We start from the raw sequence: 58,136 nt of genomic DNA, 5'->3' as shown, positions 1-58,136 counted from the left end.
GTTTTTGATATTCCTTCTTCAGTAGTATTTTTTTTTATTTGATAAAATTTTATGTAACTTTTACTACATAATTTGAACTTATTCAGTAATAGAACTCTGATTAAAAAAACCAGTAATAGAACTCATTACTCATGTTAAAAAAAATTAATGATTTAAATTCATTTTGAATTTGATGGAAAAAAAGGTTCACTAAAAAAATAGAAAGGAACATTATACACAGTTAATTCTATAACATTTTTCTTACTATCACTGTTAAATACATAACTAAATAACTAGGAATGAATAACAAAAATCGAACCCGATCTTGGTAAAGAGAAATTTTATCATTAGATTATATCCGCGTTTTTAAATGTACTTGATATGTTATTTTATTTGTATAGATATTAACGTGATACTCCGAGATATAATTCAAAAATAAATATATATAATAGATTATATTTATATAAATATAATTTATTATGATAGATATTATCTTCTAAATAAAATATTTTATATTAATAGAAAATTACAACTAATAAGATTTTTCTAATCCTTCCTTACTGAAAAAAGAAAGTAAAAAATTATTTTTCCTTTCCACATTCCACATTCCACAGTGACTAGAAGATTGGATCTAGCATAATAAGAAGAATAGAACAAACAAACAAGCCTTCCACAGTAAAAAGGAGGGAGGGGACAAGTCCTTCGTGTAAAATAACACTCAAAACTTAGCACACACTAAGTTGATTCATCTATAAATCATGCACTTGCTACTGACAACAATTAAATATAAAACAGATTTGAAAGTTACAAAGGTACTATCCGGTTTTAAATATGTAAAGAAAAAAATATATTCACGCAAATCATGAAATTTAATTAATCACATTTAATTTTATAAATATTAATTAAAAATAAATTTTTAGCTTATCTTTACTGAAACTTAATATTAAGAATAAAAAAGAATCATATAGGAACTAAAACATCAATGAAAATATTTCAAAAATAATAAAATTAAATAAGATAAAATTAATTAAAATATATATATATTTGAGAAGAAAAAAACATCTTCTTATATTCAGACTGAGGAAGTAAAAGTAAAACAGTTTGGCACATGGTCTATGATCAAGGGGTTTGACATTTTGTTAAGGGTTGGGGTTTATCAAAGGAATTTATGGTGGGCATAGCCTACTCATTCATGACTCAGGTTGTAATGTTTGTGCCAAAGATTAATGAGATGCGGCTGTACGTTGAGACTACTAAAAGCTCAACCCACAGTTTATGCATCAAAGCTTTTTGAGTTGGCCCAGTTTAATAATAAAACTATCTAAAACTATACAACCATGTCATTGGAACTGGGGAATCTTGAAAACTGTTACAGCTGATTTTTTCTTTTTAAGATATTCATTGGTGATGCAACCCCTTGCTTTAGATTAACTTTTTATTATTTAATACTAATATTTATATAATTTTTGTTCTGAGGATATCTTTGGCTTGTCACGTGGCTCATGACATGTAATAGCTATTTAACTAAATTTTCCTCTATCTGTCATTACATAAGACATTTCATGCCTACAAGTATATATTTTAATCTCATTAATGATTTCTCACACTCTCTGACTTTGGGATCAAAGTATCTGTAAAGAAGATGTGTGCTGGTCTTGTTGCTCACTGAAACAAGGAGCATTGCTAGAATTTGATGGAATCCAAGCAGCTTGAATGAGAGCAGTTTATTGTTTCGTGATGCTTCGGCCTTAACATTAATACTAACATGAAAAATGTATGCATAAATTGTAGCAAACATTTCAAGCTTTCAAGTGCTCAACCTAACTTCAGAATATATGGTCTCATCACAAAGTCCAATCAAAACCGTGAGAAACCTCCTCCACTCAATCAATGCTTAAAAAACGTGATGAATCCAGAAAATGAGTAGAGGGGATGAATTGGGATTTGAGTATTTTGATGAATAATGGGATTGGTTGTTCATTTTAAAGTCCTAAATTGTGAAGATTGCAATTTTACGCCCTCTTCCCGTGAGTTATCTATTTAATTCAACCAAATATCTAAACAATAGTCTTTTTTTCGAAAGAAACCACATACATTTTCTACAAAAGAAAATTATGATCAAAATAGATAGAATCATTGTAAATACACAAAACTCAATCTTAGTTAAACTGAAATATTCTCAAATCGTTTCAATTAATTCATGTGTTTTAATTTGCAGTAACTAATCCGCTAAAACTGCAATTTAAAAGAATCAATGATAAAACAACTTAAAAGCCTATATTGAACGCAAATTAGAAATCGTTATCAGCTTGAAAAGGTATGTAATCCGTTTTCCTTCCATCAAATACCAATACTTAGTTGTGTAAAATCCCATAAGTATGATTAAAAAAATAATAGATTACACTTAATATGTTGAAATTAAATATACTATTGTAATAAAAAAAGAAATTAAATATACTAGAACGATGAAGTATTGATGTACTATTAATTTCTGAGTATTATGACTAAATTAAAAATTAAGAAACATAATAAAATATCATTCATCGAAGTGATTGATCTGTATAAATTAATTCAGCAAATTTATGCTAGATAGTTGTACCTCTTTTTGCATAAAATCCAAATGCACATGGAAGGGGCAAGATTTTCTTCGGATTCGTATTTTAATGGTCATGATGAATCGGTCCCACGAAATATAACACAAGTTGGGCTATGATAGGATTAGCCCCTACTAATTGCTCCCTTCCTCCTACAGGAAAAGTCCCCACCCTTCCCCCAAATAAAAAGTCCATTATCATGGGACATTGGAACTCCTTCTGGAATTGTAATTTATGATAAAATTTAAATATTTTTTTTTGTTATAATTTAATATTTTTTTTATATTTGTAAGAAAAATTTATTCTTTACAGATTATATTTATTGTGTTTTTAGTCTTTAAAATATTTTAAATAACATTTTGAATGATAAAAAGATATTATTTAAAATGTTATAAAAATAAAAAAACTAAAATAAATATAATTTATAAGGACTAAAAATATAAAAATGTTTTACAAGAAAAAAAAACATACACACTAAATTGCAAGTACTGTTTAAGTCTTATGATAAATTACACACCAACTATGCGATATTTGTCCTAGGCACTAGGCAACTTATACATAATATAAGAGATTAAAATGAATTGAACTGTTTCAGTTCGAGCGGTTAATATTCGATTAAATAGTGCATGTGTGGAACTAACCATTTGTGCACATATAAAGTTAAATTTTTGAAATAGACATATATGGAGAATATGAATTGAATAAGGAGTATCAGCTTAAAAAAGATGAATACATATTTCAAAATGGAAAACTTTTAACCTCGGAAACATGGTCATTCCTATGCATTAACTGTCACAGTTCATTGATGATAAAGAAAATTATTTCGACCTTTCAACCGAGGATTGGACCACATGCAGTTGATCGCGTAGTAGATCCTTTATAAGGTTTAGCCCCTCTCCTAGATTGTTCTACACTGGTCGATCTGGTAACCATGGCTGAAGAACTCTTGTATGTTTATACTGGGAGAGGTGTCATATCATAAAAAGTTTGTGAGCCTTTGATTAAATTATTGGACTCGTGTGACAGCAGAGTTGTCATATCATAAAGAAGTTGTGCCACTTTTTAACAGATTTAATTTAGTCTTCATTATTTGTATGTTAAGATTTTGTAACATAGATTTACTTCACCCACATAAAAAATGCCATCTAATTAGAGATATAACCACACACACAAGAGAGGGTGTTCAAAATGTTGTTCCTAACATTTCTCTTAACATTGAGCTTGAACTTAAAAGACAAGTTTTGGAAACAAAAGTTTTCTCTTAAAGTAGATGAAAGACATAGTATATGTATTGTTATTTTAAAGAGACTAGAGGAATACGATTTAAAGTGATAATGAAAGAATATGTCATATCATAATTTTTTAAGATTAATTATCTAGAATAAATTATATAAAATAGTGGAGAAATTAACAAGGGTGTTACACATAAGATATAAATGGGTTGTCTAAAATGGGGAAAGACATTGGAGATGGTTTGTGATTATAAAGTATGTATCAAGCTCAAAGATAAGTTTAGTGTGCAATTATACATTCAACGTTATACTTTTGGATTTTAAAAGGAAAAAAATGAGAGAAAGGTGAGATTCACAAATAAGGATGAGATGGATGTATGACGATATAAGAAAGAATAAAATATAGCAGGATTATATATGAGAAATAATTATGTAACATTGATTGAGAAAAAAATGACAACAAATAGGATAAGGACCAAAACCTAATTAACTTATATGTGCGCATAGAGACTAAAACTTACAATTTTTCATATATAAGAGAAAAATTGTAAAATGAAAACAACTATAAAAACTAAAATTATGAATTAAATCTTGAATAAATGTTGCATATACACAATACTTATAACTCTATGACCTAAACAATTAGACCATTGTTATAGGCAATGTCAAAAAACACCCCGTACTTTAAGCAATAGTTTTTATTACCGCGATACCATAACATAACGTTCCTCTAAAAAAAATAAGTTATTACAACGTGGGCATCATATATTTTACACAATAGTTTTTATTACTGTGTGACCATAAGTAGAAAAATCGCTGTCCATAGAAAAACGCAATGACCACTTAAAGTCGTTACCAAACCATCGTCTACACTTTTAGTGACGTTTTTTTTTTTTGTAATTTTTTTACCACCATTTTTAACTCGACAATTATATAATATAGAAAAGATGCCAACACGTTTGCATATACGACTGAGTCTTCATAAGCGTACCGCGTACTGAAAGATTGCTTGTCTGTATGTTTATCTCCATAATAATCTTTGATTACAAAGCAAAAAATATCGTTTTTGTCGTAATTATATATCTTCGGGGGGGCTTTAAGCCATTATTCAAAAAGTACACAATTAGTGGTCCTCTCTTGCACGAGCTGGACTTTTCCTAAACATTATAAAAAGATGTTATTTGCACATACACCACATTTTTGTTTTATTATTTTTTCACTTTCTTAATTAGTTAAATAATTAAAAAGTGTGTTAATTATTTTATTGGTCAAATTAAAAGAAAGAGTACAGGCCTAACAACAAAGTACTTGTACATGGAAACATATATTTACCCTATTAACAGTGGGCTAATAATAGATTAATAGTATAACTAGAACCATTTTTAAATAATTTTATTTTAAGGACAGTCGATTAGTGATGCCAAAAACCACCAGGCTCTTTATGACTCATTTTGACAAATCCTGAGTGTATATAAGCAAAATACGAAGTTTCGTTAGATGTTATTAGAAAGGTGCTTCTCCTTCAGTTATGTATCTGAATAAGAGTGTCAAAAGCCAACACACAGTGTCATAGATCACTAATTTGGTCCCGCAAAACAAACCACACCACACACACTCGTGTGTTTTTTCTGTCATCGGTTTATCATTTGCGCCATTCAAGTTGCCACAGAAAACATCTTAATTTTTTCCCCACTTATAATGTTCCATTTGACTAATGCCCACAACCCAGAACAGTAAAGTACTCCCCTCACTCGTGCAAGCAGAAATTATTGAATAATGTTAGTTGGTGGATGGAGGAGAGAGATAAAAAATAAAAAAAGAAAAGAGATATGAAGTGTTATATGGACCAACTCTCGACTTGATGGATTGATCTTGTCTTACGTATGAAAAAATTTCATTAAGAGAAGTTAATTCTTAAAATAAATCTTAATATCATAAGAAATTAATCTTTAATATTCTGTCTAAAAATTTCTTGATTCACACACACAAAAAACAAAAATCCCTACTTGATCCATCCAGAATATCAAATTCGTTCTCATATAGACTATGCTTACTAAATCTACAACGCGGTATGAAGCCGATGTTAATAACAAGTAACAAAATATGTAGCAGGTTTAATTTCCAACTAGCATGGCACGCAAATTGTGTGCGTCTAATGGTTTGTCACTTCATCCATGTGTAACAATAACAGTCCAATGGCTTTTCCCGTCAAATATTTACCATATGAAGTCAAACTCAACGATCAAGTATGATATCTTTCATGCTTTTCATCTTTCTCATACCCTTATTCACTAAGGCATTGGAATCCCTACAACATATACGTTGTCACCTCTAGGTCTACTGCTTGAACACATCCACAACATAGCTAATCCCAAAGTGCGATATCTCCACCAAACAAAAAGTAATAGGTATTATATGTGATGTGACGAGAAAGATAGAAAAAAATAAGTTGTAAGAGAATGAGATTTATGCTTATAATTATTCAAAACTATTATTACTATATGGTAAAAAAAACGTTATTTTATGTCATCTCGTCTAATTTATACATAACACATAATTAACTTTTTGTTAATTTACAAAAGAATTATTAAAATTTAAATATGTGTCATATATACAGATTGTTTGAGACAAGTGACAGATCCATGTATGATTGAGGTGGTACAAATGTATCCTTAACTTCGAGAAAATATAAATATATATCCAGGTGTTGTTATCCTTTTACCCCATCTCCTATTTTGAACCCCTTGCTTTCAAATTTTTAGCCATTGTCAAATTTTGTGTTTTATAATTGGCTATTTTTTTTCTTAAGTTTTGTTCTCTTTTTATCTCACTAAGTATTTTTTAATGCTTTATTCAATTGAAATATTGAAGATTTTAATTATTCCATTTTCAATTTACTGTACTTTATTTTAATATTTAAGTCTTTAATTTCATTTTCATGATAATAATATTTTTTTAAATAAATTTTCTCAACTAACTCTAGTCCTAATCTGCCACTATTTGCGATTATATATTATACCCCAGACAAGTAATAATTTCTCCCTCCAAATGTTAAAACACTCAATCTTCTTCTCACGTTCCATTAAATTACAAGGCAAAGCTACTCTTTTAATTAGCTATGTAAGCTTAGTAGCATACAAACCCAGTGATCCACAGATTTATCAGAACCCCGATTCTCTTATCAATTTTTGGATAGCTAGTCTGATCACTTTAATAGGTTAGAAATAAGTTAAAGGAGTATTAATTAGGAGGATCATAAGTTAGTTCATTACAATATTTTGGCCAAAGAAGTCTCACATAAGTTGAAAATCCGATGACTCAGTCTCTCACACTATTATAAGTATGCCTACAAAATACAGATTCTAATGAGCTGCATTGCTCGTGTGTGGTGCTATGCCCTCATACTAAGAGTCTGTTTGAGAAAAAGTTAGTTGAATGTAATTTATGTTTTCACAAAAGTAACGTCACTTCTATTTTTTGTTGTTTTGAAATACGTAAATTTTCTTTTGATTGACAGTACTGTGACATATTTTAACAGATAAAAAAAAAACAAAAATAGAAGTTTTGATCCTTTTACAAAAATACTTCCACCTCAAATATATTTTTTCACTAAATTTTCAAAACATGCACTTAATTACAAGACTCACATACAAGTGACTAGTAGTACCATTTTACATTGCTCATGGATGGATGATTGAAGATAGAATTCACAGTCAAAGTGAAAATGGTAAGAAAAAAAAAGGGTGATGATGCTCACACAAAAGCTGCAGAAGAGTAAGGACGCGAAACCCGGGAAGCAACACAAGTGGTCAGACTGGAACACTGCGTGTGAGTAGTACAACACACACACACACCAAATCTGGCTACGTTACCCCTCGTAAAAACCCCACATGCCCTTTTCCCATCACCTCTTTGGTCCACACCCCCTAACCATGGTTATGCTTATTACTTTTCCACTCTCACCACACTTCCTTTTGGGTTAGTTTTCTTTTCTTTAGTTTAGTTTAGTCAAGGCTACTCTTCTCATTTCATCTTTGCTCCCCCCTCTCCTCTGCACACACTGTCTACTACACTACTCTACTTTCTTCTACTAGCATAAGCAATTAAGCATATAGCTACTTCTTTTCTTTTTCTCTCTTTTGTTTTCTTTTCTTTCTGATGTGTGTACTGTGGTAGAAAGAAAATATGAAAGTAACGTGTAAATTAGAATGACACTAGGCGGAACGAATGGACAAAAAAGGAAAGTGAAAGATGATGCTATGAATGGTTTATTTAATTGGCACCCGAATGAAGACTTATAGTCATTTGTTTTTTATTCCACTATAGTTTACAAGGGGTCTTGATTTTATAGCGTTTCCAGAACCCGGATTCTGGTCAAAGATATTGGTCTTCTTGCAAAATAAAAATAAATAAATAAAATAAAGAGAGAGAGAGAGAGAGGAGAAAGTGCGTGATGTTAGTATATGTATGTGGGTGTGTGTATTTTGCATTAGAAACAGAATCATCTTTTTTTTCTTCCTATCCTATCTAGTGAAAATGAATTGAAGGGCTAAAGCATGAAAGATTTGATATTGATCTCTTGGAATTTGAAAGTTTAGAAATTGGAAAATAGTAGTGAGAGTATTGATGATGGGCAAGAAGAAGCCACAAAAAACTAAGGAACTTTCTGTGGCAATAGCTGAAGCATCATCAACAATAGATGAGAAAGAGCAACATGAAGTTCAAGTTCAACCTCAACCTCAAGCTCCTCGAAAGAGAGGTAGACCTCGTAAGATTGTTTTAAAGTTGGAAGAAAGTGAAGAGGAAAAGGCACAAGTGATAGAGCAAGGAGGAGCACAAGGCACAGAGAGTTCAATGGAAAAAGGTACAACCAACGAGGAAGAAGGAACATCATCGGCATGCATGAGGGTTACAACAAAACAAGAAGAGATACAACTTCCAAAAGTGGAGCCATCGAGAAGCAGAGCTAGGAGGAAAAGCAAACCCAGAAAGAGCAGTTAATTAATTATATATATAATCATTGCTCCTTTTTTCTCTTCTCTTTTTATAATTTCTTTCTTTCCCTTCTACTTTTTTCATGAAGCAATTAATTCTAGGTTGGTTCCTTTGGTCTTGCCATGTTTTTTTATTTCGGTGAATATTGGTATTTAAAACTGATATTGTTGTTGTTGGGGAACACAAGTGTCAATAGAAACACTTGAAGTTTTTATTGGTTTAGTTCTTTGGTGTAAGTGGTTTATCTTATCTTTGCGTGGACGATATGTACTGTGTTATGGTTGGTTCCATTAGTTCAATTACTCGTTTCTTTAGTTCAACTTGAATATTACTAGTATTATCCATTGCTTCATTCACACGCAGAAAAGAAAGTTAATCAAGATGTTCTTATTAGGATAAACGATAATACTTATCTTATTGGGTATTTTCTTAATCTTCCAAACCAAAGCTTCTCTTTTGCTCTCATTTCCCCCCCTCTTTATAAGCTATTCCATCATCAGTTTGATGCTTGCATATTAATATCTAACTTTTTTGTTGTGTTTTGTTTGTTGCTTGAAAGTATAGTTGTTTATAAACGATAATAGTATTGGGCATGTTCTTAATATTCTATAACTATCTTTTTTCTGTGTTTTACCCCTCTTTATACTATACCATCATGGCATCACTAGCTTGATATTTGCCTACCGATTGATTATGTGGATTTATATAGTTTGATATTGGGTATTTTCTTAGATATTCCAAAGCTCTTTTATTTCCCATATACCTTAACCATCATCAACTTGATGTTTGATATTACTTAATTATATGAATATATATAGTTCGACTGCTACTATTTCTAATTGTCTCTTGATGAATTCTATTTCTAGTTCTAGAAATTGAAGGTTATTGTTGTATTTTATTTTTCTCTCCCTCTGATTATTATTCTTAGCTGTAATCTACCTTCAGTTCATTGATTGCAAACGATTAAACGAATGGGAGAGTGGGGAAAAGCGAAAGGAACAATAGGACGAAGAGGTGAATATAACAAATGGAATGAAAAGAATCAAACAATAAAGGTCAACTCAAACAGGTAAGGTTTACCTGTGTAATCCGAAAGCTAATAGGGACAGTTATTAGTTATAACAATGACTCATTATTATTAGTATAATATAACAGTAATTTCACGCGTCTTTTTTTTTTAATCTACACAAATCTGGCATGAGACTTCAGAAAATTATACACATTTTTTTTTATGTTTTTAAAATATATTTAAATTTAATGTTATTATTATTGTTATGGATCAGTTGGATTAAATGATTTTGTGCATTAAATCATAGGTGACTTAATTGAAATAATTTTATTAGATTTTTGAAACTTATAATTATTCGTTTGACTTATGAATTTCTTGGAATAATATTAAAATAAGATTGATTCAATGATTCCATTGATCATATACTATTCATTTGGACATATAAATTTATCGAGATAACTTAAGTTTTTAATTTTTTTTTTAATAAAAATTGTCTCATTTAAAGTTGGAATATAACATTTAAAAAAAATACTCATTCAATTGAGAGGAGATGTATCTAATTTTCTTAAACATTAGAAAAAGTTTGTATCATTTTTTTAAATATATATATATATATATATAATTTTTTTAAAATCCGATAAAGGTTCGTCGAATTTACTCTATTTTATATTAACTTTAACATTGATGAAAGTTAAAAGTTTCACGTTAAAGAGAGTTAGAGTTAGGGCTATGTATCTGACTTCTCCCATCAATTGAATTCAATGTTCACTCATGGTTTCTCTTATATTACAAAAATAAATAAATAAATAGAGGGTGATTGAGTGAGAGTGAGAAATTGTGCGCGTGGTGAATTAGCAGAGAAAGTCACGTTCCAATGAAGAATGTAGTAGCCGCCTCAACGCAACAATGAATGATAAGGATTGTTCCACTACGTCGGACGTGAACACCACTTTCTTGTGTGCGAATTGCTTAATTCAAAGATAATTATGCTGGAATTAAAACAATTATGACTATTAAAGTTTTTTTTTAGTATTTAATGCATATTAAGGGTTTAAACTCAAAATCACTAAATAATCTTAAATCAATCCCTGCATGTGCATAATCATAAATAGTTAATAAAAATAAGAACAACAAGCATTTTTTTTTAATCGCAGTCATTCCTCTAATTTGGCTTAAAACAAAACGTCTTCATTATTGTTGGATATCAGGTGTGTATCACCTATCTTCTAATATGGTACCTTGTTGCAACTTGCACAATATTATAGTTTGAAGGATTTTACGTGGGTTATGCTGAAAGCACTTAGTAAATTGAAGAACAAGAAATAAAAAGTAAAATTCATTAACTAGTATAAGCAATTCTTTTATTATTTAACCAATCCCTTTGAGACACATCAGGAAGGTTCATTGTCTATTCAACTTTTTTTTTCTTTCTCTTGGACGATATCAATTATGATGATTAAGAATGATTGCCATCATTTATGCTATATTTTGATGGCTAATTACTAAGCTTGCATTTTCTGTTGGCAAAAGGGCTTTTTCCCCTTAAAGAAGGATCGAGTAGTTTGTATTTCTCAAACCTATAGTTGGTCCATTGAATCAATGACAGATTCCGTCCATGGCCTACAACTGGTTTTCATTACTTTCCATCTTAATCTTCTTAAGTGACGTGTAACATTTTTCTCCTTTAATTTTACATGGCAAATTAATGTGGCAACATTGAAGCCGAAGTTCAACATTTGGAAGTCCAAAAGAAAAATAAAATAAAATTGCATAGGGTGACTTAGTGCAATGCTTTCAGTAAGGGAACGAATTAAAGCTAGACGTGAAAAAACAGGTAGAACCCTAGAATTCAATCTCAAAAGCATTAACTATCTTGACGTTGCGTGTGATCAGTGATGATGTAAACTTTTTAAAACATTTAATTTTTTTTAGGTTTCATTTTAAAATATTTAATAAAAATTAAAATAATTGACCTGTCTAAGCAATCTTATAACAATCGGGTAACGATGTCGTTTTATAAAACGCAAGCATGCATACTACTTCTTCATAGCAAGGTCAACCATTCAGTGACAATCAGAAGATTCAGATGATGGCTATCGTAGTCTAATCATTTGTTTATTCTTGTTCTAACGTTCATATCTTTTAGCGTTTGATTAGTTCTTTTAATTAATTTATAATTTAATTGACTAATTGCGGATAATTTTAATGGAACAACTCTCGCGAGTTTCTAAATATAAGTTCATCTTTATTTGAATGAGAATGTACGTAGAAGCTATTTTTAATAGTATTTTAAGAGTTTTCTTATATTAATGTGTTTTTATCGATGAAGTTTAGTTCGATTGGTTGAGTATGATGCATGAATTAATATTATAAATATTTTAACATCATCTTTGATTCTCACAAATAAAAAAAAAGAGTGTTTTAAAAAATTATTAACTTATCAACTGATTTATGTTTAAATTTTAACATTGGATATATAATAAATTATGTTAAGAAAAAATTATTCATCTTATGTGTTAATTATGTATATGAATACTTCATATTAATATCATAATTAAAAATGTTATTATTATTATTTCATCAAATATTTTATCTAATCTTATATACTAATTATGTATCTCTTTCAATCTACCTTATAAACCTTTATTTCTAAATCAAATTTTAATATTTTTAAAAAAATTATCAATAGTTAATAACTTTGTATTACATTTATTTTTTTAACGTAAATCCAAAATATATTTATATTAAAAATATTTATATTTATATTGTACAATACACAGGTTAAAATACTAGTTTTATATAATTTCTCATAACATTAATTTTATTATTTTAAACAATTTAATTAAATTTTTACTCTAACGCAGTCAGTAAAAAGATCTTAAATAAACCATAATTGTACGCTTCTATAGCTGTGCAAAAATTTAAAGAAAAACCAATTAAAAATTTTGTGGGACCGATTAAATTTTTTTTGCTGTTACTTGCACGTAATGCTCGCACGTGTTTCACTTGAATTGCTCTCCAACCATGTATATTTGCTTGAAAAATAATATATAAATCATTCTTTATATTTATTTTAGAGGAAATCATTTTCCATTTTATACATCTAATTAATATCTTTTTTATTTCTTTCTATCACATTATAAATTTTATTATCCTTATAATTTTTTCTCTCTTTTTACGTATTGGATAACACATTAGGTGTCTATCAAATATTTTTCATATTTGCTATTAGAATTGCTCTTGTAGTTTTTACTTTTTACAAGAGCAACCTCCACTGGAAGGACTTTCATAAGTTTATTTGAACAAAACAAAAATGCAAGATAAAAAGTTTATAACAATTTTTAAAACATTACATGGAGTAACATTTATACTTAAAAAATTATTCAATACGTTTATAATTTTAACCTTAGTAATTTAATAAAATCTCTCATTTATCCCTTCCTCTAATATATTATTTTTTTCAATATAACTTTTCCTTTGATATTACATTATTTATTTTAATTGTTACACGTATACTATTTATTTTATTTTTCTAATAAATTATTTGGTATTTCAATAAAAAAATGATAAAAGCTCAAAATTAACTAAAACCTAAAACTATAGTTACATAAAAATATATTTATCTATAGGAATAAATTTTTTCATATAGATACCTTCAGAAAAAATTATTATATAGATTCTTTTTATGCTGTTTTGTATTTATTAATTTGTAGTTTGCATAGTGCGTTTGGCCATGTCTTCTATACGAGTCTAGTGGTATTTTTTTCTTGGTTTGGTCAAGCTTGTAATTTACCCCCTTTTGTATTTATCTTTTGTCGCAATTGGAAAAAGACATTTTGATTTTAAAATTTGTTAATTAACACGAACAGGGCGGTGCTGTACGAGAGAAACTATTGGTTTAAATAACTTTGGGGGATGGGAGGGTCCTAGAAATGGTGTTCCTTGCAATTTGTACAGAGACAAGAATATTGTACTATATTTCGTTCACGGAATAGACCACATGAATCCTATAGACAATGCTGTTCAAGTTGACAACATCCACTACATAGTGAAACTAATTTTTCCAACAAAGATTTGTTTTTTTCAATTCACAAAATTCGAACCCAAAATATTTACAGCCTGAAAATGGATAATTTAACTTCAGAGATTTTTTAATTATGTTTCTGGTCTTTAGAATATATATTAGATAAAGTTAAAGATCTTAGTCTTATAATCTGAAGTTGAAAATGTAATCAGTTCATTATTAAGATTATGATGTTAGATTTTATTCAGAGGTTTGTTCTGTCGTTTTCTCGTTCATATTAATGAAAAATGAATCAAATACAGATTACCATATACAAGGACAAAGTCATGCTGCTTAGATATTTCAATAATTTGTCAAATGCAGGCAAATTGAAAGCAGGGAATCTATATGACCATCTCTTAGTTTACTAGCTTCCCTTGGGGAGTATGATTATGTAGTACAAAAACATTAATATTGGAAACTAATTACGAAAGGAACCTACATTGATGTGAATTAGATTTCAAATCAAACGATTCTATCGTGGTCCAAAGTTGTCTTCAGTCAAAAAGACAGACAGAAAATTGATTTATAAATTTATAATTGAAAGGGACTGCTAAGGAAAATTGACAGAACATAGTAGCCGCTATATGAAAGCATGTTTTGGGGTAAAAGGGAAATCTGATGACTTTTAATACTAGCAAACCAAAATGATTAATAATGTTTCTCGCAAGATCTCTTGTGAAACCAAATTAGAGTAAAAAGTATATGATTAAAATGAATAGCACAAGATGGGACCAACAAGAAAATCACGCATGGTAAAAAGCGTGAAAATGCGATATCGGTACAATGGTGTAGGCAATGGAGGATTTAAGGTAGCACTAATAGAGATGACTGAACCAACAATTCTATAAGAGTGCATTGCATGTGAAGGGAGTGAGTGAGTGACGCAGCATCATCTGGGAAACTGCTTTAGATACCCAATATTTTGATTTTAATAATATACTGCGGGTGGGGTGAGGTGGGAGGTAGGAGAACTTGATAAAGAATAAAGACCGGCATCAATTTCACTATAATAAAAAGTATGTGACATCAACTTAATTCTATGAAAAAATTATTATTCGAGTCCCACAATAACAAAATTTGGCATTAAGTAAGCACCTCTACATTAACTTGTGACAATAATATTTTAAAATTTTTACATTACTATTTAACTCTTATCAGGAAAAAAAGTAGAGCATTACTTTGAGATTTACACGTTCTACATGTTTGCATTGTATTATAATATTTCCATTTAATCTTCCTCTCATGAAAGACCAACTGAAGGAATTTGCTAAAATATTACAACAGATCAACACTAAGCAATGCTTAGTGCAGCAAAAGCTCAAAAACATTGACATCCAAAGTACTATTTGAGGTAAATAAGAAAAAATGTTCTGTTCATTCAACTGCCAATTGGGAAAACATTGGGGCTTAAATACACTGAGATGGTACTAGCCTATAAAGCCACGTATTACAAAACTGTCCTATTGAAGTATGTTGTATAACCTAGAGTTATACACTGAAGAAAAAAGACCAACAGGAAAATGAATGTTGGGTGCCAAAAGCTCTTGAATGTCTAACCTGCTTGATTGCGGGTTGACTTGTGATGTCTCTCTTTCCTATATCTCAATTGTCCTGGATCAAATCCACCTTCCTCTGATCCATAAACAGACCACGATGGTGTGGCAGCCATGTAATCTCTGCTGTCAAAAGATCTTCCAGATGCCACCTGAAAATAAATTGAGGCTAAATATCATAAACAAAACAATAATCCAAATTTGGTCCAAAAGAACAGTAGGACTCAGATACCAACCAGATCATGAAATTTTTCATAGTCTATCCATGTATACCACTGACCATCAATTTTGAACTTATTAGTTTTTGCTAAGAGGACACAGCATGAGTGAGCATGCTCACACGCGACTTCATACTCTCCTTGGCTTTTCAAAGCTAGGGCCTCAGAAAAAGCTTTCACATCAGCATGCCAAGGGACATTATCCATTGTCAATTTTGATGTAGTGGACCTGTGAAGAGCTCACTGTCATTTAAAAGTCTAAAAGCTAGCTGGAGTGCTGGACTAAAGAGGGAAAAAAGTGGGAGACTTACGAGCCACAATATGTAACTCCCTTGATTTCAACAAAGTCAGGTTCTCCTAAACTAAAGAGCTTAGAATAAGCATCAATGTCTGCGGTATTCCAGCCTTTCACCAGGGTCAGACGGTATACAGTTCGCTGATGTTTTTCCTTTAGAGCAGTCAAGGAATCCTGGACATAGTTATGAAAATACAGACAAGCTGATCATCAAGAGGTCAAACTTTACATCAAATGACAAATTACTGGATGAAATCCAACTTAAAAGAAAAAGAAACTGAATTAGCTTTTCTTTTTCTGTCATCAAATAATATCTATTACTAAGATTATTAATACTTGTTAGTAGACAACTAATCAATTCCATTCTTTATAATGATAAAAAAACAGGTTCTAACCAAAAAAATACTCCCTCGGTCCTTTTTATAAGAAACAAATTGGTGGTGTACCTTTTGTCCTAATTATAAGAAACATACACCCTTTTTCAGATGTATTAATTGCTAAATTCCTTTTATAACCTTAACTTATTGTGAAATCTATTAATGAGACACTCACTCATTCCCCCATGCAAGTGGACACATTCATCAACCTTTTAACAAGTCACACTCGTTGGTGGGAAAAGTTATTCCTTAAATTACACGTAATAATGTCATCAAATATAAGTCATAATCATTATTTAAACCATTTAATTCTATGAGTAATTTGGGAATAAAATTAAAATTTATGACATTATTAATTAAAATTAAGTAAAGTAATTGTTTCCATTGGCCTTGATGAATTAGTAATTTGTTAATTTTGTTCTTTTTCATAAAAGGGCCAGAAGAAGTATTTGACAAACACATAAAGCATATTTCTACATTAGGAATCTAATTGAATTGTAAAAAATAATAATAATAATAATCCCCTTCATGAATTATTAGATACCTATCCGTCAGATTCACATTTTAATTGATCTTCAACTTCTAGTTGAAAATTTAAAAAGTGAACCCTCATCTTATTTTACACTGTAAGAACCTTGTCTCAATAATACACTTTACAACACATTCTTTCCAAAACACTACTATTGGGTGAAATTTATTAGAAATCACAAAATTAGAAGTAAGGCCCCACCCATGGTAACGAATGATTTTGAAGTGGAACTCACATGATTTTGAATCATAATAAATTTTAGCCAATGGTAACGAATGTTGCTAGCATTTCTCCTATAAACATTATATAAACTAACTAATTTTGAGAAATTTTCTGTCAAGACAACCAACAAGGACAGAAAAACTTATACTTGATCGTGTCACTTGTGAAATTTCATTGCCATCTTAAAAGAAGGATAACTATATTGATTTGGTATACTCAAAAGACACCATTGGTACAAAATTGTTGATCTAGCAGGTTCCCACCTTTATGAAATCGAAAAACCAGTCCCCCTTGACTTATATGAATATGGGTTGCTCAACATATCTGGAAACCAAGGAGAGCATTCTTTTGCAGATATTATTACACATTTTCAATATTATTGATAGCATTTATATATCCTCCCTATTCATTGCGGGTTGATTATTTTGTTGACACAGGCTTGCTTACAATGCAGTAAGGCCCCACCCAAATGAGTATTATACAAAGATTCTTCATGAAATTCCACTAATAACTTGCTATTTTGATCCTTTGGAACAACTCAATGAATTTAGTATATTTGCTTAAAATGTGATTGGAATGCTCTTTTTAGAAGGCTTGAATGATCATAGATCAGATCTATACAATTTTTACAGTAGGAAGATTAGCTATTCACAGACTAGTAATACCCACTGTTTCTTCTTTGGGATTTAGCACTGACATCCAAGCTTCAAAATTGGTAATCATGAAGGAAAAAGGGTCTATTATCATCCACAAACTAAAGATTCTAAAATAAGCTCTTAAACAACAGAAAAAAAACATATGCAATTCTGTTAAGCTGCTCCCTAGAGTAGTTAGAAGGATTTTTTCTAAAAAAATAAAAGTAAAACATACAGTTACTCTTCCATCTTCATACACTTCGTAAGGCATGGTCAGATTCTACTAAGAAAATATAAATCTAAATTTTCACTTAGAGAATGGGAAAATACTTACAATGAATCGCTCCCAGAAATCTCCGAAGAGTGGTCTATCAATTGCCTTCAAAGAGTCCTTTGTTGCAGCATCTACACTTACATATAACTGCAAGGGGGAAATAAGAATATCAAGTTTGACTAGCATTAGCATAACCAACAAGAGTTTAATTTGGAAAGTCTAAAAGTCACAAAACCTGGGTGACAGGTTTCAGTGACTTAATTTTCTCTGGAAATTGTGCATTTGTAACTAGAAAAGTGGAAATCCTCCTTTTGTGCAGCTCATCCACAAGTGCATTTATCCCTGGATACATAATAGGTTCACCAACAAGAGATAATGCACAATGACGTGGTGAGAGGCCTTCAGATAATCGCTCCAAGGTGACTCCTACAGGAAGAGTTAAATAAGCCAATTTAGAAACTAATCACACAACACAATGATGTGGAGAAAGGCGGGGTTGCTCTAAAGCTAATCTCCCCAATATCAGTCAGAATTGATACTTAACAGGGTACTTAAAGTGAGCCAATTTCTTTTGATTTATAAAAGGCTTAAATACATTTTTCGTCCCTGCAATTTAACACTTTTTCATTTTCGTTCTTGCAAAAAAAAAAAATATCATTTTAGTCCTTGCAAAATGTGTTTGTTTTGTTTTTCGTCCTTAAAGTGCTATCTAAAAGGGCTTTTAACAGTAAAAAAATGTTTTAAACAGTGAAAAAGTGCTATCTAAAGCGCTTTAAGGATGAAAAACAAAACAAACATATTTTACAAGGACTAAAACGAGAAAAAAAATTGCAGGGATGAAAATGAAAAAAACGCTGAATTGCAGGGACGGAAAATGTATTTAAACCTTTATAAAATTACACACAGTATGGCAATATGGAAATTAATATATCAAAATGGGTCTTGTCACCATAGAAATTCACAGGCATTAGGAAGTGCCATCTAGATAGAAGACAGTGTTGATATAACACATACAATCACTGAATAAAAATTAACATTGGATTTTTTTTTCAATGACATCATAATTTAAGTTTTGATTGAGAGCATGATTTGAATGAAGGGGTTTGAAGGGAAATGGAGCGACAATTAAATTTTTATTTTTGAATTGGGAGGGATATAATGTATTCCAGTGGGATGATTGAAAGGTTGCATGCATTTAAAAAAGTTCTCAAACAAGAGAATATCTACTTGAAATGAAAACTTTACCCTCCCCTTCTCTTTCCCTCTAAACTCCTTCACCATAGCACATCCTTAGTCTGCCCAATGCTTTCAATGAGAGCATGGTAACTGACAGTACACAAGATATGATCAAGGGCTAGCAGCATCGTTATTGACCTATCACCTATGTATGTCCATCAATCTGACAAATAGCCTTATACTACTTCAACATGATTGCAGCATAGAAACAAAAATTTACCAGGAACTCCTTTCATTTGTTTAATCATATTTGTATGCAGGTCTATTGCAGAATTTACAATCTCTATTGGATCATCCATCTGCCACTGCCAACTTTTCCCTACTGGATTTGTGTGATGCCTCCAGCAGAAAACACATTTATTAGCACATGCCAAGCTAGGGGTTGCCTCCATGCATCTGTAACAACTCCAAAAAAAAGAATGACATGGTAAATTTGGCAGCTGAAATATGGTCGCCAACATATAAAACAATAAATAAATCAAGATAAGGTCACCAACAGTATGGCCAAGCTTCAGATGGTGCGGAATGGCAGTCCACACCAGTATGATAATAAATTCAAGCACCTAGTGTTGCCAGCTAAAAGATAATGAACGAGTTGTAGCATGTCAAGTTGCCATTACCTGTGACTCTCAATTCCATAAAACGAGTGCTTATAGCAACCACCTCGACCTCTAAGCTGTGCCTTGGTCCATCTACAAAGCTTGACACCACTATGCGACCCAATAATTTTATACCCCTGCAAATTGGTAATCCATGAAGAAAGCCAATTCAAAAAAACAACCTATACCCTAATTCTCATCTACCAAAGCTAATTCTGAATTAAGAACCATCCTAATTAAGCAACACAATAAACTCAACAACTTCAACTAATGCAAATCAAACACGAATTACACAAAGTACCATGTAACATTATCACATTATATACCTGCTTCTCTAAATTTGCTCGAATCACCGGAGTAACCATTTCTCTTCTGCCATTCAATTTCTCATTGCTCTCTTCCCCATTAGCCACCGCCTTCCTCCACGACGGAGCTTTACCAGCAATGTCCTCAAGATCAACAATCTCACTACTATCCACATCAGACTCATCTTCAGAACTCGAAACGACGCCAGATTCCTCAGCACCATCATTATCACAGCTTTCCACAACACTACCACTTTTCAAAACCGCCACAACCTTCTCACACCACCGATCGAAAACCGCATCCACGTCACCGCCGTCGACGTCCCCTTCGAACAGGGGAACGACTTCCGCCGCGCCGAGCGCCCTCAGGTGCTTCGCGAGGCCCCTCGCGACGGCGTTGAAGGAGTCGCCGTAGGCCCGGCTCCCGACGCCAAAGACGGCGAAGCGGCAGCGGGAGAGGAGGAGGGAGCCGGCGCGGAAGTCGGCGGCCGCGTCGGCGAGCCAGGTGGCGAAGAAGCGGGAGGCGGCGGAGGGAGCGCCATCCAGCCACGTGGATGCGACGAGGATGATGAGCGTCTCCTTGGGGAGGTCCTCGGGCTCGTAGTGCTGCGCATCGACGAGGTCGAATGCGACGTCATTGGAGGCGAGGAGGCCGTGAAGGCGACGCGCGAGGGTTTTGGAGGTTCCGGTTTCGGAGACGAAGATAATCTTAGGGTTAGGGTTAGGGTTAGGGTTTAGAAAGAGTTTAAGGTGTCTTAGGCGGTGATATTTGTAGAGGCAGTAGAAGGTGGTGGCGGAGAAGACAGCGAGGAGTGTGAGACGCGCGGGGACTGAGGATAACGATATTGATATCGACATTGTTGGAGTAGAAAATGGAGATTATGAAAGAGAGAGTGATGAATAGTGATAGTAGCTAACTATTATGTGTTGTTGTTATTGAAAAATGGGAGTGAAGTGAAGAGTGCGTGTGCATGTTTTTAGTTCATTGATCTGTTTGCAGCGGCGAACACCATCGGAGGAATCAGCCAGCGAGAGCGAGCAAGAACCCTCTATGAGGGGTTTAAACTTGCAGCCCCGGTTCCTGTGTTATTGTTATTGACTTCGAGTCGATGCGAAAGTGGTGAAATAAAGGATAATAAGAATCATTTGAACAGAAAAAGAAAAAATGAAACAGAATTATATGAAGAAGAATTCTTTCTGTTATTTGAATTGTTTAAAATAAAATAAGATGAAATAGGACAAGATTAAAAGGCTTGCATTTTATCCTACTTTACTTAAAATTGTATATACTATTAGAAATAAGAAACTATTCCTTAATTTTTGTTATAAAAATCTTTTTTAAATAAATAAAAGAAAAAAGTATTTTACAATACAAATCGTGTCCCATAAAGTTAGAACTATTAACATTTTTTCAGATATATGAAGCATAACAATAGTAAGAAGTAAGAACATTTCGATTTTGTAAAAAAAAAAAACAAAAAATCATTTCAATTTGTCTTTCATTTTGAAATCCTAACCACACTTCTTGCAAAAAAAAAATGAAAAAATGAAAAGGACTTGTTGCAAAATTGTTCAAAGTTTCACCAAATTTCCCAAATTTGAACCGTGCAAATAGCTTTATATCTCAAATTCATCATAAACTTCCAATTATTTGAGTTAAAGGATAAAAAGTTTAGAGGTTTTAGCCTTAAGGTAAAGGCAAAATTACCATAAGAACTTAATTATAATCATTTAAAATTTGAATTAAATTTGAACAAGAGTAGGAAATGTTTGGAACAGTTTACGGAGGCCTTATTTAAACTTATGAAAATAGCTAATGACTTATCAATAAACTTGGTAAAACTTTTCAAAACAAATTCTTTTTAGTTTATTCTAATATTTTTATAGTCAAATTTATGAGATAATAACATATTAAATAAAAACTTTAGTTTTTTTATTTATTTATCCAAATATACCTTAAACTCCACACTACTTGTTATACATGAACTAAAACTACAATTAGAACTTAATTATACGGGGAGGATTGGTTAAATTTGATGATTGATAGATTTGTTGGAAGAAGGATGCCTATAAAAATTCCTTCATTCACATCATTTCAAGTTGAAGAACATGGTAATACAACTCGTACTTGTGGTTGATGTTATACAAGAAGAAAATTGCAAATAATATGAGACTCAAGGCCTCCACATAGTTTTCTGTGCACACAAGATACCCTCCTTGTCCTGAGCAAAAGTCATTCTAATCTCCCACTGCATACTTTTCAATATTTCCTCCAACGGATTTAGAATTTCAACTTTGTCACGTATGATTATCCAACCTCCTGGCCGTAATATACGGTCCACCTCAACAACAATGGTCACAGGCTGCTTGCACCTGCAAAATAATTGTTTCAAGAACATGGAAGCAATTTGAATTTGATCACAAGTTTCACCTAGCAGGAGCAAGTTTTAAAACTCATATTAAATTGTAATACGTAATTCTAAGTTCACCACAATCCTCAGAAACCTAAGCATTTAATGTCACATAACACCAAGAATACTCCTTAATTGCTTATGTGTTTAAAGAAATGATAAGTGATTAGGGGGTGAGTTTGTTTAAACTTTAAAATAAGTGTTTTTGAAACAAACTTTTTTAATAAGCATATAGGATTGTTTCTTAAATGTCACATAACACCAAGGATACTCCTTAATTGCTTATGTGTTTAAAGAAATGATAAGTGATTACGGATGAGTTTGTTTAAACTTTAAAAATAAGTGTTTTTGAAACAAACATTTTTTTAATAAGCAAATAGGATTTGTTTTTTGAAATAAGCAGCAAACTATTTATCTCAAGTAAAAGCAGTTTAGACAAACACATAAGCAAAAACATAAAACTGCTTATTTTATCAAGCACTTTTAAAAAAACAAGGTTAAACAAACTCACCCAATCATGTGATACCAACCAGCGTGTGTACTCAGAAGTATCATGTCAGCATGTAACACCTTTAAAATTTTTCTAGACGCCTAAAAATAGTGTTTGGAAGAATAAAACCAAAATTCATTAATTTTCCAAAGACCAAAAATAGTGATTTCAAACTTTAAAAGGATGAAAATCAAAGAAAAGAAATCTACAAAGACCAAAATCAAAAGTCGTTCATATATATGGACTAAAAACATACTTAAACCTTCTAACTTTACTACAAGCCGCAAGAACCAAACCATTTAATGTCAAGAACATCAAGAGAAAAAACATACATAAAACAATGTAAGACATTGTTGAATCATACCTGTTTTTGAGCCGTGAGAACAAATGATCAGCATGCAAAAGGTCATATGTTCTTGGATAAGTGCCAAATGATTCACACCAATCATGGTATATACCAATAAGCCCACGTTCAAAAATGATGGGAAGTGTATCCGGTGCATGAACAGGTACTACATTCATCACCCAGACCTTTTGTTGAGAGAGAGCAACAGCCAATCTGTATTTTCAAGGAAAAATTGTTAATTTGTTTTTACCAGTGTTCCTAACACGTGTAGGAAATCATGCAATGAACATAAACATGTGCATTAAATATGTGTAATGTAAGAGAAAAAAAAATGCAGCTCACTCATTGATGCAAGGATTATCCATGATATCTACAAGCTCTAAGACTTTCAAATTGAGAACAAAATCAAGCTGGTTTTCTGGCATACCCTCCGTAGACAGATTTCATGTCCATTACATTCCGGATACTTGTCCAGTTGATGCCCAATCCATTGAGATATGACTTATTAGCAACAGCATTCCAGTGGTTGGTGTCTGCAACCACTTTCTCTTTGTTGTTCACCCAGTCAGGATAAGATTCGAGCCTCTTGGGCCATTCCTCAGGCCACTCTGCTCCGTGTTGTTCAATTCCAATTGGAATGGTGTGCAAACAAGTCTTCATGGAAACATACCTATTCAAAGAATATTGAAAAAATAAGTCATACTATGTGATGAACTCAAGCTGCTAAATGCAGTAAACAAACAGCTTTACACACACACAAAAAAAGCCATAATATAGCACAAATGATGAGTTTGGTGTGGAAGTATCCTAAGCATCTAAACATAATGCAATTCAATTATAGACTTTTTCCCAGTTTGGTTTGGAAGCTCAAATGATCAAAATTATAATCAGAGGCTGCACTATCATACTAATGTGCAATTATATGGCATTACCAGATCAAAGAAGTTCTTCTAACATAAAGTAACACAGAAAAATCAGGTTCGCATGTTGAAGATAAATACACATTTTGACATTGGCATTCAACTATATGAAAATTATAACTGGACATGCATTGTAGAAAGCAATTTCATATTACTAGAAGACCAATTTTGCAAAATAATATTTACAGTAGGATACCAGGCTGCATCAGGATTTTCATTTTCTTTGCAAAGTGGTGGAACCTTCTTCCTTCTCAATTCGTAAATGTCATTTCCTTCAGGCTTTTGATATATTTTAACTCCAACTTCACCAACATCATCACTTTTATGCGCCAGAACATTCCAACAAATAGATGCGGTCAATGTGGTCATGGCTGGAAGAGAAAAGACACGTAACTGTCACTTGTATGGCATTTCAATTGTCAAGGTTCATATCTACACAAAGCATTGCCAGATGTGATACACACTGCAAATTTTATATCTTACAGGACATATAATATGATCATTTTATGCTAATTTAATTTATTTTCCTATATTTATTTTATATTATATAATATTTGAAATGTATAATTATTACCAATATAATCTGATCAAACCAATAGAACATGATAAAAAAAAAAAGTGGTCCATTTTTTACAAAATTAATAAACCTAATTAAATATGTCGCTTCAGTTTTGCTAAAACAAATGGTCAGTGAATAGAAATAGCATCAAGTTAGCAGTATCATAATAACCACACTTAAAAGACAGGGTGAAAAAAGGAATCTTTGATAAGAGACAGAGTTCCTTTATTACATCTGTGGAGGCACTTTTGAATCAAATGTGAGACCAACCTTCTTCTTCTTCAATGCTGTCATGTTTAGTTGACATAATAAAGTATCCACCAGGTCGTAGAATCCGATTCATCTCTAATAGAAGCTTACCACCTGAAAAAGTGGGGAAATGTAACCTATTCTTCTAACAAAATAAATATAATTTGGAGAAACTATTTTCAGAGACAAGTAACTAAAGACAGGAACACAAACCATTGGAATGCCAAGGTATGCCGCAGCCCCCACAATGTATAGCATCAAAACTTTGACTTGGAAAAGGAAGCCTCCTTCTACTAAAAGGGCTAATCACTGCTGGGATGCCCCGCTCAAGCGCCACCTGAGCTAAGTCCACTAGGTCATTCTTCAAGCCTAGTGATAATGTTAAAACCTCCTTGTCAAGGAGAGCAGCTGCAAAGCTCGAATCTGTACATCCAATGTCCAGAACAACACGAATATTTTTACCCCATTCAATGTCTGGTACCATCTATAAAATTCAGAATGAGTTTCAAGATGTTTCCAAGATGACAGCAATAAACAGTAAAAAGAAAAGTATTCTGTTAGGTAATAGTTGTTGTAACTCTAGCTAATATAAACAAACAATCAAACATCAATATTGCCATCAGAATGCAATTATAGAATATGTAATTGTGCAAATAAAACCAAGGTTGAAAATAGTTGTGACAAGACAATCCTAGAAATTTCATTGTCACAAGCATTTTTTTCATCTTATTGTATCTGTTACTGTTAGAATATATGGCAATATCCAAAAGCATCTTATCATAGACCACCCTTAAGGATTAATTTTCGTATTTCCTCATTATTTCTTAGGATTACTTACAAGATTTTCCTGTCATATCATGATTTGTTTCCTTAATTAGTTAAAATTATGGTAGTAATTAGTATAAAAATGAGAGTTAGTGCTCTAACTTTTATGAGTAGAATAAATAATATATGCACTAACACACTATCATCCAATCACAAATTGTCATGTATGATAAGTTTATTAACTTTCATAGTGTAAAAACATTTACACTGATAGTGCATGCCCATCAAACTCTTACGAATATATCAAATTGTTTTGTTCCCTAAAATTTGGAGTTTTACTTTAATTTCAAATTAATTCCTTCATGCAAGTTCAGCCTTCTTCCAGTTGTGTTCTTCGTTTAGATCATCTCTTCATCTTAGCTCCCACTATGCATTTTATTGGTGTGTCTTAGACAATTTTCTGGCTATTATGTCCTCCTTTCAGTGATCATTGATCATGTTCTCTATTTTAGCCATCTTATCATTGGTTTCTTCTACCATCGTGACATCTCCACCATGCCCTAATACTCGTGTTTCTCTCCAAGTTTCTATCTCCTCCGCCGTGCATTTTTTTGGTGTGTTTCAAATAAACTCTAGTTATCGTTACTATTCCCCACTATTGGTCATCATTCTTACTTATTTCTCCTTTTTGGTTCAAATCATGAACTGAGGTAAAAAAAAAAAAAAATCAACCTACTCTCATGGCTTTCCCAAAGAAATCAATTTGCCTCGTGACTTTACCAGAAGTATCAATTGGCCCCACAATAATCCCAAAGAATTGTCATAGTTCCTTCAATCTACAATCTCAAATTATATAGTTTGATTTATTTTTTTATTTAAAGGGTTTGTTTGTAACATGCTTAAAGCTAAGTAAGTTTTAGCTTGGGGGAGAGAGTTAGAATATATGGAAATGTCCAAAAATATCTTATCATATCTTAGAGTATCCAAAGAAAGTTTATTTTGTTTGGGAAACTGAAATAATTCTTCATTAAACAATATTCTTGTCATTGGCAATACACGGAATCATTTATTTTATTTCCATGATTTAGATAAAAGAATTGCAAAGCTAGAGGTCATGACTCATGACAGTTGGTTGATGTTGTGCAATTACACACTTACACAGGAACATGAGCAGCATTGCATTTGAGAAGAGGTTCAAACCTTAGGAACTAAAGCAACAGTGAGACAGTGACAGTGGCAGCAGGGTGTTGCCATAATAACTGACATATTTTATGATACAAAATTAAAATGCTGATAGTTTATGAGCTAAAAGAATTGACAATGATTTTCAAGGCATAACACTTTGAAAATAAGTGTCAAGCTTACTGAACTGGCCAGTATCTAGATCTTGAAATTATCTAAATACATGAAGTACACACCATATATATTTTGTAGTGTTAAAAGTGGAGACCTACTATAACTGGTAATTTCCCTTAATTCATTGTTCTCTCCTCATAGTATCTCAGGTATAATGAAAAAAATATATATCATCAAATTACTATCAAGTTAATCTCTAATGTCATTAAGGTAATTCTGAGTTTATAATGCTTGAGAAATAAAACTCTGGCAGTCCCTCTTCTTATTGTTTTGCATCTATTTTGTTTGCCAACAATCATGCTTAAGAGGTACCAAACATAATAAACCCTAGTGGAAAACTTACCTCTTCAATGGACTCAAGATAGTGATGAATCCCTCCCTTCAACTCAGATTGGTTTTGGGGAAAAGTAAGATACTCTCCAGACTCCATCAACCAATTATGCCTTTTTATGTATGCAGCTAGTTTCGGGTGTGCAACATTCTTATACAATATCTGCACTGACACGAGATCTTACCATGAGAAAACAAGAACACACCACACCAACATTTAAGCTTACGAGCCAGTTTGAATAAATTTCAAAGAAAAATGCTAGGAACAAACTCTTTCAAATACACTCTCTCTTATTGGTTGAAATTTATTGAAAATCACAAAATTTTGTGGGTCTCACATCATATTTAATGAACCTCTCTCCTAATTCTGAAGTTTTCAAAAAATTTCAACCAATAGGAAAGTATGTGGTAGAAAGAGCATGTTAGAGAGTGTGTTCCTAGCATTCCTCAATTTCTAAATAAACTCCTATAGGACAAGTGAATAAAATAATTCAAGTAAAATGAATCAAACTTCTTGTAGGAATTAAAATCAACTTATCCACCTTAACTTTTCCATAAGCTACCTTATCTAACTTCTCCATAATCACCTATAAACTTATAATGGCAATATTGTAACTCAGAAATTAAACAGTTATCTCAATTTCATATACCTTCAATTTGCTTTCAGGCCAGGGTAGTGGAAATCCATACCCTTCATGAGGAAGAGGAACCATACACATGAAGGGCGTCCTCGGGCAACTCCTCTCCGTGTGCCGGTAGCTTGGTACCTTCCCACCACCAACTTCAATATCAATGCAGGGAATGTAATTATGCTTGCTTCTAGTGCTACACAGTTTCCAGCTATAGGTAGCATTTGGATTGAACAAGGGTCCTTTCACTTTTCCCTTGCTTGCTTTTCTCACCTCCTCCACATCTTCCACCGCCTCAGAATCACCCTGATCCACAGATTCAGCCAAATCACCGCCACCATCAGCATCCACATCCCCCTCACTCTCTCGATCCACTCTCTCCTCCTCACCCTCCACCTCCACCTCCTCTTCACGCTTCTCTTTCTCTTCCTGGTCATGTTGTGGTTGAGGATCTTCATCCCCTCGATGATTCCCTTTCTCCTTATTATCCTCCTTATGCACGCGTTTCTTCTCTTTCTTTTGGTTGTCTTTTCCCTTGTGTTGTTCAGGGTGGGAAGACCCATTCCCGTTACTTTTTTTCTCACTCTTTCCACCACCACCACCCTTTTTGGATTCATCTTTCTTCAACTTCTGAGGTTTGTGAGAAGAGGAAGAGGACACGGGTTCTGCAATGTCCTCAAAGCTCTCCCTTTGGGTGGTGACAGAGGTTGAAGAAGACGAAAACACCCCCCACACAAAGATGAAGCAGAGACCCAATATGGTCACGGCTGTCATCTTCACCCACAACCCATGAGGGCGCTTTGCTTGCCGAACTAACCGAGCTATGGCCATATATCTCAATCCAACAACCAATGAAAAATATTGAAAATTTGAAATTTCAATAATCGATATCAGCTCTTTGAAGTTTGAACTAGCACTACCAAGTACCACCCTTTTGAAACGAATCTGATCTAAGTCTATTAGTCCAACACAAGAAAATGCAAAGAGTAAATGAATGGTAATTGATAAAAACTTGTTCAAATCTGAGAAGTGAAACAAAGAGGTTGGTTAGGTGGTGTTGCCTTTTATCAGAGAAAATGGTGTCTGTTTCAGAGTGAAGAATGGGAAAGTAAAAAAAAAAAAAATTATAAAAAAAAGAGGGGTTAGTGATGCAAATGGTTACTGTAGGAAAGAAGGGCAGAGGGGGAAGTAGCGTCAGCGGTTGGGGTATCATGGTTAGGCAGAGGATATGTTCCTCGGAGCTTCGATCTGTATAAGGCTGGATACAGAGACATAGAGTATATTATACGTAGTCAGCATTTAATCAACGGTAATAACTAATAATAGCGTGATTAAATGCTTTTTCAGTTTTCTTATAAAGTTTGAATTTGGTAATAGTAATTGTTCAAGCTTTTTATTACATGTAATTTGTTGACTTTGCTTCTTTTTTTAATCCCTATAAAATTATTTTGTTCATTTTAGTCTTTGAAATATTATTTTTTGCTGTCTTCACAAAAAAAAAATTATATATTTTAAGCTTTTTTAGTCTATACTACTAGAGTTGTTCCATTAAAAGATAGCAGCGTCACACTATGGCACCATGCGTTGTTTATGAGGATATATGGCATTTTTATTTTTCATATAATAATGCTTAGCTTTCTAAAGGACATCATACAAAAGGATAGGTTTAAAATGATATGAAGTTTGGGATTTTGCATTCTCAGTTTCTTCTCATTAGACAATTGAGAAGCTAATACACATTTGGGTTATAAGATTTTTACACAAGTAGTGTTGTGTTGTGCAGGAACTTCAACACGTGAGGAGTGAGTGAGACCGCATTGAGAATGAAATGCATCATCTGAACGAGTCTCTCAGGTTAGTCTACAATTTTTCAGATTAAAGAATCCAGATGAAGATACCAAGCAGAAGTTAAATTCGAAACTTGATAAATTGAAGGTTAGGCCTTTTAGGCCCATTCTCATTTTCTCATGTCATGCATAGAAGTCTAATTATGGGAATTTATTTTTAAGTACCTAATTCTTTTATCAGCTTGAAAGAGAGAGTGCGATTAAGTCATCAAGAAGCTCAAAGAAAATTACACCAAAAGGTAGAAAAGCTTTAGCCTTTTCCCAATATTTTAAGTTCTGTTTCTACTGATCAGGGACACTAGAGTTCATGCAATTTACTTTATACAGTTTCACGAGCCATGGGGCCAGCTGATGAAGACTAGTTATCAGAACTCTCGCTTTGCACATCAGGTAAAATTTGACTTCCTTTGAAACTGTACAGAATCACCGTAGCAACAGGAAACTGCACTTTCAGTTGTATTTTTTTTTTCCAGTCATTGCTTTGGTGTTAGATAGCAGACTAACTCTTGCCAAATGATGCCTTAATATGATACCAATGTGTAAAGAACATGTTGGTAAATTATGCATATTATTATAGCCCTTTTCCCCCTCATTTAGAAGCTTGTGAAAATGATTGCATTTTTTTTCCACTTTCCAAATCATAAGTACAAAATTGATCTCAGTGAATGGTAATTCGTTTAATGATGCAGGTTGAGCGATTTGCGTGCCTTTATACTAGCCAAGTATCTAACTTGGCATTGTTCTCTTCAGACAAATACTACAGACCCAGTGAAGATTTTATGCAGCATGAATTTAGCATTTTTGAAAGCTGAACTCTGCTACTGTGTGCTTTGTTCTGCACCCCTTCTCTTTTTTTGGGGGCATATATGGTTGTTGGTGAATAGTGATAGTAACATTTCGAGGTTTTCAAAATCTGTCAATAAGGTGCAAAATAGATACTTATTGAATTTTAATATTAGTTTTGTTAGATACTTTACGGAATTCAATGGCCTTACAAAGCAGTAGTTACACGTTTTACTTGGCTATAATTGCAGTGGTTAGCTAATGTGAGGCATACTAGCAAGTAGTTTACATGTTTTATTTGTTAGCAACTTAATAAACCCATGAATAAGTCTAAAAGAACGAATTTTAAGGTATGCCAAATTTATCAAGAATCAAGAGGTGTTTTACATCTTTGGGTGCGAATGGAAGCTTACTCAACCAGTTTTCGGCTCAAAGAACTTGTTTCGTTCCTTCCAGGCTCTAACGAATTTATTAGGTTATGATTATAAATTTATATTCTCATTCTTCAACATGATTTTTTTTTTACATGTAATCACATCATTATTAAATACTTACTTTCATACATATTTTTAAAAATATTTGTCTTAAGTTTTCTGTGTTAATATCCTTTAATCTTAATTTTAATTACTTTATACTTCACGCCAGGATGACTTATAAGAAACATGGTTGAGGAAGACGACGCTTGTCTCTGAAATTTAACCCGGTCTCTCTCAGAATATCACGTTTTGAGATTTGAGGTACTAAATAGCAATAAGTTAAACCAATCAAATCTACTTGCCAAAACATTTTGTGCACGGGAGCATCACAAGTCATCTTGTTAATCGCACTTTATTAGTAGTTTTTTTTATAATTTATAATAATTCATTATTTTTTATTTATCAAATATATTAGTAAAGTTTTTTTTGAAAAAAAAAATATTAAACTAGATCTTTTGATGATAGAGGAAGATATAAAAGTTAAAAAGAATAAAAGAATGTTGGGGTGCGCCAGTTATTCACAATTTTTACTGTTAAATCCTACAAAATTTGAACTTAGTTCATTTATAAAATCAATCTAAAACAAACAAGTTTGATGAAGTATTTATGAATCTCACTCTAATAATTCATCAATAGCAAATTCACACGTTGTAGCATTTGTGACGGAATCCTAGAGGACTTTGTGCTGAGAAACACGGCAGATATGATGAGAATTTGTGTAGAACGACAAATCTTTTTAAAACAAAAGTAGAATTACTGAATTGTAAAAGTTGTGTTTCAATAATCACATCATGAACTTACACAGAGAACCTCTAGTAGCACATGACTTCCAACCAATCAATCTAGTACTAACTAATGACACATGCTAAAGAACTAACTAATAAACTTAACTAACTCAACCAATTAACCATTTTGTGTTTTTCTTAAGCGCAAAAAGATTAACTTTCAACACTCAAGATTAGGGCAAATGCTACAGAGCTCAAGAAGATTTACAATGCTAAATACATATAACCTACCAAAGAAAAGCTGAGTAACAACGTTTTTCCCCCTTACAATTACTCATTAAAATGAAAACCCTTTCATTATTTTTCATTTTGTCACACACTTTTAACCTAAGAGAGGGCTGTGTGTTTCAAACAATCTATTGAATGAGTAAAATTATTCAGTTTTTTTGGAGCTCTCATACCAGGCATTTCAATCTGTACTGCTTAATCTAAGCTTTGGAAAGCAAAAGCTATCAATAGCAGTATTATGGTACTCCGTTGCTTCAATATGGACCATAATGGATGCTGGGTGGAGTCTGACGTGCTAATAACAAGCAATTGCTATGGCACCACCAATTATCCGAGAAAGTGGTAAAAAAATCTCACAGACTAAAGAATAACCAAACCCATTTCACAAGTGGTTATCTTGTCACTCCTGTCTCCACATCTTGTATTTCCAATGGTTCAGGGAAAATTTCATTGGACGATCTTTTATTGGAAGAAGAGTGATCATTTCCACTACTTTGAGAACCTACTTTTCCTGATTTTTTAGTGTCATTTGAACCCTCTTTGTTTGTGGCAACAACACTGTCTGATGAGCTGTGCCTCCAGCTACCAAAGAATGCAGTGCTCCAAGATTTCCTAGAAGAGTTTGTTCTCAACCTTGCTGAGCTAGTATTTTCTTCTCTCACAATCTTCAATGGATTTTCCAATGCTTTCAGGACATGTCTCATAGGAGGACGTTTGGAAGGCTTGGGTTTCAAGCATGCATTGGCCACAATTGCCATAGCCCATACCTCTTCCAATAGGTCCTCATCCACGATCAATGATGGGTCAATAATCTTAGTCACCCGTTCTTTATCGTATATAGTGATGTAAGGCAAGGTTTGCTCTAACCACTCCTTTGTAGTGGCATCATCTGACTTGCTGACTTCAATGTTACCGGTAATGAGCTCAAGTAAAATCTTCCCAAAACAGTAGACATCATAGGTGCATGTCACTGGTGATTTACCTGTTCATTAGCACAACAGAAAAAGAAAATGTTCAGGATTTCTCTTGTAACAGTTTTAAACAGCAAAAAGATCATAAATCTTGATGCCAATATGTAAGTATGCATGTCCTTTCTATGTACTAACATATGAAGCAGTCTAGCAGATTGCTAATGTTTAGTGGACTGCTGCACTGAAGTATCTTCCATAAAATAGATCTTGCTTTTTATATCTAGGTCTAGACCTTAGATATGTCTGGCCATTAAATGAATGGATGCATGGATTAACAATCGGGTTAAAAATTAAATAGACAATGCGAAACCAATTTACTCACCAGAATCGGCTTGATTAGAAGATCTGCAAAACCACAAAAAAATAAACAGTTAGTTACAACCTTTTCTGAATATAAATATGAACAGGAGAATGAATTTAAATATCAACAAAATCAACATGCAGTGACAGCTCTGTTTGCTAGTGCTTTTTGTGTCACTTGATTACAAGAAGCATCCATATCAATAAGAATGCAATCTTTTTATCTACAATCAATTAATTAGAGATACATCAATTTTAGTGACTTACGAATATATACAAATAGCTCAAATGACTATCTATACTCAAATATGCACTAGAAAAAGAGAAGCAACAATTATACTAATTATACTAATTCTAACAAAGATAAGTAATAGATCTACTAAGTCATTCTTTCTAGCTTATAGGTATGATCAAATCATTTTCTTGCCAGTATATTACAACCATTAAAAGCTTCAGTATGTTTACAAATCATCTTAGTATCTCTTTCATTTTCATTTGTTATAAAACAGTTATGCTTTATGAATTCAAAACTTACGGTGGCTTGCTGAAAACCCTTGAGATGACTCCTTGTTGAAGATCTCCTTGGGCAGTAACCTCACTCAAACTTCCTAGTCGCACTTCAAATTTATCATCAAGTAGTATACTGCTAGCTTGGATATCTCTTCAAAAATCAAGACTAAAATTTCAGTAATTTGCAAATCTGCAAAAGTTCTTTCAAACCTCCTCACTTTACACATTGTTAACAGTGATAATGAACTTACAATTTAATGCAATACAATAAGCCATGCAAAAAACAATATAAGAGACCAGAGCATGTTTATTTATTTTATGCCAATATATCAGTCAACTTCGAAATTCTATTTCTAACATAGAAATATGCCATTCTAATATCACAAAGGCACCATGTAAAAGAAAATGAGAATCCAACATATTTTGACAACATAAATTCAATCAATTTTTTCTGACAAATTCAATTTCGTGGCTAATCATATTTTTCTATTCATAGTAAGAGAACCCTAACAATTCGTGATGCATTTGGTATTACCTGTGGACAAGGGGAGGGCTGCACTCATGTAGGTAAGCTATGCCTTCAGCAGCTCCTATCGCAATTTTCAATCTCGTGATCCAATCCAGGGACTGTATTTTACCATCTGAACCAGTGACTCTGTGCAAGGAAGTAGCTAAATCTCGATTTGGCATGTACTTGTAAACTATGCATTTCTCATTTTCATTGTCCAAGCAGTGGCCCAGGATTGGAACCAATCTTGCATGTGGAACCTTACTTAATAGTCCCAATTCCACAACATACGATTCTCTCTTAAATAAATTCAAATCTACCTTTTTGACAACCACAGTTGCTCCACCTTCCAAGACTCCCAAGAAGAGGTCCCCAGAATGACCATGCTTTATGACATTTGATTCAGCGAAATTGCCAGTCAAACGGAGCATTTGCTCAAAACTATATGCTTCTCCCACACCAGTCACAAAGTCAATATCTTTCGGAGGTATAGGACTTTCCCCTTCTTCAACAGCCCCCCCATCTTTGGTCTCCCTTGGAACTTCCAAGCTTTTCCGATTGTGACATTGTTTTAGAACAAGCATGAGGACCAATGCCAGCAGCACAATAAAGCCAAGCCCACCAAATATTCCTACCAGCATGAATATCACCCGTCTGCGGCTTCTGGACTCAGATTCTGGGAATGCAGAGGATAAATTTCTTTTATCATAAAACATTCTACAATCTTCCAAATTCCTCTGGTTTGGAATCCTCTGTAGGCAATTTCTATCTAGATCAACATTACTAACACCACCACCACCACCTAGCACCTCACCTTCCAAAAAATTACTTGATAAATCAATCATTTTAAACCTGTCAAGTGAAGTATTCAGAAGTCCATAGAACATATTGTTTGACAGATTGAACACAACACCAGCAGAGCTAACATTCCAATCGGCAAAATTCGGCAGTGTCCCAGTGAGGTTGTTACTGGACACATCAAGAAAGTGCAACCTAGGCATTGACCTCAAATTAGCAGGAAGAACACCATCTAACAAATTCCCTCTGAGAATGAGAACCTCGAGGGCCAAAACCACAGAAGAAAACAAACCACCCGACAATGACCTCGACAGAAAATTCATACTAAGATCAACCTCAACCAACTTGGAAAGGTTACCCAGTTGAGAGGGAACCGACCCAGTAAAAGAATTCCCAGAAAGGTTCAAAAATTGAAGACTCGAAAGGGCACCCAGTTCAGGTGGAACAGACCCAGACAAGAAATTATAAGAAAGATCAAGCCTTGAGAGGTTCCCAAGTTTAGACACAGAATCAGGCACAGGCCATGAAAGAGAGTTGCCAGAGAGATCAAGAACAGAAAGCCTTGTGAGGTTCCCAAGGGTCGAAGGCATTCTACCAGTGAGAAAATTCCCTGAAAGCAACAAAACTTTCAACTTACTCAACCTCCCAATTGAATCAGGAATTGAACCCTTTATAGAACAAAGGCTAAGGTCAAGCTCCTCCAACACACCAAGTCTCTCACCCAACCACTCAGGAATAGACCCATTAAGCTTAAACCCAGAAGCATTAAACGTTTCTAAGAGTGTGAAATTCACTAGAGAATCCACTTCAAAACTTGGGTTAAGCCTACCCCACCTTGTTCTCCTCAAACCTGACACGTTTATACCCACAACTCGACCGTTCCGACACTGAACCCCGGTCCAGTTCCCGCACGGTTCGGCTTTTATTGGCCAATACTTTGCCCTAATCTCCAACGATTGTCGAAGCTCCCTTAACGCAAACCATTCTGTTCTCGAACTCAAACTCATTCCCATTGTTAATCCAATCATCAACAACAACACTGTAACCACGCTCACTGCAATTCCTCCCATTCCCATGAATGCTAAAACTCACTCTCACAAACTCAACTTCACTTTTTTTGTACACAAACAAATATATTCTTACAGTACACAATCTTGTTCGGGTCGGATAGAACTACTATAAACAGTAAAAAATTCTTCCTTTAAGTATTTAACGAAAAATACAGCTGGATACCAGGACTTGAATTTGAGACTACTAGTTAAGCTAGAACCGGAACAATCTTGTACTAGTTGATCCAGGTGCTCGATTGTAAATTGAACTTCACTTTACTTCATCTGCATGCATCAGTTTAGTTCAATTCAGCAAAATTGACATACCTCAGAATTTTATTTTTCTTTTTGATTTTTTTCTTCACTTTTTTATTACCTGCACATGATGCTGTTCTGCTGTCTCTTCTGAATTCAGACACAATCCACGGAACGGATCCATTAATGTCTGAGTTCGGAGGAATGTCTCTGTTGTTTTAATTTCCTCGCACGAGCTGCGTGGATGAAATGAAACACAGGCTTTGGCATGATTAAGGTTGTATTGTATTGTATGTTTGTGAGACTGAGTATAATGTTGTGGTGTGTTTTACATGACCAAAAGGGGTGGTGGTTTTGGAATTGAGGTGAGGTTTGTGCAACCAAACATTAAATGGGATGTGAAGAGAATGGATAGTGCATTAATAATGCCCCCAACTGCCACGAGGCTAAGTTTGTTTCTAACTCACCGAAAGATATTAATGGACGCGTTTGAAATATATATATAGAGAGAGAGGTGGTGGTGAAGAATGAAGAAGACTGTGTAACTGTGTAAGTGTTTTTCTGAAAAAGGTAGGGGTGTGTGTTAATGGTAGTTATGAAGAGTAGTGTGTGCTAGTGTGTTGTGTGATTATTATTGAGGGTTGGTTTGTAAAGAGATTGGATTGGAAAAGCTGGATAATACAATACAATACTGCAACACATCAATGAAGTGCAAAAACAAAATGATTGTCAATTTGTTATTAGAAATTTCGTGGAATTACATGCCTTTTTCTTTTCCTTTTTTTTTGGGAGTTGAATTTTCTTTTCTGGTTTATGCTGTAGACGTGAAAAGGTGAGAAGGATGCATAAGATTAAACAGTGACACATGAATTTTAATTTCATATATTTCAGTAATACTTCTTATTTTTTTATCACATTATAAATATTATCATATTCATATTTTTTTTTCTAGGTGTTAAATAATATAATTGATGTTCCTGTAACAATTTTTCATATCAGATGAGAGTCTCAAGTTGTTGTAATGTGCTGTCTCTTGTCTCTTCACACGTAGAATTTTCAAAGGGGGAACCAATTTTGAAATGTCACGCTTTCAAACCAAATGATCACATGACAACAGATAGATCGGTCCAAATCCCGTAGTTTTGTGTAGAAAAATATAAATATGTGTGGGAAAATGAAGATGGGGCGTTTTGTTTATTAGGTTAATATTGGCTTGCTTGATTTAATTGTGTGTTCAAACCCAGCCTTTCTGGTATTCAATTTTAGCTCAGTTGACAGATATCAATCTTGATTTTTATAATTGTAATGTGACGTTGGTGATGAAGATTCCGTTTTTTATTATTATTACACGGATATTTTCTCATATATAAATCCTCTGCTGTAGATTTGTTTAAAAAAACATATAACTTGATCATCATCATAATAATTTTATTCTACATATTTGCATCATTCTCTATAAATGAATTATAAATAATGTATAATAAAAAAGTTTACTTGTTTAAAAATATTTTATATTACCATACAATTATAAATTATCATTATCAGCATATTATTAACTTTTATAATAATTATTAATATTCCAAAATTTATAATCCAATTTAAAATATAAATGTAGAGATATGTAGAGTTAAATATAAATAGTGCTGTTGTAATATATTGGGATCACATATGATCGTAAACACTACAAATTGATCAAGATGTCATGAACTGGACTCATCATGATGAGAGCTTTGAGATGTGAGAATTCAAACTATCTTCAAAGATTTATCTATGTGATACTTAAGTCCTCTAAGATTTAATGGCTTTTCCAATCTGATCTGTTGAAGAAGCATAACTAGAAAGTGTTACATATTTTTTTTAATCCAAGAATTTAGAGGGAATGAGATGGGGTATCTAAGAAAGGTACTTAATTTTAAAACATGAAAAATCTATATCTAAAAATTAGGGCTTTTAATGAACAATTAGTTTTAAAATTAAATAAGGGGAGATTAAATAAAAAACAATAATGCAAAATATTTTTTATTCCATATAAGTATGAATTGAAATTTGAAAATAATTATTTAAATTAATTCATACAAAAACAAAAGTTTGCTAGACTTATTGTCATGCATGGAAGGAAAGCAAATTGGCGGATTTAGACAATACCAAACTGACCTGGACTGATCCTATGAATGCAAGACTATGTCTTAGCGTATTTGTAAGCTAAAGATATAAGATAATTTATAAAAGTTTAAAAACATCTAAAATTAAACGAGGTGAAAGTGAGACTTTAATCTTTTAAAATATTCACCATAATCACAACAAATAGATGGTGATGTATAAAACTTATCCTGAATTCAATTCTTACATTAGGCAAAATTAATACTTTAATTTTATCTTTATTCTTGTTGATTGAAATTACTTGTCAACGGGTGAATACTCTATATCAATGTCATGGTGATAAAAAAATATAAGTGTCATGTTAATTGCTTATATAAACACTACATCAGTACTAATACATTACATCAAAATTAACTTTTAATTTTGGATGGTCACGGAATGGAAAGATTAAAATTGTTTATTTAAAAAAATAAAAAGACTAAATGTATTGATTTAGAAATAGGGAGTCAAAATCGTGGATTTAAAATTATAGGAAATAAAAATTATAATTTAGCTTATTACTTTAACTATTGATATTTTTTTAAAATGATTAAAATTTAATTTAGAGATAGAAATAAAAGAATGGTAGTTTGAGATGGTTGAGAGAGAGAATTTTTAGCTAGTTGCTCGATGAGTATCTGAAATGCACTTCAAAGTGAGAAAATAAAGAATATTAAAAATGTCTAATGGGGAGAGTGAGAAAAGTTTCACGCACTCTTCAAATTCTAAATTATGTATTCTAATTTATAAAATAGGAGTAGATTTAACAAAAGGGAATTAAACGAAAAAGCTAAATTTGTATGTTCCAAAAAGCTTAGAATCAATTTAGGTGAATCTAAGTTTCTAATTTTTTCTATTTTTAATCTTGAATTTAAAAATAAAACCTATTTATATAAAAGGGGTTGAAATATTTTTTAAATAAAATTTAAAATTATTTTATCTCACTTTTGAAAAAAAAAAAGATTCATGGTTATAGTTTTAAGTTTTTAGAAGTTGTATGGTTTCTTTTAATACTTTTCTCCAACCTTGTCTACCTACCTTTTGCCTGTTCCTTTCCATCTCATGTTCTCAGTCTTAGTTAGAGGTGGAAATGAAAAACTAGAAGTCGAGGATGATTAACTTATACAATCATACCATATATTTATTATTATTATTATTATCAGCAAGCACACCATATATGAAAAACTAACTTTAACGGATCTTACATATCGTGTGTTTTTTCCCATAAGTTGAGGATGATTATGGACATGATCCTAAATTGAAGGGATAAACTAATTCTTTTTGTCTAGAAAAATGATGTTAAATCATTTATAATCAAATTAATTTTGTTGACTGTACAAGAGTTTGTTTTAACTTTTAAGTAAACATAAGATTTTTTTTTAATTATATCACTTACATACCACTTTTCTACTATACCTTTTAAAATAAATATAAAAACTCTTCATCTTTCTTAATATATTAACTACCTTGAAAAATATACAAATTAATTAAAATAAAAGGAAGAGTGTTCCATAACAATTTGGTCATGTTGGCCTGCACGTGGCCAAGTGGAACTGATAATAGTGTCAGCATCCTACGCGCAATCATACGCGTGTACCGACCACCACTCGCCCTTGATTTCAGCCATTTTTTCAAGTATTATTATCATTATTTAAGACAAATACCGACACAGGTGGGGCATTGATTAAAAAATTTAAAAAATAAATATTTTTATTGAGATTTATTAAATTATATTATTAATATTTTTATTTATTTATAAGAAATAGTTAATATTTTTTTTCTTATTAATAAAATTCTATTTTATCTTTTTTGAGTGTTAATTATTTTTTATTAAAATATCTTGAATTATTTTTTTATCTCTTACGTAGATTGAAGCAAATGAGTATGTTTTTAATAAAATTAAGGATAAATTCGAACAAATGTTATAATTATATATAAACCTAATATTAATAATTAAATTAACTAACTTTCTCAATAAACATAAATCAATTAACTATATCTTATAATTAGAAATGAAGAAAATATTTTTTTAAGCTCTCCCATAATTTTCACAATAATTTTTTTTTAAAAAAAAATTTAATCAATATCCTAAAAATACTAAATCATTAATTTAATGCAATGCCTTCGTCAACCCCTCACTCTCTTGTCTCACACATTGCTTGCAACTCCCATATGGCAAACCCATAATAATAACAAACACAAAAAATCACAATAATATTTGTTAAGAAGAATTGGGAGATTTATTTATTAAAAAGAAAACCGAACAACTAGAGGAATAGAGACAAAAACTCCCAATGGTGTGCTATCTTTTAGCTTCGTGCGTTTAATGTAAGAACGGTTCTTGACTTCATGTGCCTTTTATCTCGTAGAAGATTCAACTGTTTCATATTTTCAATAAAGTGTGCAACACATTCCTACAAAAGTTAAGCCAAGGCACCACAAATTCTCACTTCTCACTTCTTCAGTGATGCAAAAATGTCACGTTAATTTTCTTAATAAATATTCATTATAAAAATTAGTCATATTAATATTTAAATATAAGATACTTTAATAATTCTTAAAAAATACTGTTCTTGTGGAAAAATAAGGTGACTTTGTTCTATATCTACTAATAAAATTAACATTTGCTTGATAAAAAAAATATTATTTTTACAAAAATTTTAAATTAAAATTACTTTGTAGTACAATAATAAAAAAAATTAATGTTTATAATTAGGGTCTTAAAATTTTTAGTGGAATTTTAAAATATCTCTAGTGACTTTGATAATTTGAATAATTTTCGATCGAAAACTTAGTTATGTTTAAAACTTTTTTTTCCTTTTCAGTTTATAATAATATATTTTGTTAAAACCAAATTAAAGTTTAATTTTTCTTTCACAAATTTCAAAGTGTATTATCAATTAATAAGTTACATCATATTCGAGTTAAAAAAAAATTTCTTTGGAATATGAAGGAAAAAAAGATAAAACATGGTAAGGGAAAAACGTGTGGAACCTGGATTTTGTGGAGTGTGGATGTTATGTCGGCTGCAGCCTATGATAACAAAAGTGACGATAGAAAGGAAAACGACCTTAAAACAATGTCATTGACTGATTCCTACTTCCCAGAACAAACTGCTTTTGACCCAGTCTCTGTGAAACGTAGGGTCCTGTTTTTGTTGCATCTAGTGTACTTCTATTATATTTTTAAAAAAATCATTTTTTACGCTGAATACACATAAATTAAATATTCGTTTGTTTTAAAGTTAAGTAAAACTTTTAATCGTTAAATATAATTAGAATGTGTTAAAACTAATCTTAATTGTAATTGTTTCTATCCAAATACTATCTATATCTTTTATTGAAAAGTATAAAAATTAGTTTTATGGCGATAAAACAAACAGATATTAAAATGAATAATTAGTTTTTCGACGATAAAACAAAGAGAAGTTAGTCGCTCATTCGTTCATATTGGAGCAATAAAGTATGAATGATTGATTATTTGATTGTCATCTTCAATAATTTAGGTCTTGATGAAAGCCACTTTTCTGCTTTCCTTGTTGCTGTGTGCTTTTGCTAAAATCTCATTGCCTACCACTTTAGTTTGGCTTTACATACACGTGTGTTCTTCTTATCCTTAATCTACGTGCAATTATTTGCTTCCACTTCCACAATATCTTCACGTTATAATATGGATGATACTTTTAATATCCCGGTTGTGTGAATTTGAATATTTTAATAACATATTTCCTTATTCCTTTCATTAATAAAATTTTATTTACTAGTTATTTAAGTTGGTTATATTTGAAATTATTTTAAAAGTAGGAAATAAAATGATAAGAAGACACTACCACATACCAACACAACTGATTAAATTCAGCAGAAAAGCTAGTCTACGGTGTGAGGAATTAATTAAGATTCAATTTTTTGTTCTAAGAAATGTCTATATTTAATGTTTACATTATTTTTAAGTCGGCAAAATAAGTATATATTAATATGTAAAGGCACAAAATGTGCCATCATCGTTTCCAAGACAGAGGTTCATAATCCCTTTAGACTCATCTATTTCAATTGATTGCCGAACATTAACATGAGTATTATATAAATATTCCATAATCAACAAAGCTTTTACTCCACAAAAAATCATCTCTGCTACCTACATATTCTCTCCTACAGACTAGAGATATACAAAGGCTTTGTCCCCTTAAAGTTCTTATAGTAAAAACATCAACTTCACACGTTGCTAACCACCCCAAAAAATCACCCTTAATGATGATGTCCCCAACATTTTGTCCATGCACCGCTTCTACATTACCAATGAACATCTGTGTTACGTGCAGGGTTGTTGCTGAACTTTGAGGGTGAGCACCTCCAGAAACAAAGAAGGAAGAAGGAGAAAATAAGCTGGTTTCGAGGTTACCAGTGCCTCCAGAGGAAGAAGAAAAGCAAAGAGAAGAGTAATTTGCTAATTTCATTCATGATTGATGTTGTCATTACATAGTCATATATATACTGAATTCTAATTTTGACATTTTGTGATTTCTAGAATGTTTAGAATTCAGCAATTTGGTTATTCTTGTCCCCTAAAGGCCAGCATTGAATCTTCCATCTTGCACTCAACGCTCCTGCACGATCCTGCTCAAACGAAGTCACTAAGGTAAGTAAGCCTCACAATTCTTCTCTTGTTTGTTGATGTTTGCACCCCCTGCACCCCCTTTGCTCGTGTTTGATCTGTTTGTGCTTGGACTTCTGCTAATGGCACCATCTGCTCTTTGTCTCCTGTTGTTGTATGCTTCCCTATCACTCCCTGCCCCATAAAAAACACCTTGTCCTCAAGGTGTTGGATTTTCAAACTATGACGTCCAAAAACAATACCGGAATTCTAAGGTTTATTCCGACGAACTGCACCAGGTGTGTCAATGGGTAGTGAGTCAAGAAGAGCTTCAGGAAATCCCGCAATATGGAAGTACGAAACATCCTCGTTGTTCCGACAGAGGTGGCGAAACTTGTGTTGGGGAAGAAGACCCGAAGTGGTGGCGTTCTCGCCCTGCAAGTCCACGAAGCGCCCGTGATGAAAGAACATCATGCGTAATGGTGTTGGAGCGGTCTGGCATGGTAAGCTTAGAGAGATAGCTAGTTGAGGCTGGAGGAAGTTGTGGGTGCTCCCTCCATCAACAAAGAGGACCACACGATGGCCGGAGAGAAGGCCGGCAAGGCGCAGAGTTTCCAGTGCTAAATCACTCGATAAGGAGTTCAAATTAATTTGGGCCGAATGGGCCGGGTCTAGGTCGGGTGTGAGGGTTGGGTCTGGGGTCGGGTCAACTGGATCTATATTAGAGCAATTAGGATCTTCGTCTTCAGCAACGAGAAGGAAAGCTTTAGAGGCGTAGCAATGTCCTCTAGGGTATTGTTCGTCACAAGTGAAACACAATCCACGCTCCCGGCAGAAAGTGGGTTCCTCCGACGTCAAGCATTTCACCATGGGTGGCGGAGGTGGCGGTGGTGTCAACGACGAAGTCCGTGGCAGAGGCGGTAATGATTCGGGACTTGGTTGTATGGGTGTCGAGCATGGAGACTGAGGAGGGTAGTGGTGGCCGAGTCGCCGAGGCAGTTGTAGGAGAAGGGCATCCAGTCGGGAGTTGAGGCGGCGTGTAGCGACATCAAGTTTGGCCAGGACGGCCTCAAGGCGATCCTCGCTAGCGGGAGAAAAGTCATGGTGGGTTGGCGGTTGTTGTGGATGGCAATGGTTTGGGCTGTAATGGCATCCATGGAAGGCAGCCATGGAAGCTCCGTACGACGAGTGGCAGCCGTGGGAGGTCAATGAAAGCACCAAATTGTTACGTGCAGGGTTGTTGCTGAACTTCGAGGGTTAACACCTCTAGAAACAAAGAAGGAAGAAGGAGAAGGTAAGCTGGTTTCGAGGTTACCGGTGCCTCCAGAGGAAGAAGAAAAACACAGAGGAGAGTAATTTGCTAATTTCATTCATGATTGATGTTGTTATTACATAGTCATATATATACTGAATTCTAATTTTGGCATTTTGTGAGTTCTAGAATGTTCAAAATTCAGCAATTTGGTTATTCTTGTCCCCTAAAGGCCAACATCGAATCTTCCATCTTGCACACAACGCTCCTGCACGATCCTGTCACTAAGGTAAGCAGGCCTCACAATTCTTCTCTTGTTTGTTGTTGTTTGCACCCCCTGCACCCCATTTGCTTATGTTTGTGCTTGGACTTCTGCTAATGGCACCATCTACTCTTTATCTCCTGCTGTGGTATGCTTCCCTATCAATCTGTCATAGGCATTGATATTAGTTACATGAATATCCGGTGGCTTCTGCAATTAGTTCACTCATTAAACAACAAAACTCACGTCCCGAGAATATCATCTTGGGTTATGCACCAATAAGCATTCTAGCTTACACCTTAATTTTAGATGTAAGAATTTATCTTATTAAAATATGCTCTAGTAGGGAGGGACTTGATCTCTAGCATGACAAGACTAAATGTTTTGGTAGAAGAACACTCCATTGTGGTCCATAGGAAGCAATAGAAATAGAGACAAAAATTGAATGAAGAAAGAGAAGAACATAGACAAAAATAATCCCAAAAATAAACAAGAAAAATCAACAACAACAAGAACACAATCAACAACAATCCCAAAAATGAAGAACAAAAAAATGAAAAATCAAAATTATAGATTTCAGGGAGTATAAGGGTGGTGCGGTGGAGAAGAGGGGGCACGGTGGAGTGAGGAGATGGTGGCGGTGGCGTGGCGAAGAAGAGGGGCATAATGGTGGGAGGAAAGGGTGGTTGTGGCAGTGTCACAACAGAGAAGAGAAGAGGGAGGAGAGGGGTGTGATTCTGGAAGGGTGAGGGTGGCGTGGTTGCGACACGGTGGAGCAGAGAGGAAGAAGGAGAAGGGTGCAATTCTGGGAGGTGAGGGTGGCGCAGTCGCGATGTGGCAGAGGAGAAAGGAAGGAGGAAAATGGTGCAACACTGGGAGGGTGAGGGTGGCACGGTCAATGCAAGTTTGGATGTCTACTTGCCATTGCATAAAAGAGCAAATATCAAATTTAGACAAATTTTTTAGCCATAATCAGCTAAAAATAGAATATCTTGTATTATTTGATTGCGATCGAATCGTCCTCCATATATTCCATACCACTAAACTCCACATGACCATTCTAATTTCTTGACCCCTTCTAGATATAGATGTCCTTTCATGTTGTAGGAAATGCATTGATGTAGAACTTAAAAGAACAACACTTTCCTTCCGCTAGGGGTAACAATTGCACCATATATCATAGCTTTTCGGGCAAGAAAAAAATATATGATCATTATTCTCCTTCGCTTGGAAGCAAAAAGGACACACTATAGACTCAAGTTAGATCCCTTCCTAATCAAGTTTTGTATAGTTGGTAATCTATTATGTAACAATCTCTATATGTGACAATGGACCTTTGGAGGAGACTTTAACTCCCATACTTTATGAAATTCCTCTTAATGTTGAAAACCTTCCCTTAATCTTGTTAGAGCTAGATAAATCGAATTCACCAAATACAATCCCGATGAACCTTTTGTCCACTTCCAACAATCCTCACTATCTTGTAGCATCAAGTACCTTCCAGCTTCCTATGTAACCCACTTGCAATCTATCCTCCTACTCAAAACATGGTCTCCTTAAGCTAACTTCCCACTTCCAGGCTCCATCTAGCCAATGCTTGTTGTTGTGTAGATATGGAAAATAATCTTGGGAAGGCACAAGCAAGCACATCTTCCCTATGCCAATTATCTAACCAAAATCTAATCTTATCTCCTTTCCCTATCTTCCATTTAACCATCAAGATTTTTCTTGCCATCACACATTTCATATAGGTCCCTCCACCAAATTGATGAGTTTCTTGGCACATACATTTCTAAGAGACCTTTCCAACCTCCATACATTGAATTGATAATTTTGACCTGTAAAGCTTCCTCTTGATAAAATAAGTTCCACCACCATTTTCCCTAAAAGTGCCTCATGAAACTTTCTCAATTCCTTGACACCCAATTCCGACATTCTTCAGCCAACAAATCTTCCTCCAACTTACCCATTTTGTTTTCCTCCCACTCTCATCCTCCCGCCAAAGAAACACTTTTTGCAATTTTTCAATATGGTTAACAACATCATAAGGAATCTTGAATAAAGACATATAAAATAGAGGGAAGGATGAGGTTACCGAGTTAATCAAACATAATCTTCTTGCAAATGACAATGATTTATGCTTCCATGACTTCAACCTTTTAGCTGCTTTTTCAACAATCGGTCTCCAAGTCTCCATTTTCCTTGGGTTAGCTCCAACTAGGATTCCAAGATAAAGCAATGGTAACTTGATTAATTGGCAATCCATCAACGTTGCAAAAACTTTCCAAACCGTTATCTTCCACCCTTAAAGCTCCAATTTTTTTATGGAAATTTAGTTTGAGCCCGATACAAGCTTAAAGCATCCCAACATACTCTTTATTGTAAAAACATTACTAAGAATAGCCTTTACAAAAAAAAAAAAAAAGAGTGTTGTCCGCATATTGGAGTAAATTAGCCTCAACTTTGAGGTTCCCCACCAAATAGCTAGAAAAGATATTTTTCTTAATTGCTTGTCTCATCATCCCACTGAAGCCTTCAACTACATTGTTAAAAAGAAATAGGGCTAAAGGATCGCCTTTTCTCAACCCTTTTTGTGCTACGAACTCAGAAGTAGGGCTTCCATTAACCAACACCGAAATATTATTTGATTGAAGCCAAACCTTAATCCAACCAATCCACTTATCACCAAAGCCCAACCTCCTAAGCTTGTAGAACAATAAATCCCAACACACCAAATCATTGGCTTTCTCAAAATTTGCTTTGAAAAAGAGGTATTCCTTCTTCTCCCTTCTTGCATCGTCAATAACCTCATTGACCACCAAGGTACTATGAAGAAGATACCTATCTTTCAAGAAGGTGTTTTGCTTTTGATCAATAACTCCATTTAATACTTTCATCAACCTATTGGCAAGTAATTTTGCAAATATTTTGTACAAGCAACTAACAAGTGAGATGAGTCTAAATTCCCCAAGGCTTTGTGGGTCATCTACCTTTGGGACAAGAGCAATGAAAGAAGCATTGCTATCCCTTAGAAGCACACAATTAGAGTGAAACTCAATTACAAACTTCAAAATATCATCCTTAATAATTTTTCAAAAAGATTTTAGAAAATTGAAGTGTAAACCATTTGATTTGAGACTCTTTTGACCATCACAATCCCAAATCGCTTCCTTAACTTCTACCTCCCCAAAGAAGGACCCAAGAATCCTTCATTCTTCCCATGAGATTTAATTGAAATTAACACCATCCAACTTTGGCCGTTGACCTCCATTATCACAAAACTTTCTTTTGAAAAACTCTTTTACTTCTTTCTTCACCATTGTAAGATTCTCCTCCCACCTTCCATCTATATCAAGACCTTTGAACAATTTTTTTCCTCTAATTCACCAATGAGTGAAAATGCTTTGTATTTTGATCTCCCTCTTTCACCTATCTACACCTAGATTTTTGCCTAAGCATGGATCCTTTGTGGGTTGCCAACCTTCAAAACTCCTCATATAGTTTATTTTTTTGTGGCAATTTCATCCTCACTCAAACCCTCATCTTCCTCCTTCATGTCAAGCTCGTTCATCTTTTCAATGAATTCTATATTTTTTTCTCTACATCACTAAATATATTTACATTCCATTCTTTCATTTTTTTTAACCTCTTTATTTTTTCTTTCAACACATATGCCTCTCATCCATACACCCTTACCAAGCATCAAACCACTCACTAGACACTAAGACTCTATCTATTCTACTCGTCGTACCACTAGGCCTATACTAAGAGAACTTCCTCCCCTCAAGTGGCGTATCCATTAACTCCAAGGACTCAATGAAAGCATTGTACTCCTCTCTCTCTCTCCTACCAAACCCAATAACACCAACACCTTCTCTCTCATTAGGACTCTTGACACAATTGAAATCTCCCAACAAACACCATTTTTTAATATCACACCTACTCCCAATACCCTTAAGCACCTCCCACACCCTCAACCTATCTTCTCTCACAAGATGAATAAATGTTCACTAAGACAACCTCTCACTCTTTCTTCCTCCAAATGCCTTCCAACCCAAGGAACCCCTCCCCATGAAGGCAATAAGACAGAAAAGCAAAGAGGATCCCAAATGCAAATCATACCTCCCGATGTCCCTTCCGATGGAACATACAACCATTGCATCTCTTGATTTCCCCAAATTGCCAAACACATTTCCTTGGTTGCCTCTTCTTTTTTTGATTCTCGAATACACAAAAATTGAATATCCTCTATGATGACTAATTCCCTTATATAACTCCAGTTCACTTCATTCCTCAGACCTCTAACATTCTAAGAGAGATAGTGTTACCTTCTTGTGCTCCTCTATTTTTACCTTCTCAATATTTTCTATCTCCTTTTGATCCCTCCTTACCATACCTTCCAACTGGACCACCATTGCATCTTCCATACCATCAAAGTTAACCCCCATAATTTTCCCACGCTCCAAATCCTTTTTTGCTTTCATCTTGTCATTTTTCAACCATAAATTTTTATTGCAGGACTTGACATTAGTATCGGAGATAGTGTTACTAAAATATTGATGGTTCTGATGTTCCTTCTTTAAAATCTTGCCCAGAGAAGTTTGTTTGCGTCTGCATGCCCCCATAACTTGCAAGCTACCATGAGATGTAGCTTCTTCTATAGGCCCTCTTATGTAACTCACCCCCGCCGAGTTGGACATCAAGATTCTGTCTTGTTCATCTCCTTGACAATTTTCCTTGTGCTATCTTCAATGTCCAGTTCCCGACCTTCCTCTTGCTCCCCAACTGGCTCCGCTAATTGCTTTTGCGTTGTGTTAATTGGCCCAAATCCGTATCAGCCCTGTCTCAAACTAGGCCCATCCACAACCTTAGTAATATTATCTCTTTCGTTTAGGATTCTGAGAGATGTAGCGCACTTTGTCCCACCCTATGCATGCGATTTCCTTTGGCCTTTCCACCTCCAACATGTTATCTTGACCTTTTGATTCTTCTGCAACTCGCACCCTGATGATCTTCAAAATGATATGCATCATCTTCTCCTCTCTTGTTAAACGACTAACTAATTAACATGGCATGTTGAAGTTATTCTATTTTCATTGGAGTTAATCTGTACGAAACGTATGGATTCAAAAATACTTATCAATGAAGGAGTATGACCATTCAGAAGCGATAAGATAACAGTAGTTTACCAGTATAAACATTACTCGTAAGGTTCATCAGCTTCCGTATCAAAATTATAAAGACAAATTGCTATAAATTATTGATATAGTAGAACGTGGTCTATGATGTAGAAATTAAATTTCTATTATAAAATTCATATTGAAATGGAAACTGAAACGTGAGTGTTAGTGTATTTTCCACCCTCTTATTTTAAAGCTATATATTTCCACTTATGCAATTTATGCATTTTGTTTTGTCAAGTTGTGAATGTACTTGTAACACTTTTTACACACAAAACAACAAGCAAAGTATGGATGAAAATGAAAAATAATTGACAAAGGAACACGAGAAGAGTTATTTAGTTGCATTTTAAATTGTTCTTATGGTCTCTCGCTCTGTAACCATAATAACAATTGTTAGAAAAAAATATAAAGAATATGGTTTAAAAAACTCAATCCCATTACTTTTGGTACTATAGCCCAACTAAATTACATGCTTCAGCCCATCACTTAAATGAAACTAGGTGGGGAGTTAATATTGACACTACCGTAATTACTAATGACACTACCCACGTGGGTGCCTTTTAGCATTATTCCAAAAATGTTCTTTTGACAGAAATATAACAGAATCATGATTGTATTATGAATTTTGAGGGTGAAAAAATTTGGGCGAATGGGAAAGGAAGGGAGAAGAGTTGAGGGGGTAGGAAAAAGAGAGAATGGTAAAATGGACAATTTGCTATGACTAGTAGTGCTAATAGCAAATTTGATAGTGGTAATAGTAATGGCCGACTAGGTGTAGTAGAGTGAAGCCCAACCAAAAAAGGACCTCCCATTTGTTCGATTTTTCTATTCATAATTAACCCATTGGGTATTCAATATTTGGATACTCTGTTCATAAATAGTCTTAGGGGCCTACTATTGATTCTACTGTATATGTTTTTTTTTATAAATGAAAATATGTTTCCGTGAGAAGAATATTTTTGGAATAAAAAAAATCTATCCACGTGGGTAGTACTAATAGCACTATCGGCAGTGCCAATAGTAACTTCCATAGTCTTAGCACTCCAAAGAGCGTTAGTTTTCCGTTAAATGGAAAAACTTCAATTTCTTGCTCTCACGTCTGGTGCATGTAACGTTAAAACAAACATGCCCCAAATCCCCAATAACAAATTGATATATACAATGACTTTGCTAACTTTTTTTGATAATTATCTTAAAATATATTAATATTTACTGTGATCTTTTATTTGATCAGTATACTGTGTAAAATAAATAACAATTTTCCTATCAATTACGTATGTTTGGTGCAAAAAATTCCGTACTAAATAGCAATTTTGAATTAAAATTCTCCTTGTAGTTGTAGCTGACAATTTGCTCCCGCAAAAATTTATTCATTTCATTTTTATTTGCACAACTGCTTCACAAATAATTGCAATAGGTGTGGGTAGCGAGGACATAGTGAAATATTACATAATTAGCGGGATAAAAGTATTTGACATCATGATCTTCTATATATGGTTTGCTTGCCTTTTTATCGAGAATACATTGCAAAAATGACATCCAATAAGTACAACAAGGTGTTAGAATCTATCTCATCATGTCTCGAATGTGATTGAGTCTTTTATGTACGAATCTAAAGTATGAAGTATAAAACCATCAGTTTTGATCAGAATATAAGATTCTACTCATCTATTACAACCTTGCAGAATTTGACCCTATGTTGTTGATGATAGCTAATGTGTATTATTATGTGATTTAAGTTAGACCAAGTTTCTAGAACTAAAGTAAAGAACATGAAAAACTTGTTAAGGAATTTGACCTAATTCGTTTTCTCTTAAAGAAACGAGAATAAAAAATGACAGTAGTATGACACTACATATCATATTTTTCAATAAAATGAGAACAAAAATACACCCAGCCTTTGTTGGTTGCTCCATATTCCATAACATTTATACCTTTCTGCATCAGAATTTTTCTTTTGGGTTTATGACTTTTTGTCTCTTCCTTTAAAAATATTCAAATATTCCCCCACGAATGTCATGATCTGCTAAAACTTTATGGCAGGTAAAATAATTGACTGAAACCTGTTTTGGTGTAGTAAAAATAAGGCTTAGTCCATAATATATAAAATCAAGGGTATCCAGAACCAGAATAAACTTGTTCAACTTGTGAGGATTGGACCTCACCAAAAGAATAGACACCTGATGATTGGTGGGAAATAAACCCGGATGATAAAGATTCCGAATGGTGTTACCCAATTCAAACCAAAATAAGATGAGTTTCACCTAAAATATAATAATGCTTTACATTTCAATTTTTTCTCTTTTGTTTTTGCAGTTTCTTGTGTGAATAAAAAGGGAGAGGAAGGGAGAATAAAGGATAAATCCTTTGTTTCTTAATCTTCATTCAAAAGTTATGGGAGTCTAGTTCAGCTGGTTGAAAACCGTGAGTTATTATAAATCCCTTGAGTGTCTTCAATTCCCATGCATAAAAAAATATCTTCATTCAAAAAGAGTGAAGTAAAAATATGAAAAATCAGTTGTTGAAATAACATTTTTGGAACAATTTTCGCAGCTAATTCTCTTTGACTACTAACTAGTGTCAGACAGAGCATCCAAACTTTGGAATCTAAACATGGATCTCCCAATCTGCGGTTACAAATCAGTGTTGTGGTCCCAATTCCAACTTGTATTGGCAGTGGAGAGTGATTATAAAGCTTGTGAAGTAGAAAAGGGAGCTCTTCATAGATAAATTCAGCTTGGGATATACGTGGATGATAAGGATTCCAAATGTATCAGCATCGCATCACTTGCAACCTTCAAATTTGTCTGCAATGAATGAGAAATTATTACATGATACATGATCATATAGTTTCAACCAATTTCTACCTGACATGTAATTAAGTATTATTAATTTTTTTTTGTAAACTGAAAATTTTGGTTGCATGTTGTGTAAAAACATGTGGTGGTGTAAGACTATGTAATAATTTCCAGGAATGAACACTGTTGGTGACACAAGGATTAAATTCAGTGACCAATTGACGAGCCCGGTTATATTCCATGCATGTAGGCGTAGATAAAGTAGCACAAGTCTAAAGATATGTAAAGATTCTGTTCTTGGTCACAACTTTCATTTGCTGTAAAATTCATTCCATGTGTATGAAATAAGCCCATTTGTAACTGATGCTGTGTAACAATGCCTAGTTTACAGTTTGCACACCAACCCCATAAATCGCCAAAACTATTCATGGATTGTTTATAGTTGGATTTTGATATTAAAATGTAAGCTTTATAAATTATTGATAAGTATAATAGCATGTTAATTTGTTTACCCTTTTAAAAGGACAATTAAACACCAATCCTATGAAATGTGTCTTTCACATTTGGGAACGGTTACTCAAACACATTCTAGATAATTTTATTATAAATATATCGTAAGATTGTTTAACTTTTGTGATAGTTAACATTAGATATCATAATTAGGGCTATTTCTAATTAATTAATATTTTAAAAAAATTTCAAATTATAAGAACTCTTCAAAGAATTTAACTAATGATATGACTAAAATAATTTATATTAGTAGAGTATTAGATAATTCTCATGAACTAATTTTTGAATTATGTTAAATTCAAATATAAATTCTAAAAGATATCAAAGTTTATATAAAGATTATTTAGTAGTTATTATTGATCTTATCGAATTACTTATTATTAACGTTCAAAAATGTGTAGGTGATGTCACATCAATTAATGATATAACCAAAATAATATATATAAGTAGAAATAACACTTACCTCATAAGCTAGCCTACCTCTCAAACTATTGTCAAAATTAATTAGGAATGAATTAAATCCAAATCTAAATTTTTAAAAAGAAGAGACAAAATATCAGGTGCAACAATCTAGCCCCAAAACCATGGTTTAAGTTAAAGTTAAGGAAAAAAATGTTTCTCCAGGAGAAGTGCCATGATTTACAAACTAGAATCCAAACACACACACTGGTGTAAATGTGAAACAGATGGAAAGCGCCCCTATGCTCGATCTGAGGTACACTTTGCAGCACATAGCTTTTATCTTTTAGTTAAGACAAGATTTAACTTGGCAACAACATAATATATATACAGCTTGCTATCTTTGTTTTTTCTCTTATTCTTGTTCCAAATTATCTTAGTCTTATCTTAGAGTAAATTAAAAAAAAATTATACAATCGTCACCTTTTTTCTTTTTATAAAGAGAAGTAACAAGTAGGAACCAAAAATTGAAGTGACCAAGCGTAATAAACGTGACAAATTTGTAGCCGTATATATATATATATATATATATATATATATATATATATATATATATTCAGAATTGTACGATGTCAAAAACCATGATGACTGATGTGGACTAATTAACATTGGTAGATGGGGGCCAGCACAACCTAACATTTGCTTGGAAGATTGCTGCTGAGTAAGAAGGGAGTAATGACTGATATGAATTGCAGCCACTTCCATGCCTTAACCACAAACATAGAAAAGAGAAATTGAAAACATCCAAAATGTGAAAAGTTGCTTTTGTGTTTTTCCTGTCTGATCCATACACAGCTCTTTGATGATCTTGACGTGAAGTTTTCTACACAGCCGCATGATACCTGCGCCCGTGAACGTTTAACGGACCCATGGTGTCCTCTCTAACTGTACAAAATGTTGCCGTCTGAATGTAGCACAAGAGACAATAAAATATCATGATAAACCAACCTAAAAAAATTAAACTAAACTTTTCAATTTAGTGTTCAATCTCGTGGGAACTATGCTGCATAAGCATAACTTAAGATTTTAAAACTGATTTCTTTTTTGGAATACAATTTATCTATTGATATTCTAACTTAAAGATAATATATAGTGTGTTTGAATTTCACTTGAGAATTTCCAAACCATGATTGAGAATTTCACAAGAAACAAGCTTTTACAAGGTTTAGTGTTTGTGCAGGTGACTATGCTAGTATTTCGATGTAATGTGAATCCAAACGCGCACTTACAACATGTTTGGTTTCTCATTTGTCCCCCCTAATACACATTCAAAGTGAAGCAATGCAAAAAGGAATAGCTTATGCCTATACCTATTTTATAGATTTTAACATGATCTCTTATCTCAATGCATGTGTTGCAAGTTGTATCAAACACACACTTATAGTATAATGGACCAGTGGTCATGTAAAATTTAGGACAATCTTATTTTGAATTCTTTATAGTCCAAATGCCCCTAATTTTTGGTAATGGAAAACATGCATGTGAAAAGGAATTAGTAGAATGAGATTTACAGAATGTAATAACTTTTTCAGTTAACTGAAAGTCGGCGAGAGTCATGAGTTTATTACTTAACTTCTACTATTTCTTATAGATTTCTTTAATACAAAATTTCTTAAAGTTTAAGTATTAAACTTAATTGAAAACTCGTTTAATTTACCTACAAAGTTGTTAGATTTTTCACAACTTGTTTCACCATTAAGTTTAGAAATCAAAGGGTATTTCATGTACCTCTAGGCCACATGAAGATTTTTCCCTAAAAGACATAGAAATCACTAAAATAGATAAAATCAGAATTAAATGCAATTAGGACGCTCAAGGAATTAACTGCATGCAATTAGTATATGATTGTGACACTCTCTATCCCAGCATGCATATAAACGGAAAAATATATAAAACACGGAATTTAATTAAATCAATTTTATTCAATAAAATCGTAAGTAAATCCACGTAGGTAAAAGATCCACATTCACTTCATTGTTACCAAATAAAATTTCTTAGAAATATTTTCAGCTCAAAATAAGGTCGTTCAAGTTTACAAAAGAACTCAAGTTAAACAGCAAAATAAAATAAAGTAAAATATTACGTTCGAAACATCATGGAATTAAAACAAAAATTCATGTCCCAATGTCACATCCTATTAAAGCATTATGTTCCAGCGTCCTCTAGCATGAGGTTTCTTAAAGCAATCCACCTAGCTATGTGCTCCCACGAACATAAGATTTGAGATCATTATAGGATCCAAACACAAACAACACATGAGAAGTGAGTCATCACATTCCTCAATGAATAGAGATAAACGAAAGCATATAAGTATGATATAAATATAACAATAATATAATTATAACAACAATATAGGTATAACAAGGCTCAACTTTGGCACAGTTCACATCATTTCAACACTCAACACGTAACATCACCTGTCCTAGAAGTTAATCACAAATCACATTCCACGCCTTCATGATTAATCGCATATTCAAGACAACATATCTTAAATAGAATATCACATCTCACACTTACACAATTCATTACACACCATCACTTAACAAGTCATAATGATCATTACATAGACGTTATACAATAGATACACTAAGACTCAATCCTATATGCAATGTGATATCATGTCAGTGAAAAATCTTGTCGGACACCTAGAAGTACATGACAAGATAGACTACACACACTGGTAAGTCAGGTCATTCTCACTAGATAAAATCATAGGGAGATTAGTCAGAGTCACGCTGTTTTGTGAGAATGGTCCAATCATGTGGGATCGACACAGATTTAAAAGAGCACTCAAACCGAGTGTATTTATCCCCAAGGCCTAGACTCTAAAGAGTCTGTCAGGGTCTCTCCCTCCTAATTCAGGTTTAACCCAAAAAATATTTTAACAAGGAGACTCTATCTATGAAATATGCAAAACACATGACTTTTCAAAATAATTTTAACTCATCGTGCCTCAAAGTGATTCAATTCATCAGGTTCCCATAGTGGATCTCATCACAATACTCGTCGCGCATTAACTTGTTGCCCTTAAATGGTCTTATAGTCCTGTGATTGTAGGGTTCATAGCTCACAATTTAATACACACAACATCTCAATACACGTATAATCTCACAATTTAACACATACTCAACTTATCACTTACAATTTATTACACTTTCATAATCCCAAGACATCACGTTATCACACCTTATGCATTATATACATATCACACAATAATAATATTAATATGTTAGTAATAATATTAATATGTTATGTTCATATGACTAATCATCTCATTAAAACAGACATTTAAAATCATACGTGCCAATGGAGTTTGAACTATGCAATACACACAATTACTCAATTGTTTTCAAAATCATTTTAACTCATTGTGCCTCAAAGTGATTCAACTCGCCGGATTCCTACAGTTGATCCCATCACAACATTCGTCGTGCATTAACTCGTCGCCCTTAAAAGATCTTACTGTTCTGTGATTGTACAGTTCATAGTTCACAACTCAATTCGTACAAAATCTCAATACACATGTATCTTATAATTCAACACGTAATAAGATCATAAGACCAAAATATGACAAAAAATGTTTCCTACAATCTAATTCTCACGCTAATCTAGTAAATCTTGTCCAAAACACAACCAAATTATACAAAAATGTTTCTCACAACATAGGGAGTAAAACCCCTCAAACAATTTCACATAATCATATCAAAAATCAAAGGAATCAAAATCATAGGTTCAAAAACACGAAAACACTAAGAACACTCAATTTTATCAACCAATTCGGATTAGGGTATCAATTGGATCATCAAACATAATAATCTTGTGATTATAATCATAAAGACAGAACTATAATACAATAAATATCCCAAAATAAACCCCAATTTGATCCTCTAAGGATCCCAACACATGTTCATTCTAACCCTAATTGCAATAAACTCATTTCTTACCTCTAAACGGGCTCACGTGTGTAGTCCAGAAGCGATAATGACATCTGTAGCGCATACCTAAGATTCCTTAAGTTTTTCCTCTGATTTTTCTTCTAAGTTTTTCAAGCATTAGAGAAAAGAAGAAATGATTGGAGCCTCAATTCCACTGTCTCCATGCGAAGGACATTTCTCTTTCTGCAGACATTATTTCTCAAATCACAACGGTGATAATGTGTGAAATTGAGTTCCTAAGGGTTTTTTTAAATTTAAGAATGATCCAATAGTTAACGAGTTTGAGATCGTAATTTTACTAAGGCAACTTTGAGTATATGCGAGA

General features: G+C 33.2%; 4 protein-coding genes and 1 long non-coding RNA gene across 6 annotated transcripts; 2 read left to right on the top strand and 3 right to left on the bottom strand.

Annotated features, from left to right (window-relative positions):
* Positions 1 to 7,786: 7,786 nt before the first annotated feature.
* LOC112999396 (uncharacterized) lies at positions 7,787 to 9,114 on the top strand. Its single transcript, XM_026125556.2, has one exon. The coding sequence runs from the start codon at positions 8,432 to 8,434 to the stop codon at positions 8,804 to 8,806; it is 375 nt and encodes a 124-aa protein (XP_025981341.1). The 5' UTR covers positions 7,787 to 8,431; the 3' UTR covers positions 8,807 to 9,114.
* A 5,961-nt stretch (positions 9,115 to 15,075) lies between these two features.
* On the bottom strand, positions 15,076 to 21,285 carry LOC100799430 (S-adenosyl-L-methionine-dependent tRNA 4-demethylwyosine synthase). The gene is made up of 8 exons (XM_003544365.5): positions 20,140 to 21,285; positions 19,835 to 19,950; positions 19,435 to 19,610; positions 18,214 to 18,404; positions 18,039 to 18,125; positions 15,958 to 16,115; positions 15,665 to 15,875; positions 15,076 to 15,580 (listed from the first exon to the last, which is right to left on the bottom strand). Exons 1-8 carry the CDS (start codon positions 20,974 to 20,976, stop codon positions 15,428 to 15,430), a joined length of 1,929 nt encoding a protein of 642 aa, XP_003544413.1. The 5' UTR covers positions 20,977 to 21,285; the 3' UTR covers positions 15,076 to 15,427.
* Positions 21,286 to 22,182: 897 nt separating this feature from the next.
* LOC100798909 (probable methyltransferase PMT28) lies at positions 22,183 to 29,474 on the bottom strand. Of its 2 annotated transcripts, XM_003544363.4 has the most exons (8): positions 28,195 to 29,474; positions 27,558 to 27,707; positions 25,307 to 25,577; positions 25,115 to 25,207; positions 24,482 to 24,656; positions 23,793 to 24,035; positions 23,384 to 23,578; positions 22,183 to 22,491 (listed from the first exon to the last, which is right to left on the bottom strand). In XM_003544363.4, the coding sequence occupies exons 1-8, from the start codon at positions 29,002 to 29,004 to the stop codon at positions 22,293 to 22,295; spliced, it is 2,136 nt and encodes a 711-aa protein (XP_003544411.1). In that variant the 5' UTR covers positions 29,005 to 29,474; the 3' UTR covers positions 22,183 to 22,292. The 2 variants fall into 2 exon arrangements, 1 of the variants encoding a protein (XP_003544411.1); XR_001384727.3 differs by lacking the exon at positions 22,183 to 22,491 and having other exon boundaries at positions 23,435 to 23,578; positions 23,708 to 24,035.
* Positions 29,475 to 30,123: 649 nt separating this feature from the next.
* On the top strand, positions 30,124 to 30,825 carry LOC102660132 (uncharacterized). Its single transcript, XR_417899.4, has 3 exons — positions 30,124 to 30,259; positions 30,348 to 30,410; positions 30,710 to 30,825. It is a non-coding gene; the product is annotated as an uncharacterized lncRNA (long non-coding RNA).
* A 1,187-nt stretch (positions 30,826 to 32,012) lies between these two features.
* Positions 32,013 to 37,388, bottom strand: LOC100798381 (probable LRR receptor-like serine/threonine-protein kinase At2g16250). Its single transcript, XM_003544362.5, has 5 exons — positions 36,805 to 37,388; positions 34,609 to 36,713; positions 34,099 to 34,224; positions 33,586 to 33,608; positions 32,013 to 33,274 (listed from the first exon to the last, which is right to left on the bottom strand). The coding sequence occupies exons 2-5, from the start codon at positions 36,453 to 36,455 to the stop codon at positions 32,685 to 32,687; spliced, it is 2,586 nt and encodes an 861-aa protein (XP_003544410.1). The 5' UTR covers positions 36,456 to 36,713; positions 36,805 to 37,388; the 3' UTR covers positions 32,013 to 32,684.
* Between the last annotated feature and the right edge of the window lie 20,748 nt (positions 37,389 to 58,136).

The sequence above is a fragment of the Glycine max genome, chromosome 14 (assembly GCF_000004515.6).
Source record: "Glycine max cultivar Williams 82 chromosome 14, Glycine_max_v4.0, whole genome shotgun sequence".
Classification (NCBI taxonomy): domain Eukaryota; kingdom Viridiplantae; phylum Streptophyta; class Magnoliopsida; order Fabales; family Fabaceae; genus Glycine; species Glycine max.
Note: the sequence above shows the minus strand (reverse complement) of the source record. Positions and strands in the feature narration are given on the sequence as shown.

Coding starts and splice junctions, on each gene's coding strand:
- LOC100798381 (XM_003544362.5), bottom strand. CDS start 36,455: ATGGGAATGGGAGGAATTGCAGTGAGCGTGGTTACAGTGTTGTTGTTG. Junction 33,609..34,098: donor AGGGTTTTCAGCAAGCCACC/GTAAGTTTTGAA, acceptor GTGGTTTTGCAG/ATCTTCTAATCAAGCCGATT. Junction 33,275..33,585: donor TTCTAATCAAGCCGATTCTG/GTGAGTAAATTG, acceptor GCTAATGAACAG/GTAAATCACCAGTGACATGC.
- LOC100798909 (XM_003544363.4), bottom strand. CDS start 29,004: ATGGCCATAGCTCGGTTAGTTCGGCAAGCAAAGCGCCCTCATGGGTTG. Junction 23,579..23,792: donor ATGAAATCTGTCTACGGAGG/GTATGCCAGAAA, acceptor TTGAAAATACAG/ATTGGCTGTTGCTCTCTCTC. Junction 22,492..23,383: donor TTCTCACGGCTCAAAAACAG/GTATGATTCAAC, acceptor ATTATTTTGCAG/GTGCAAGCAGCCTGTGACCA.
- LOC100799430 (XM_003544365.5), bottom strand. CDS start 20,976: ATGTCGATATCAATATCGTTATCCTCAGTCCCCGCGCGTCTCACACTC. Junction 18,405..19,434: donor ACAAATGAAAGGAGTTCCTG/GTAAATTTTTGT, acceptor CTCTTCCTGTAG/GAGTCACCTTGGAGCGATTA. Junction 15,876..15,957: donor GGAGTTACATATTGTGGCTC/GTAAGTCTCCCA, acceptor AGCTCTTCACAG/GTCCACTACATCAAAATTGA.
- LOC112999396 (XM_026125556.2), top strand. CDS start 8,432: ATGATGGGCAAGAAGAAGCCACAAAAAACTAAGGAACTTTCTGTGGCA.